Raw genomic sequence first — 72,089 nt, forward strand, 5'->3', positions numbered from 1 at the left:
TGAGTTCCAGGACCTTGGGCCGGTAGAGATTGTGCGAAGTGAATAAAAATCCTTTTGTGTCTCAAGGGAAGGACCCCTTACCTCCCTTGTATACCCCCTCGCCTTTTCTGTCTGGTGCCCCGGGTGGAAGGTGGGAGGGAAACCAAGTGTGCCAAACCCCCCCTTGAGTGTGTAATGAAACATTTCAACCAGGTTTATAATAACCAAACTCGAGAATATGGTATAAAGTGGAGCCGTCGCATTCTGACCAACCTTTGTACGTCAGAATGGCCCTCCTTCAACTTGGGATGGCCCGATATAGGAACCTTTGATATTCCCACTATATTGTCAGTTCATAGACTTGTATTTGAAATTGGCTCGAAACCCACCTCCATGGGTCACCAAATGTAGGACCTAACAATGAAAAATGTCCTGGCCGTGGTCCCCATTCCTTTAGGGGCCACGCTCAGGAGAAGGACCCCTAGGAGGGGGGGATAAGACTCGTCCCCTCCCTGGCAGCCCCAAGAAGTGCACATTGTTCCATCTCCCTTGCCAAAGGGGTTGAAAGATTCAGTCGATCTCTCGAGGGAGATAGGAAAATGTAAACCCCCCGTATTGTCCAGTTGCCTGGAGGAAGTGCCCCAGCCTCCGCCATACATCCTTTTGCCCTGTGGCCAGGCCCGGGCACAGTCGTCCATGAAACTGGATGGAGCAGTGGATCCAGTCCTTCACAACAACTCCCAAAGTTGGCACTGAGAAACGCCCCAGAAAAGGACCCATACAGAGTGTCCAACAAGTAGTGGTGGATCCTAAAGACCCTACCCACTGTGTAACGTTTCCCTTGTCACAAGATATATTGTTAGTAATCCCAGATGAGGCTTTCCCTTACTATAGGGACACCGAGTTAGAGTCGTGTACCCCTTTGACTCATTTGTGAGTGAGTATATTGATAAACCCCTTTTTGGTTTATGTGAAGTTATTTTGATTATTGTTTTGAATACATACTGGAAGGCCTGAATTTGTTTCTATTGTGATAAAACAAAAGCCTCTGAAGTCACCCAATCCCTTCTCTATCCCATTGTGACCTGGAAGGAACTGTCCTCTGGGATCTGCCTAGATAATGTTCTTGAATTCCTGCAGAAAACACTTAAAATTATTATGTTGAAAAGCCCACTTTTTATGTGCCCACATGTTAGTGTTTAGTTATAACAAACACTGTAGAGAGGACCCTACCAGCTACCTTTCTTTGTGTTGTGAAGCTTGCTTCTCTTAAATCTTGGGTCTGCTTCACTCCTATCAAACTGGCTGTCCGACTCTTGTGGACAGCATTTCTTCATTGTATATTAAGAGGTTGAGGATGAGAAAGAAGTTATAAAGGTTTTTGATGGCTTTATTTGGCAGTTGAAGGGAATTCCGTATTGATGAATTCCAAGATTAGTGTATAGATGTGGGTATGAAAGAGGTTTCTTTTATGTATAGTAGTTTGTGTGTTTCACATATGATGAACTGGAGTCCAATACTGAGGAAAATAACTGCCAATTTTCATGTTTTCTGATAGATGAATTTATCTACTAATTACCTATTGAGTTACTTTTTAGAAACTTCATCATTACAGTAAAAGCACATACTGTACCTCTAAAAGAACCCGATAACTTTGAAAGGAATTTGAATGAAACATTTTGGCACAAATATATTTAAATGATACATAGCAGGAATTTGTTTTTTTTTTAACAATTACCTTTTATATTTGTTGGAAGGAATAGTCTCTTGTTGTATGCCCATAAGAAAATTGCTAGCTGGGATATTTTGAAGGATATCTTGAGGTTCCAGATCAGGGAAAACATTTTTTTTAAAAAAAACCTTTGATTATGAATTATGAATTGAACACCTATCTGATAAATGAAATGAAGTACTGGTAGGGAGTCTTTTGGTGTTGTGAAATGGAAATGTTTAATTGCTGCTGTGACAATTGTTGCTAAATTTTACAATGCTCATAAGGAAGCTAAACATTTTAGGAAAAAATTTCACAATTGAGTAGAATTCAATGATAAACACTTGCTTTCTGGATTAAATCTGTGGCATCACTGAATATAGCTGAGAGCCTCATGTAAATTTAGATAAACCGGTTCTGTGAAAATAGATATTTGCACCGTATGGTGATGTATTTTGGGATTTGGCTCTGTTTTAAGGGAAGAGATTTAATAAGCAGTGGTAGTATAATAATTTGTGTGATAAGCAGAGGTTTTTAAAAGATGTCTAAAAATAAAGCTGAATGATCAGTGTGATTGATTATAAGAAAGGCCTGTATAAGGTATGGATTATTGAGGAAAGATTAGGTGCTGCAAAAGAGACAGTAGGGAAGAAGAAGGACAACTAATAATTTAACTTAGTGTGAGAAATATGATTTTGTGTTGGACATGTGCATTTAAGAATTCATAATTGTTTTCCATTCATTGTAAAAGAACATTTGTTTTTGATTGAGTGTGAATGAGTGTATATACTAAAACATGGATATGGGAATAATATAAATAAGGGAATACAGTGGTTGGGATGAATAACCTTATACTGTTGATAACAAAGGTGAACCTGGTAATATTGGATTCCCAGGACCAAAGGGTCTTTCATGGTGAACCTGGAAAATCTGGAGAGAACATGCCTTGGTATGGAAAAATTATATGTATATTAATAATGTATATTAATAATAATATAGGTACACGTTTTATGGTCTATTTAGTAGAACAGGGAACTGAAAAGGATTCCCTTCTGTCTGAGTATATTTGGCAAAGGCTGGGGAGAAAATTGAATCCCAGAAGCAGCATAAAGTTATAACAACCTTGAAATGTTTACCTTTAGCATTTGTATGTGTATAAATGATTGTGCAATGTATATTAAAGTGAGTTATACTGGAACGAGATGCAATGAGATGCTAAATTGTTTCGGAAGCAAATACAAAAACTTGTCCCAGTTTTTTTCTCATTTAAGGTCTGACGGGCTGGTGGCTTATTTACAAGTGCATAATTTTAAGAGTGGTGACTGATTCCTGAGTAAAAACATAAAAGAATACAAACGGAAGCTTATTTGGGAACGTCCATTGCAAATACTGATAATGATTGAGATGACTGTGCACGCCATGGACACACATGACGGGTCTGATGCATGAAGGAATGGACTTTGCCAATTCATCAGTGTCTCCCTAAAGCAGAGTGAGAGAAGGAGGACTGAAAAACCTTTTACTGGTTTTTAAATAAATGGAACTTTGGAGGCTGTATTTGTGAATCTGGGAAGGAATTATTTACTTTGCCATTGTCATTCTCATAGAGAAGAGGATATATCTGAATAGGTCACACTTATGTTGTGAAAATTTGTCCCTTACAGCCAGTAATATCTGCCGCTCCTCCTTGAATTAAAAAAATACAAGCTGTAAAAGAGTACTAGTTTTCTCTCCTCTTTCTCTGTGTTCTGAAAGTGCAATTTAAAATGGCTTTTCCCACCTTTTTATACTTCCCAGTCTAGTCCCACTCCAGCCTAATGTGTGAGTGGTCTGTGCTTAAACACAATCAGCCAATAAAATTGTCCCTTACAGCCAGTAATATCTGCCCCTCCTCTTTGAATTAAAAAAATACAAACTGTAAAAGAGCACTAGTTTTCTCTCCTCTTTCTCTGTGTTCTGAAAGTACAATTTAAAATGGCTTTTCCCACCTTTTTATACTTCCCAGTCTAGTCCCACTCCAGCCTAATGTGTGAGTGGTCTGTGCTTAAACACAATCAGCAAATAAAATTGTCCCTTACAACCAGTAATATCTTCCCCTCCTACTTGAATTCAAAAAATACAAACTGTAAAAGAGCACTAGTTTTCTCTCCTCTTTCTCTGTGTTCGGAAGGTACTAAAACTCTCGAATAGAACACATGAAATTGAACAACCCATTGGGAGAGTCCAATCCACGTAGTAACCTCCCTCGAAATGGAAGCCCAGGAGGTCGAAGTTATCGGGGTGTATGGGCAAGAGCCTAAAAGCCGACTTAATGTCGCTGACACAGCATATGGGTTAAAAATAGGGTCACTTTATTAAATTAACATAAATTTAAATAACGTAAATTTAAATACGTACATCTAAATATTCAAATTTGACTATAAACAAAGGACTTGCAGAGGACAAAAACTAACGGGGCGGAAATTCCTGCCAAAACCTTCCTGGGCAACATTGGGCAAAAACTCCTTGCTGAATCAGGTGAATGTATCCACCTTCACCTGGATCCAAGCCACGCCCCTTGGTGTGTGGGAGGAGCTCACCCTCCAATCCTCGAGGGAAATTGGATCCAGTGAGTCCCATGAGCATCCTCTCTGCAATCCCCTGTTCTAACCTCTAGTTCCTGGAGAGAGGCGGCCCATCACCTTTTAAAAAGATGCCCAAAGAAGCATGCATGGTTGCTCCTACTGCACTGCACATTTCTGCCCGTAACCTGCCATGGAGGGGGGTCAGATCTCAATCTTGGCCCCCCGACTCCCCCCAGACCTACTATCTAAGTCCTGGAGGAACCTCTGCAGGTCCAACAGAAAAGTGGCATTCCCCTCATCTAAGAGGTGAATGCCGTCGGCTTAGTAGAGCCAGGGCGTTGAAAACTTTATCAGAGGATGTTTACTACTAACCCCCCCCCGGCCCCCTTACCATGTTACCAACAGCCTGGTTACCATAACCTGGCCTCGTTGGCACCTTAGGTGATAAGCATTCCGCCAGACAAGTCTGGGCAGAACCCGGACCATGCGATACGCGTGTCCAGAGGAGCAGAAGCGATGGCCCAGATGTCATCGGGGGCTTGACAGCACACTGCCACGCCCTGCAAAACTCCAAGGTCATTGCCCCCAAGGTGGATACCAGCAACTTGGGGGCTCTCTCGGAATGGCACCGGCCAAAAAACCAGAGGGAGGAGCCCCTCTCAACAAAGACCCCTGCGGATGACCAGACAAATGACTCCACAGGCCCAGGGTCAGCTGCGATTCAGAAAACAACCTCGCAGCATACCTTGCGGCCCGAAAAACAAAACTGTGGCCATAGCCACACGGCAGGCCTGGAAGCAGAAGTGGCTGAAAGACAAAACAGAAGTTAAACAAAGCCGATGAGGTGGGACCCTAATGAGAGGCCCTAACAGAAGATTAGAAGGCGGATGACCTACAGCACCCCAAGGCCAGATCCCTCATCCGCAAAACAAGTGCCGCAGCCGTGGGGTGGCACGCATCCAAAGGAATGTGTGCCAAACCTCGACGGGTCAGAGCCTACTGAACTAATGCTCTAATGTGATTGTCCCAAACTGCTACTTGGTTAGAGGGGTTCCGGTGGTGGAAAAATTCTGCGGGCTTCCCGCGGAAGCGCAGAAAGCCATAAACGCTGAATCCGGGCACTACTTTTATCACAACTGGCGCAAGGTAGCTCTTGCTACCCGGCCCAGCTGGTCCTTTTTGGACAGGTGCAGGCACAGTGAGACTGTTTCCCTATAGGCTGTGGGCAGCAACTCACCTATCCAAAAGGCGCGGAACAGGCCGGCTTCGTGTGTGAAGGATAAAGTGTCAGCTGCGCCATTCTCCAAACCGGGGACATGCCGCACTGAGAATAATGTGTTTAGAGCCAAAGCTCTGCTCACAAAAAAACGAACCAGATGCATCACCCGTTCGTTTTTGGATGATAAAGAATTAACCACATGGACAACCGCCAGATTGTCGCACCAAAATTGGACAGTCCGGTTGGCTAGCTGGGCTCTCCAAAGTTCGAGTGCTACAACTAGAGGGAAGAATTCCAAGAAAGTGAGATCCATGTAAATACCGGCCGCAGCCTAGTCGGCCGGCCATGAAGAATGGCACCAACTAACACCTAGTGTTACCCTAACACCGAGGGAACCCGATGCATTGGAGTGTAATTGCAAGTCTGCTTGGAGAAGCAAATTTTTCCACCAAAAGGAAACTCCGTTAAACTGGGTCAGGAATGCCTGCCAAACTTGCAAGTCTTCTCTGGTCCCGCCTTGAGCTGTGCACGATGGTGTGGCAAGCTCAGACCCTGCATGGAGATGTACAATCTGCGTAGAAATGCTCTGCCTGGTGCAATCATCCAGCATGCAAAATTGAGTAGCCCTGTGAGCTCCTGGAGTTGATTGAGGGTCACCTTCTTAAGGCGGGACACCTCCTCCAGTTTGAGCTGTGTCTTAACTAACTTCTCTTCAGGCAGTCTGCAAGACTGCGTGGAGGAGTCCAATTCTATCCCCAGGAAGGAAATCCTGGAGGATGGTCCTTCCGTTTCTTCGGGCACTAAGGGAACCCCTAAGTAAGAACACAGTGTTTAGAATGCTGCCATCAATGCCTGGCATTGAGGTGTGCTGGCCGGGCCTGCAACCAAGAAGTCATCCAAATAGTGATTGACTGACTTGGATCCCATTCGCCTCCTGAACGCCCACTAAAGGAAGGTACTAAAACTCTCGAATAGAACACATGAAATCGAACAACCCATCGGGAGAGTCCGATCCACGTAGTAACCTCCCTCGAAATGGAAGCCCAGGAGGTCGAAGTCATTGGGGTGTATGGGCAAGAGCCTAAAAGCCGACTTAATGTCGCTCTTGCCCATCATTGTACCATCGCCGCAGGCCTGTACAATGGCAATGGCAGCGTCAAAAGACACATACCACACTGAACAAAGGTCGTAAGGGATGAAGTCGTTCACTGATTCGCCCCGGGGGAATTAGACGATATTCATCCTTCGCTTTTTTGGGTACCACCCCTAGGGGGGATACTCTCAGGTTAGGTAATGGGGGTGAAGGGAAGGGGCCAAGGACCCTTCCTTCATCAACCTCTTTTTTAATTTTAGCCCTAACCAACTCATCTTTCCCAGCAACCGACCTCAGGTTCTGCGAAAGGTAACCCCTGCAGAGTCCCTGGTAGGGTATCCTAAAACCCTCGCAAAACCCCTGGAGGATGTTGGCTGCATGCTCCGGTAGGTGATATCCTTGGAGGAGGTTGGCCAGCCGGTCAAGCCTGACCAGACTGGGGCCCTTTTGCCAGATTGGGAGTTGGTTTGTTCCTATCCAGATTGTTCCTATTCCTACTGGGGCGGGTGCAGGAGTGTGTGACGTGTTTGCCACCGCATTTGCGTTCAGAGCTTTGATGTCACTGGCAGGTTGATAAGGACGCCAAGGTGATCACTTCCTGGATTCCATGGAATCCAAGAAGTGATCAAATGTCATCCTTAGCAACCTGCTGGTGACGTCAAAGCTTCGCCCCCAGAATCTCTTCGTGGGAGGGATTCCCCAGCTCCTTCAAAGGGAGGTCTTCAGATAAAAATAAACATTGTTATTTTTACAAAAAAGGATGCCGCAGTGGCGCTGCAAGCAAAGGGCAGTCCTTTCAAGTAAAAATAAACATGTTTATTTTATGTGAAAGGACTGTTCTTTGCTTGCAGCGCTGCTGGGGCATCCTTTTTCATAAAAATAAAAATAAATAAAAATAAAAAATCCATAAAATTAAAAAATGATGGGATTCCACGGCAGAGCTTTGACGTTATGCAGCGTTCGGAGTTCGAGTTTGGGTTCAGTTCAGGTTCGGCCAAATTTTGCGTAAAGTTCATCCGAACTTGCCGAACCCAAACACCATTGGTTTCGCCCATCACTAATAACAACGAAGAGAAATGAGAGAAAATTCCGTTTTTGACAAAAATGATTTTAAAAAATCACAAATGATGTTATATGAAGAGGGGAGGAGGGAGAGGGAGGGAAAGAGAGAGAGAAATCAACAAGAGTAGTTTCAGAAGAATGGGATTAAATTACATGAATAGGTTCCAAAAGAGGTGGTTCCTTATGATGCCAAGTAGAATGAGGTTTTGCAGTGACATTAAGACATTTAAAAATAATTTTCAATTTAATATAAAGAAACAGTTTTACCACAATGCAACTGGATAATGGATGGACATGCCTTGGAACATATTAAGTCTTGTTTCACTGATGTGCTAAAGTAGGATTGTAGAGAACAGATGCAATAATAAAGGGACTAATAATAAAGGGACTAATGAAAAAGGGTGTTCAAATATTTCAGAGGCATTTTAATAGGAAAATGACCTTTGAAATATGAGTTTTCTCTTGGGCCAAAATGTCTCATGGGTCAAATCCTAATTCAAATTTTGTTTTGTCTTATTAGGAAATATCTGCTATCCAGGATTTCTTCTTACAATTAATTATTCCAACGGGATTACTCTATCCAGGTATGCTTACTCTACCTCAAGGTTTTTAGCAAGCTCAAACTCTTTGTGTTTCTTTTTATCACACTATTTGATTGCACTGATATTAATAACTGATATTTTCTCCTAAATAAATGAAATAAAAGGTTACCAAATTGAAATGACACAAAATGGCTCTTGAATTCATCCTGAAAGAAAAGGTGTCCCATCCCATTACCTCCATGATTTAAGATGACATATTGACAATAGAAACATAGAAACATAGAAGACTGATGGCAGAAAAAGACCTCATGGTCCATCTAGTCTGCCCTTATACCATTTCCTGTATTTTATCTTACAATGGATATATGTTTATCCCAGGGATGTTTAAATTTGGTTACTGTGGATTTACCAACCACGTCTGCTGGAAGTTTGTTCCAAGGACCTACTATTCTTTCAGTAAAATAATATTTTCTCATGTTGCCTTTGATCTTTCCCCCAACTAACTTCAGATTGTATTCATTGTTTTATATTTCTTTTTCCAGTGGTGGGATTCGGCTGGTGATTAAGTGAACTCTGGGGTTGTTAAACAAGTCCATTTCCCCCAATGGGCATTTTTAACCAGAAACCAGAAGTAATTGTTGGAAACTGGCAAAAAAATATAGAAAACCACAGCCACATCTGGGAAGCAGGCAACTGTCTGCTGCAGCACGGGAGAGCATAGAGGAAGCCACGTGACCAGAGCTCATGTAGACCGCTTTTGCCGCTGGCCACAGATGCTGCTCTGAGCGCCGTAGTGAGAATATCTCATCTGGACATCCTTGCTGGTTTCTTTTCTTTCTTAACTGGTCATAATTTATGTGCAACGGGGGAGCAGCAGTGACCTGCAGGGGGAGCAACAGCGAGCAGCAGGGGAGAGTAGCAGTGAGTAGCAGGGGGAGTGGTGGTGGTGAGCTGCAGGGAGACTGGCGGTGAGTAGCAGGGCAAGCGGCAGGGAGTGGTGGAGGTCACATGAGTTATTTTGGTATATTTCCGATCTTTTTGCTTCTGCGCATGTACAGAAACTAAAAAAATAGGAAATCCTGTGCTTTATACTCACACACGCAGGCACACACTCCTCGCCCATTCTGGTAGTGCTGGGAATGGTGGCCTGCCCCTGGTTCCCACTTACTTCACTGCCAGTTCGCTTCCTCCTGTACCATGTGGATGTACCTTGGGGGTACGCATGAGCTTGGCCCATGTGTGGAAAACAATTTAATCCTCTCAAATTAAAAAAAACACTCAATAAAACATGGCAACCCATGCAAAGAAGAATAAATATAAAAATAAATTAAAATTCAAAAATATTCAAAATACTGACCAATCGAGTTTGGTGATATCAAGAACCAATTGAACCAGTATGAACTGGGAGTTATCCACCTCTGAGGTGGTCCTTGTTTAATGGCCAGTTGCTTAGCAAGTGTTCTAATTTACAACTGACTTCCCCAGAGCTACTTAAACTGATTTTGGAGCTTTGACAGCCATGCACATACAAACACACACACACACACACACACACACACACGAGAGCAGAGAGCAGACCATGTGGCCAGAGCTTGGGTAGGCTGCTTTTTCTGCTGGCCCCAGCTGCTGTGCAGCAGCTGAAATTTCTCATGTGGACGTCCTTCCAGCAGCAAATGTTGCCAGTTTCTTTGCTTCTGTGCATGCGTGGAAAGAAAAAACCCAGAGTTTTTTTACCGGAATTGTGCCTGTTGGGTGTGGTCGGTGAGTCTACACCCGGCGGCTATGGATCTAATCTATATGCTCCGTTACCACCACCAGAACAGCGTTCCCACCAGTCCGGTGCATAGCCCATCCCTGGTGGGAACCCACCCTTGGACCACTTGTATTTGGTTTGCTTAAGGGCTCAGAGCTGTAGGAATCAGATTTCCTTGGGCCCCTTGGGAAATTGCAAAAGGTCAGAATGGGGAATCCAAGTAGGAGAACTAGGATTGTATCCATGATTTTTGGAAAGTCGGTGTTTGACATGTACAGTTAGTCTTCAACTTACAACCACAATCAAGTCCAAACTGTTTTACACTTAAAACAGTAATTAGGGCAAAGAAATTATGTTGATTTGGGCATGCCAATCCAGTCACATGGCCATATAACCACGCCTACACAATCATATGGCCACCTAGCCACACCCAGCCAGTCACATGGTCACTTAGTCACACTCACCCATTCACATGTCCATCTAGCCACACCCAAAGAACCAGTAATAAAAAAATTGAAACCCACCATTCTGTTCCATTTTTTCATAGGAGCCACACAGGAGAAAGGAGCCATGACAGCCAAGGGAATCCATGTGCTCTGTATGCTCTTTTCATTTGCTTGGATAGTCTTGGAGAGCGAAGCTACAAAGTTCGATTATAATAAGAATGTTGATTTTCCAAGGACCAATACTTCAAGAGCTGTCAACTACTGTGATAATATTATTAGGATCAAAAAGATAACTAAGATAAAATATAATGTATTTATTCATGAGCCAGAAAATGTCATCAAAAAGTTATGTCCTGACGGGTATACTGGTCCACTTCTTACTAATGTATTGAAGCTTACTCTTTGTAGATATTTGGGTGACTATTTGGTTATAAGAGGAACATTGCCTCTCTTTATATATTGTGAAGATGGTCTGATCACTGAATATAGCTTAACGCTTAAGCTTGGCACAGTTTGAGAGGTGGACCAGGAATTATGCTTTGCTGAATCACTGCCTTAGATTCAACCTTTTGGTTTTCAAAGGTCCTATTTCCCCTCTATTCTTTGGTTTGTTTTCTATCTTCTTTGTTCCTTACATTTTTCCTTTTATGATTAATGAACTTTCCATTACCTATTTTGAGAGAGTTCTATCGGACCTAATGAATAGACCTGTCATCGAAGTGATCACCAATTGAAGGCTAAAGCCCCTGTATTGACATGGGCTATAAGAAAAGAATCTTGCAAATCTCATTCTGATCTTCCTTCCTTTATTCTTCTCCACAATAACCTGTGCAGTTGAAATGTATTCTTTATTAGGTACTTTATGTCATGTGATTGAACCTTTATTGAGGGGTAATGGAAATACCCTCTTGATTATAATACAATAAATATTTTCTTTAAGCATGCAACTATATTTTGTTCCGTCTTTTTTCAAACAACTGTTGGATATTATCATGACTGGGGAAGAGGGGATAGCAAGGGTGGAGGATGGGTGGCCAAGAAATTTGATCAGAATAAATTCATTCACCTTCTGAGACTGACTATTTCTTCATCGTGGTTGCTTTCCTTCTTTTTGCAAACTTACTCTTCATAAATCTGCTTTAATAAAAATGCCCTTACTTGCTTACTTACATGCTTGCTTGCTTGCTTGCTTACTTACTTACTTACTTACTTACTTACTTACTTACTTACTTACTTACTTACTTACTTGTTTATTTATTTGACTTCTATGCTGCCCATCCAATGGGACTCAGGGGGATTTACATCAATATTAAGAAATATTTTGATAATGGTGGTGTCACTGTCCACTTCTTTTCCTTCTCCTTCTCCACTGGGTCCCTGATCCCAGTCAGGGCTAGGTCCTGAAGGAATGGCTTTTTCACCCTCAGGAAGATCTTTAGGAGGGAATATCTCTGTTGATTGAAAGGCCCAGCAACTCAGCTCTGAGGGTTTTCCAGGCCTCTCTTTTGCTGTTGAGTGTTGCTTGGCTCTTTGGAGAGAGGGGGGGGGGGCTGGGGCGAAGCCTTCAACTGCCCTGTGGCCCCTGTTTCCTCTAAGCTACACAGCTGCACAGCCACGCACACAACAAGGAACTGCCATGAAGTGTTTTCCAACACTGCATAGTGATGCCCGAGCTTCCAGGCAGGAGGACTGCCAGGGTCAGAGTGTCAGGTGTGTGGATGAGTGGGAAGCAATTAAGGTGTGAGAGAAGGACAAAAAAAAGGGGCCTTGACCTCCATGCAAATAAAAAGGGGGATTTACTCTCTCTCTCCCCCTCCCCCCCTCCCTCCCAATCTCTCTCTCTCTCTCTTTTTCTCTCTCTCATGGCTATGAAAGGATTCTATTCCCTCCTGACCTCTTCAAGATTCTCGAACTTCGCACCCTCCACCACTTTTCATCTCTCCTGCCCCTGGAGTGGAGCTAGGTTTCATTTCTCCCCACCTGATAGCCGCAACCAATGGTGCCCAATCTGCCCCTCCCAAAACCAGCTTCCCTGCTGCAATGCCCACCAGTCCCACTTGCAGAGTCTTCAGTGGGGAGGTGCCAGAAGAGACTCCTTTTGTAGCTGATCTTCCTCCTCAGTAGGAGCTCCGTAGACTCTGGAGCCACAGCCCCTATGCAGCCCAGAAGGATGAGACACAAAGAACCCTCGCCCGCCATCACAGCACCCCCCCTGGGAGGAAGCCCATCAAGGAACTCTGACTGGCTCTACAGAGAGTTGTTTGAATTAACTTTCTGACCTCAGAGAAAAAAGAGAGAAGAAGGAAGGGAGGGAGAGAGAGAGAGAGAAGGAAGGAAGGAAGGAAGGGAGAGGTTGGGAGGGAGGGAGAAACAGAATGGGAGGGAGAGTGGGAGGAAAGGAGGGATAGTGGGAGGGAAGGAGGGAGAGAGGGAGAAAGAAAAGAAAGAGAGAGGGAGGGAGGAAGAGAGAAAGAAAGAGGGGTAAGGGAGAAAAAGAGAAATAAGAGGCGCAGATTGGAGATTCTCTGGGTTTGCATGCAAAATAAAAAAGGTTCTGTCATTAGAATTGGGGTGATCTGTAGACCTCCAGGGCAATCTGAGGAATATGGCAACAAGATGGTGGATGAAATTACCCAAATGGCAGTAAAGGGAGATATTGTGGTTATGGGTGATTTCAACATGCCTAGTTGATTTATTTTTTCAGATGCTCCTTTCACTGTTGCCTGGAGTAAGAAAACCTTTTGCCACTGGCTGGACTCCTTTTGCTGTTGTTTGAAGCTGGAAGCTTTGGATGGTTTAGCTGGGAGTCAGTTAGAAGGTTTGGGATAACTCAGCTGGGAATCAGCAGATTTGAAAGTTACTAGAGGCTTTGGGATGGCTCAGCTAGAGATTGGGCAATGCAGAGTAAAAAGAGTAAAAAGGCTCCTTTCACTGTTACTAAAAGTTAGAAGCTTTGGATGGCTAGAAGTCAGGTGAATTAAAAGTCAAAAGAGGCTATGGGATGGCTCAGCTGGGGATCCGGCGATTATGGAGTCCTTCTGTTACCAGCTGAGTTCCTACCTGCTTCAGGATGGCTCAGCTGGGGATTGGGCAGGCTGGGCTCGGCACAGTTGGTATAGAGGTCCTATTTCTAGCAGCTTCGCTATGGCTCCACTGTGGTTTTAGGATTTGGATGGCTTGGTAGGGGGTGCTGCCACCGCTTCGGGTAGATCAGCTGGGGACCGGACAGGCTGGCCTGGATCAGGATGATGGCGCACGGGCAGATTGCTGGGGTTGATTTGCTAGGGCTGGTGGTCCTGGGGTGTGCTGGGGTTGATTGGTGTTCTCTGGGGTTCTGTGAGAAGTAGGGATCAATAACTTAAGGTCGGTTGATCCTCCAAAGTCCTGTTGCTTTTGGCTTTCATGCAGGATTTTTATGGAGGTGGTTGATGGCTTTGAAGATAATTTTCTGTCTTGCCTTTGTCTGTAGGTTTCGGTTGCCTCGTGGCTGAGATTCCTCACGGTTGGATGGTTTCTGTTTGTTGGTTGGTTCTGGGTATTGTTGAATCAGTTAAATGGTATTTTAAGTCTGTCTAACTAATTAAATGGTAACTCTGGTAACTCTAACACTGGGATGCCAATGTTTTTAATGTTTTTCTTCAAACTTGGATTCCCATTCTCTGTCTAAACATCAGCCTAAATCACCAATATGGATCAACTTTTAGACAATGTATATCTAAAGTTTCGCATTCATAACATTACTGTAGGCTGAGAAAAAAAATGTGATGCATTACTTTCTGGGTGAATCTCATGTATGCTACTTCTATAAAAAGCAGCAACTTCACACAGTTGTCCTGTTGGAAATCCACCTAGCATCGGAGGTATTTTTCCACTATATAGTGTTGGCTTTTTCTACTGCTCCATTAGTGGAAGGATGGAAAGCTGAGCTAAGTCTTTGTGTAGACCCAATGGCTCAAAGGGACTCTCTCCAGAACTTTGCAGTGAACTCCCCATTCCAAGATGACTTTATGGAGGGCTCCATGTAGTCTGTAAATGAGTTTAAGGAACAGTTTGGCTAGATGCTATTCTATTCTAATTTTCAGGGTCTCTCAGAAATGGTGATGTCCCAATTCTTCAACCACTGAACTTCTGACTGTTGATTTCTTTCTGTATATTTCTGGGAGATGATGAAGAAACAGCTTTGAAATTGAATTTAACAGGAAATAAAGCAATTGTATTCTTACACAAGTATTTAACTGCTTAGAAAGGCTTTTGCAATAATATCATGTAAGGATAACTGAAAGAAAATAATCTTACACCATATGGTTCTTCAGTCATATGGAGCCTATTTTTAAATTTTATTTTGTATTTTAAAGAAGCCTCAATAATGGTGAAGGGCCAAGTAGATTTAAATTTGTCTGAAATGGTATATTCCAGACTATAGGGTCTCCTGTCTGGGAATTGGGTTGGACTAGGAGACTTCAAAGGTCCCTTCTAATTCTGCTATTCTGTTATTAATTTAGCTTTGAATATTTTATACAAGATTTATACTATCCCCTGCCATACTATTTTCATTCTATTTTTTAATTCCTTTTCCTATCTCCTATGTCAACATCCCCACTTAATATTACTGTCATCAACCTTGTGAGGACTTTGTAATACCTGTGGGTATCCGTTTACGTTAATTCTACTATTTCTGCAATCAACATTATTTTTTCATTGCGGTTTTGGGGCCACAGAGCTACAGTTGGAACCTAACCACCCATTTCACAAGATACATGTATATCGTAATTGGTATAAGATTATTTCTTTGTTCCCCTCTTTTATCCCACCCGCAATTTAACTGAGCTCTATATAAACATTTCAATTGCATCTCCAAAATCAGAAGTTATTTCAGAAGGAAGCGGCAACTGTCAGTCAAGACAGGATTACAGCTGGGTAAGTTAAAGATTACTTTTTAATTCAAGAGTCCCCTACAACCAGCCTGTAACTAGTTGATATTTGGGACAGGGGTGGGTTCCTCCCAGTTTGGAGGGTTGTACTGCATATGCATGCACGCAGCCATGAAGAATGGCTGTGCGACACTGTAGGAAATGAAGCAGCAGTGAGTTATGTTGGAACTCAACCCTGCACTGAGAGAAGGAGCCCCCATAGCTGCCAGTATTGCAGATGTCCCCCCCCCTCCCTGCAACTCTTGGCTGTTTCAAAGAAGCGGAAGCTGTGGGTGCAACATGCCTGCTTAATTGTCTTTGGGAGCCGCTTTGCAAGAAAAGTGGTCGGGATGGATGGAGGCACAGCCCAAGCTTTCTGGGATGGGTAAACAAGTCCAAGGTCTCCTGAGGGCCACTCGCTTGCCCTTCAACCACCCAGGCTGGCCACGAAGCAGCATGTCTCCTTGTGGCTGGATGTGGGACCTAATCAGAGTGGTGGTTCAGCAAGTGGCAGCCCAGAACAGAGCTCAAAAGGCAGTCGAGCCCCACTGTCACCTCCAACCATGTCCTCCCCACACTGGCTCCCCAAAAAGCCTGCAGCCATCAGTCTTTGCTGGCATGGTTTTTCCTTTCCCCCCTTCTGCCACCATAGGTTGTGGGAAGTGAGGTAGGTGGGGTGGGAGAGAGAGAGAGAAAGGCCGCCTTTAATTTGCTTTGTGTGATGCCAGCAGGGCAGGACAGGAATGAGCTGCCACTTAGCACAGTCGTGGGGAGGGGAACAGAGAAAGCGTCCCTGAGCGGACGTGGTGTTTTACTGTGAGGTTTTACTGGACCTCCGTAGGTTAAAGGTGGCAGCAATAGCAGCCAAGGCAATGGGCACTGCTTGTTGTTCCTCTCCACACTGTAAAAAGCAACCGGCTGCTTTCAGTGATTCCATGTCCTTCTTGGGCAGCTCAGCACCAGCCTTTTTGTCAGCTCCCGAAGGAGGGGAATGGGCAAGAGTAGCTCCTTCATCAATTTTATCCCAGCACTGGGATACGCATAAACACGGGAGAGGAATGAGACGGAAGATCACATCTCTCTATGATTTCTGCCCAGGTTAAGATTTGACAGAGGTGCTACTATCTGATTCCCGTTGCTTCAGCAATGCAATTAGTAGAACTCAGAAAGCAGCATTTATTTATTTAGCAAAATAAGGAAGGGGGAGAAAGAGAAGGGAGGAAGGAAGGAGGGGGAAGGAAGATAAAATTTAGAGGAGGGGAGAGTCTACAGAAAAGGGCGGCATACAAATTTATTAAATAATAATAATAATAATAATAATAATAATAATAATAATAATAAAAAAGAAATCAGAGGAGGGGAAAAAAAGAAGGAAGGTACAATCAGGAGGGAAAATGGAAGAAATAAGGATGTGAAGGGGGTTCATGTGACTGTGAGAGTATGTGATGTTGGTTTGGCTTTGCCCATCCAGTTTTGTGGCTCTCAGTTTTTTGTTTTCTGTTGAAATAGGTCCATAGTAGTGTTTAAGGTTGTTGACTCTTCACTTAAACTAACAAAAAGAATGATTTATTTATTTATTTTTTTAATTTGCCTCCTGGATCATTTTTATTAACTCCATGACATTAACCATTCAATTGTTAAGATATCCAACATATCTAAATGCTTTGCTGGCATAATCCTTATAACAGAGGAAGCAGATCACATGAAGATACATATGAATAACATTCACTTATATCAATCAGTAGTGCTCATATACAGTAAGAAAGAGAGAGAAAGAGATAGAGAGACATAGAAACATAGAAATATAGAAGATTGATGGCAGAAAAAGACCCCATGGTCCATCTAGTCTGCCTTTTTATTAGAGAGAGGCAGAGACACAGAGAGAGACAGAGAGAGACAGAGAGAGACAGAGAAAGAGAGAGGAAGGAATGAAGGAATGCAAAAAAGAAGAGATAAAGAAAGAGAAGGAAAAAGAGAAAGATGGGGGAGAGAGAGAGAAAAGGAGAAGAAGCAGAAGCAGAAACAGAAGCTGAAGCAGAAGCAGAAACAGAAGCTGAAGCAGAAGCAGAAGAAGAAGAAGAAGAAGAAGAAGAAGAAGAAGAAGAAGAAATATTCATTCTTTCATTCATTCAATCAATCAATCCTATGACAGAATACTATAGAACAAAATGGCTGGAGGGGACCTTGGGAGATCTTCTAGTCCAACAGGAATCCCACCAAACAGAAGAAGAAGAAGAAGAAGAAGAAGAAGAAGAAGAAGAAGAAGAAGAAGAAGAAGAAGAAGAAATATTCATTCATTCATTCAATCAATCAATCCAATCAATCCTATGACAGAATACTATAGAACAAAATGGCCGGGACCTTGGGAGGTCTTCTAGTCCAACAGGAAACCCACCAAACAGGATGCAAGTGCCACTACAAAAGCATATGCCAACAAATAAAAGCAGAATATCTCAACTATCACAGCAAACAAGAGGAAAACCTCCTTGGCACCAAATCTAACCGAGCCTTCTACAACTTCGTCAACAACAAACTCAATGACTCTAGACCTATTCCACCTCTCGTAGGACCCAACAACAAAGAATAATACGATGATCCATTCAAAGCTAACCTCTTGAACTCTTTCTTTGGCTCTGTCTTTGTTAACAGTAATGGCTCATCCCCCATCTTTGCAAATCGCACCTCAAACTCTCTCTACAACCTAACCCAAATCGTGACCTCAAACCTTCCCTATCAGTCAGACCAGATGGTCTTTGTGCATACTTCTTTAAAAAGCTTTCTTCTGCTATAGCCGAACCTCTAAGCATTATCTTCCAAAAATCCTTCAGGACCAGCACACTCCCCAAGCTATGGTCAAAAGCAGTAGTCATCCCCATCTTCAAAAAGGAGACCCTTCACTCGTTGACAATTACAGACCAATATAACTATGCTGCGTCTCATGTAAAATCATGTAATCAATTATAAATCAGTCAATCACCCTTTACTTAGAATCTAAAAACCTACTCTCTAACAAACAAGTTGGATTCAGAAAGAAATTATCCTGCAACCTACAACTACTTCACTGCAAAAACATATGGACTACCCACCGAATAAAACGGGGGAAAAGGGAAATGGGGATACAGAAAAAAGAAGGTAGGAAGGGAGTGGGGTAAACAGTATTATTATATCACAGCTTATATATATTATTGTATATACATTTCAGATATTCGTCCATATGTAAATATTTCGTATTGAGAGTTCTTGTTTAAACACAATCAGCCAATAAAATTGTCCCTTAAAGCTAGTAACATTTGCACCTCCTCCTTGAATTAAAAAAATACAAACTGTAAAAGAGCACTAGTTTTCTCTCCTCTTTCTCTGTGTTCTGAAAGTGCAATTTAAAATGGCTTTTCCCATCTTTTTATACTTTCCAGTGAGGAAGCTAGCCTGAGATATACATTCATATTTAGTGCTAGCCCAAATTCTGCATTTCTTAAGCCTTGACCTATGCTCCACATATATAGTTATGTTTGACATTTAGAGTACAAAAGTACATTTTGTGTTTATAATCTATGCCTTGCATCTGGTAGAACATAGCTGTGCTACAGGAAAAGGACATGGCTTTGATGGTGCAGAGATAGAGCACATAGCTCTATGTATGAACCCACATACTAGCATCAAGTTCCTTTTTTGTTGTACATTCTGCACCTTCTATATTGTATAACCCCCTTTTTTACTTTCTCAATAAGGAAACGTTGACAACTAGTATTTGATTGGCTGATATTGTGTGTTTTTTGTACTCCTTTGGGATTGGATAAAGAGCCCTGAAAAACAGTCCACATTGTTCAGACATTGCTTTTATATCTTTTGAATCTGAAGTTACTCAAATAAACCTGAGTTACGCAATCTCCTTGTGGTCTCCATTCACTTGACTGGCAACTGAGTTTTGCCGCAACATTTCTGGTGGCCCGTACGGAGAATCGAGGGTGCCCACCGTGGTGTCAGTTGCCCTGTGATGTGAGAGAGGAATCGTCCAGGCGCCATCGGACATTTTATCCGAGGACCTTCCCACTGACACGGGGGCGGCAACACCACCGGTTTGTATTCCAAGAACCATCGAGTGGGAGATCAAAGACCAGGACATCTGTTCGCCGGCTGGAAGAGTAACCGTGTCTCTAAGATAAAAGGCAAGTCCTCAACTATATGCGCTTTTTAGAGACTGGTGCGAGTCTATCTCTCCCTATGTCAAGGGACAGAGGCAAGGACTGATCACCCTCGTTTTGGCTCGTTCTTCGTTAAAGGGCTCGTAAGGTGGGAGGCCTATGTTTTTAGAGAAAAAGTTGTGTGTGTGTGTGTGATTGCCTACCACGATTCCCACAGGTGACTGTGAGTTCCAGGACCTTGGGCCGGTAGAGATTGTGCGAAGTGAATAAAAATCCTTTTGTGTCTCAAGGGAAGGACCCCTTACCTCCCTTGTATACCCCCTCGCCTTTTCTGTCTGGTGCCCCGGGTGGAAGGTGGGAGGGAAACCAAGTGTGCCAACCCCCCCCCCCCTTGAGTGTGTAATGAAACATTTCAACCATGTTTATAATAACCAAACTCGAGAATATGGTATAAAGTGGAGCCGTCGCATTCTGACCAACCTTTCTACGTCAGAATGGCCCTCCTTCAACTTGGGATGGCCCGATATAGGAACCTTTGATATTCCCACTATATTGTCAGTTCATAGACTTGTATTTGAAATTGGCTCGAAACCCACCTCCATGGGTCACCAAATGTAGGACCCAACAATGAAAAATGTCCTGGCCATGGTCCCCATTCCTTTAGGGGCCACGCTCAGGAGAAGGACCCCTAGGAGGGGGTAGAAGACTCGTCCCCTCCCTGGCAGCCCCAAGAAGTGCACATTGTTCCGTCTCCCTTGCCAAAGGGGTTGAAAGATTCAGTCGATCTCTCGAGGGAGATAGGAAAATGTAAACCCCCCGTATTGTCCAGTTGCCTGGAGGAAGTGCCCCAGCCTCCGCCATACATGCTTTTGCCCTGTGGCCAGGCCCGGGCACAGTCGTCCATGAAACTGGATGGAGTAGTGGATCCAGTCCTTCACAACAACTCCCAAAGTTGGCACTGAGAAACGCCCCAGAAAAGGACCCATTCAGAGTGTCCAACAAGTAGTGGTGGATCCTAAAGATCCTACCCACTGTGTAACGTTTCCCTTGTCACAAGATATATTGTTAGTAATCCCAGATGATGCCTTCATTTACTATAGGGACACCGACTTAGAGTCGTGTACCCCTTTGACTGATTTGTGAGTGAGTATATTGATAAACCCCTTTTTGGTTTATGTGAAGTTATTTTGATTATTGTTTTGAATACATACTGGAAGGCCTGAATTTGTTTCTATTGTGATAAAACAAAAGCCTCTGAAGTCACCCAATCCCTTCTCTATCCCATTGTGACCTGGAAGGAACTGTCCTCTGGGATCTGCCTAGATAATGTTCTTGAATTCCTGCAGAAAACACTTAAAATTATTATGTTGAAAAGCCCACTTTTTATGTGCCCACATGTTAGTGTTTAGTTATAACAAACACTGTAGAGAGGACCCTACCAGCTACCTTTCTTTGTGTTGTGAAGCTTGCTTCTCTTAAATCTTGGGTCCGCTTCATTCCTATCAAACTGGCTGTCCGACTCTTGTGGACAGCATTTCTTCATTGTATATTAAGAGGTTGAGGATGAGAAAGAAGTTATAAAGGTTTTTGATGGCTTTATTTGGCAGTTGAAGGGAATTCCGTATTGATGAATTCCAAGATTAGTGTATAGATGTGGGTATGAAAGAGTTTTCTTTTATGTATAGTAGTTTGTGTGTTTCACATATGATGATCTGGAGTCCAATACTGAGGAAAATAACTGCCAATTTTCATGTTTTCTGATAGATGAATTTATCTACTAATTACCTATTCAGTTACTTTTTAGAAACTTCATCATTACAGTAAAAGCACATACTGTACCTCTAAAAGAACCCGATAACTTTGAAAGGAATTTGAATGAAACATTTTGGCACAAATATACTTAAATGATACATAGCAGGAATTTGTTTTTTTTTAACAATAACCTTTTATATTTGTTGGAAGGAATAGTCTCTTGTTGTATGCCCACAAGAAAATTGCTGGCTGGGATATTTTGAAGGATATCTTGAGGTTCCAGATCAGGGAAAACATTTTTTTTAAAAAAACCCTTTGATTATGAATTATGAATTGAACACCTATCGGATAAATGAAATGAAGTACTGGTAGGGAGTCTTTTGGTGTTGTGAAATGGAAATGTTTAATTGCTGCTGTGACAATTGTTGCTAAATTTTACAATGCTCATAAAGAAGCTAAACATTTTAGGAAAAAATTTCACAATTGAGTAGAATTCAATGATAAACACTTGCTTTCTGGATTAAATCTGTGGCATCATTGAATATAGCTGAGAGTCTCATGTAAATTTAGATAAACCGGTTCTGTGAAAATAGATATTTGCACCGTATGGTGATGCATTTTGGGATTTGGATCTGTTTTAAGGGAAGAGATTTAATAAGCAGTGGTAGTATAATAATTTGTGTGATAAGCAGAGGTTTTTAAAAGATGTCTAAAAATAAAGCTGAATGATCAGTGTGATTGATTATAAGAAAGGCCTGTATAAGGTATGGATTATTGAGGAAAGATTAGGTGCTGCAAAAGAGACAGTAGGGAAGAAGAAGGACAACTAATAATTTAACTTAGTGTGAGAAATATGATTTTGTGTTGGACATGTGCATTTAAGAATTCATAATTGTTTTCCATTCATTGTAAAAGAACATTTGTTTTTGATTGAGTGTGAATGAGTGTATATACTAAAACATGGATATGGGAATAATATAAATAAGGGAATACAGTGGTTGGGATGAATAACCTGATACTGTTGATAACAAAGGTGAATCTGGTAATATTGGATTCCCAGGACCAAAGGGTCTTTCATGGTGAACCTGGAAAATCTGGAGAGAACATGCCTTGGTATGGAAAAATTATATGTATATTAATAATGTATATTAATAATAATATAGGTACACGTTTTATGGTCTATTTAGTAGAACAGGGAACTGAAAAGGATTCCCTTCTGTCTGAGTATATTTGGCAGAGGCTGGGGAGAAAATTGAATCCCAGAAGCAGCATAAAGTTATAACAACCTTGAAATGTTTACCTTTAGCATTTGTATGTGTATAAATGATTGTGCAATGTATATTAAAGTGAGTTATACTGGAACGAGATGCAATGAGATGCTAAATTGTTTCGGAAGCAAATACAAAAACTTGTCCCAGTTTCTTTCTCATTTAAGGTCTGACGGGCTGGTGGCTTATTTACAAGTGCATAATTTTAAGAGTGGTGACTGATTCCTGAGTAAAAACATAAAAGAATACAAACGGAAGCTTATTTGGGAACGTCCATTGCAAATACAGTGATCTCTCGGTTAGCGCGGGGGTTACGTTCCAAGACCTCCCGCGCTAACCGATTTCCGCGTTATATTGGATGCGGAAGTAAAACCACCATCTGCGCATGTGCGCCATTTTTTTCATGGCCGCACATGCGCAGATGGTGGAGTTTGCGTGGGCGGCGGGGAAGACCAAGGGAAGATTCCTTCAGCCGCCCAACAGCTGATCTGCTCCGCAGCGCGGAAGCAGCGAGGAGCCGAAGATGGGGTAAAGGCAAAGGGGAAACCCCATCTTCGGCTCCTCGCTGCTGCCGCGCTGCGGAGCGGATCAGGTGTTGGGCGGCTGAAGGAACATTCCCTTGGTCTTCCCGCTTGCCGCTTGCCAGTCCACACACGACCCCCTGGATGAGCCGGCCACAGGGGCGAGGGGTGGGGATGAAGGGGCAGGACTTCCCGGGCGGAAGGCATGCTCGGCTCTGCCGCTCCAGCCCCTTTCGGCCAAGCCTCCCCGGCCAAGCGGCAGCCTTCCACCGGGAGGCTCAGCATTCCGTCAGTCGTAGCGCTGGCTGTCAACTTTTCTTTTTAGCACTGGGGAGGCAAGTCAGCTCCTGCCCAGTTTTAAAAAGAAAAGTTGACAGCCAGCGATTGTTCCGCTGCCGCCAGCATGGCCTGGCTGGCAGCGGAAGATGTAACGGAGCCCACGGGGGATTCGCCTTCCTCCCACCCGCAGCCGAGACTGATTGTGGGCTCCTTCGCAACCTCGGAGAGCTTCCGGGGCATGAAAGCTCACGAAAACCAGGAAGCTCTCCGAGGTTGCGAAGGAGCCCACGATCAGTCGGCTGCCGGCGGGAGGAAAGCGAATGCCACGGGGCTGGGCTCGGCTCCCCCCTCGGCTCCCCCCCTTACCAGCCCCGCCGCGGAAGGCTCCATTCTGTTCCCTGCCGGCCCGATTGAGCGGCCGGCGGTCTCCATTCAGGGAACAGAATAAAAAAAAAATTATTTTTTAATATTTTATTTTTTTAAATAATATTTTTTGAAAAACTGCGTTGCAGCGTTTCGCGCTAATCGAGAACGCGCAAGTCGAGGGACCACTGTACTGATAATGATTGAGATGACTGTGCACGCCATGGACACACATGAAGGGTCTGATGCATGAAGTAATGGACTTTGCCAATTCATCAGTGCCTCCCTAAAGCAGAGTGAGAGAAGGAGGAATGAAATACCTTTTACTGGTTTTTAAATAAATGGAACTTTGGAGGCTGTATTTGTGAATCTGGGAAGGAATTATTTACTTTGCCATTGCCATTCTCATAGAGAAGAGGATATATCTGAATAGGTCACACTTATGTTGTGAAAATTTGTCCCTTACAGCCAGTAATATCTGCCCCTCCTCCTTGAATTCAAAAAATACAAACTGTAAAAGAGCAGTAGTTTTCTCTCCTCTTTCTCTGTGTTCTGAAAGTCCAATTTAAAATGGCTTTTCCCACCTTTTTATACTTCCCAGTCTAGTCCCACTCCAGCCTAATGTGTGAGTGGTCTGTGCTTAAACACAATCAGCAAATAAAATTGTCCCTTACAACCAGTAATATCTTCCCCTCCTACTTGAATTCAAAAAATACAAACTGTAAAAGAGCACTAGTTTTCTCTCCTCTTTCTCTGTGTTCGGAAGGTACTAAAATTCTCGAATAGAACACATGAAATTGAACAACCCATTGGGAGAGTCCAATCCACGTAGTAACCTCCCTCGAAATGGAAGCCCAGGAGGTCGAAGTTATCGGGGTGTATGGGCAAGAGCCTAAAAGCCGACTTAATGTCGCTGACACAGCATATGGGTTAAAAATAGGGTCACTTTATTAAATTAACATAAATTTAAATAACGTAAATTTAAATACGTACATCTAAATATTCAAATTTGACTATAAACAAAGGACTTGCAGAGGACAAAAACTAACGGGGCGGAAATTCCTGCCAAAACCTTCCTGGGCAACATTGGGCAAAAACTTCTTGCTGAATCAGGTGAATGTATCCACCTTCATCTGGATCCAAGCCATGCCCCTTGGCGTGTGGGAGGAGCTCACCCTCCAATCCTCGAGGGAAATTGGATCCAGTGAGTCCCATGAGCATCCTCTCTGCAATACCCTGTTCTAACCTCTAGTTCCTGGAGAGAGGCGGCTCATCACCTTTTAAAAAGATGCCCAAAGAAGCATGCACGGTTGCTCCTACTGCACTGCACATTTCTGCCCGTAACCTGCCATGGAGGGGGGTCAGATCTCAATCTTGGCCCCCCGACTCCCCCCAGACCTACTATTTAAGTCCTGGAGGAACCTCTGCAGGTCCAACAGAAAAGTGGCATTCCCCTCATCTAAGAGGTGAATGCCGTCGGCTTAGTAGAGCCAGGGCGTTGAAAATTTTGTCAGGGGATGTTTACTACTAACCCCCCCTGGCCCCCTTACCATGTTACCAACAGCCTGGTTACCGTAACCTGGCCTCATTGGCTCCTTAGGTGATAAGCATTCCGCCAGACATGTCTGGGCAGAACCCGGACCATGCGATACGCGTGTCCAGAGGAGCAGAAGCGATGGCCCAGATGTCATTGGGGGCTTGACAGCACACTGCTACGCCCTGCAAAACTCCAAAGTCATTGCCCCCAAGGTGGATACCAGCAACTTGGGGGCTCTCTCGGAATGGCACCGGCCAAAAAACCAGAGGGAGGAGCCCCTCTCAACAAAGACCCCTGCGGATGACCAGACAAATGAGTCCACAGGCCCAGGGTCGGCTGCGATCCAGAAAACAACCTTGCGGCATATCTTCCGGCCCGAAAAACGAAACTGTGGCCATAGCCACACAGCAGGCCTGGAAGCAGAACTGGCTGAAATACAAAACAGAAGTTAAACACAGCCGATGAGGTGGGACCCTAATGAGAGGCCCTAACAGAAGATTAGAACGCGGATGACCTACAGCACCCCAAGGCCAGATCCCTCATCTGCAAAACAAGTGCCGCAGCCGTGGGGTGGCACGCATCCAAAGGAATGCGTGCCAAACCTCGACGGGTCAGAGCCTACTGAACTAATGCTCTAATGTGATCGTTCCAAACTGCTACTTTGTTAGAGGGGTTCCGATGGTGGAAAAATTCTGCGGGCTTCCCGTGGAAGCGCAGAAAGCCATAAACACTGAATCCGGGCACTACTTTTATCACAACTGGCGCAAGGTAGCTCTTGCTACCCGGCCCAGCTGGTCCTTTTTGGACAGGCGCAGGCACAGTGAGACTGTTTCCCTATAGGCTGTGGGCAGCAACTCACCTATCCAAAAGGCGCGGAACAGGCCGGCTTCGTGTGTGAAGGATAAAGTGTCAGCTGCGCCATTCTCCAAACCAGGGACATGGTGCACTGAGAATAATGTGTTTAGAGCCAAATCTCTGCTCACGAAAAAACGAACCAGATGCATCACCCGTTCGTTTTTGGATGATAAAGAATTAACCACATGGACAACCGCCAGGTTGTCGCACCAAAATTGGACAGTCCGGTTGGCTAGCTGGGCTCTCCAAAGTTCGAGTGCTACCACTAGAGGGAAGAATTCCAAGAAAGTGAGATCCCTGCAAATACCGGCCGCAGCCCAGTCGTCCGACCATGAAGAATAGCACCAACTATCACCTAGTGTTACCCCAACACCGAGGGAACCCGATGCATCGGAGTGTAATTGCAAGTCTGCTTGGAGAAGCAAATCTTGCCGCCAAAAGGAAACTCCATTAAACTGGGTCAGGAATGCCTGCCAAACTTGCAAGTCTTCTCTGGTCCCGCCTTGAGCCGCACACGATGGTGTGGCAAGCTCAGACCCTGCATGGAGATGTACAATCTGTGTAGAAATGCTCTGCCAGGTGCAATCACCCAACATGCAAAATTGAGTAGCCCTGTGAGCTCCTGGAGTTGATTGAGGGTCACCTTCTTAAGGCGGGACACCTCCTCCAGTTTGAGCCTTGTCTTAACTAACTTTTCTTCAGGCAGTCTGCAAGACTGCGTGGAGGAGTCCAATTCTATCCCCAGGAAGGAAATCCTGGAGGATGGTCCTTCCATTTCTTCGGGCACTAAGGGAACCCCTAAGTAAGAACACAGTGTTTAGAATGCCGCCATCAATGCCTGGCATTGAGGTGTGCTGGCCGGGCCTGCAACCAAGAAGTCATCCAAATAGTGGTTGACTGACTTGGATCCCATTCGCCTCTTGAACGCCCACTAAAGGAAGGTACTAAAACTCTCGAATAGAACACATGAAATCGAACAACCCATCGGGAGAGTCCGATCCACGTAGTAACCTCCCTCGAAATGGAAGCCCAGGAGGTCAAAGTCATCGGGGTGTGTGGGCAAGAGCCTAAAAGCCGACTTAATGTTGCTTTTGCCCATCATTGTACCATCGCCGCAGGCCCGTACAATGGCAATGGCAGCGTCAAAAGACACATACCACACTGAACAAAGGTCGTCAGGGATGAAGTCGTTCACTCATTCGCCCCGGGGGAATTAGACGATATTCATCCTTCGCTTTTTTGGGTACCACCCCTAGGGGGGATACTCTCAGGTTAGATAATGGGGGTGAAGGGAAGGGGCCAAGGACCCTTCCTTCATCAACCTCTTTTTTAATTTTAGCCCTAACCAACTCATCTTTCCCAGCAACCGACCTGAGGTTCTGCGAAAGGTAACCCCTGCAGGGTCCCTGGTAGGGTATCCTAAAACCCTCGCAAAACCCCTGGAGGATGTTGGCTGCATGCTCCGGCAGGTGATATCCTTGGAGGAGGTTGGCCAGCCGGTCAAGCCTGACCAGACTGGGGCCCTTTCGCCAGATTGGCAGTTGGTTTGTTCCTATCCAGATTGTTCCTATTCCTACTGGGGCGGGTGCAGGAGTGTGTGACGTGTTTGCCACCGCATTTGCGTTCAGAGCTTTGATGTCAGTGGCAGGTTGATAAGGACGCCAAGGTGATCACTTCCTGGATTCCATGGAATCCAAGAAGTGATCACATGTCATCCTTAGCAACCTGCTGGTGACGTCAAAGCTTCACCCCCAGAATCTCTTCGTTCAAAGGGAGGTCTTCAGGTAAAAATAAACATTGTTATTTTTACAAAAAAGGATGCCGCAGCGGCGCTGCAAGCAAAGGGCGGTCCTTTCAAGTAAAAATAAACATCCTTTTTCATAAAAATAAAAATAAATAAAAATAAAAAATCCATAAAATTAAAAAATGATGGGATTCCGCGGCAGAGCTTTGACGTTATGCAGCATTCGGAGTTCGAGTTTGGGTTCAGTTCAGGTTCGGCCAAATTTTGCGTAAAGTTCATCCGATCTTGCCGAACCCAAACACCATTGGTTTCGCCCATCACTAATAACAACGAAGAGAAATGAGAGAAAATTCCGTTTTTGGCAAAAATGATTTTAAAAAATCACAAATGATGTTCTGTGAAGAGGGGAGGAGGGAGAGGGAGGGAAAGAGAGAGAGAAATCAACAAGAGTAGTTTCAGAAGAATGGGATTAAATTACATGAATAGGTTCCAAAAGAGGTGGTTCCTTATGATTCCAAGTAGAATGAGGTTTTGCAGTGACATTAAGACATTTAAAAATAATTTTCAATTTAATATAAAGAAACAGTTTTACCACAATGCAACTGGATAATGGATGGACATGCCTTGGAACATATTAAGTCTTGTTTCACTGATGTGCTAAAGTAGGATTGTAGAGAACAGATGCAATAATAAAGGGACTAATGAAAAAGGGTGTTCAAATATTTCAGAGGCATTTTAATAGGAAAATGACCTTTGAAATATGAGTTTTCTCTTGGGCCAAAATGTCTCATGGGTCAAATCCTAATTCAAATTTTGCTTTGTCTTATTAGGAAATATCTGCTATCCAGGATTTCTTCTACAATTAATTATTCCAACGGGATTACTCTATCCAGGTATGCTTACTCTACCTCAAAGTTTTTAGCAAGCTCAAACTCTTTGTGTTTCTTTTTATCACACTATTTGATTGCACTGACATTAATAACTGATATTTTCTCCTAAATAAATGAAATAAAAGGTTACCAAATTGAAATGACACAAAATGGCTCTGGAATTCATTCTGAAAGAAAAGGTGTCCCATCCCATTACCTCCATGATTTAAGATGACATATTGACAATAGAAACATAGAAACATAGAAGACTGATGGCAGAAAAAGACCTCATGGTCCATCTAGTCTGCCCTTATACCATTTCCTGTATTTTATCTTACAATGGATATATGTTTATCCCAGTCATGTTTAAATTTGGTTACTGTGGATTTATCAACCACGTCTGCTGGAAGTTTGTTCCAAGGATCTACTATTCTTTCAGTAAAATAATATTTTCTCATGTTGCCTTTGATCTTTCCCCCAACTAACTTCAGATTGTGTTCATTGTTTTATATTTCTTTTTCCAGTGGTGGGATTCGGCTGGTGATTAAGTGAACTCTGGGGTTGTTAAACAAGTCCATTTCCCCCAATGGGCATTTTTAACCAGAAACCAGAAGTAATTGTTGGAAACTGGCAAAAAAACATAGAAAACCACAGCCACATCTGGGAAGCAGGCAACTGTCTGCTGCAGCACAGGAGAGCATAGAGGAAGCCACGTGACCAGAGCTCATGTAGACCGCTTTTGCCGCTGGCCACAGATGCTGCTCTAAGCCTTGCTGGTTTCTTTTCTTTCTTAACTGGTCATAATTTATGTGCAAAGGGGGAGCAGCAGTGACCTGCAGGGGGAGCAACAGCGAGCAGCAGGGGAGAGTAGCAGTGAGTAGCAGGGGGAGTGGTGGTGGTGAGCTGCAGGGAGACTGGCGGTGAGTAGCAGGGCAAGCGGCAGGGAGTGGTGGAGGTCACATGAGTTATTTTGGTATATTTCCGATCTTTTTGCTTCTGCGCATGTACAGAAACTAAAAAAATAGGAAATCATGTGCTTTATACTCACACATGCAGGCACACACTCCTCGCCCATTCTGGTAGTGCTGGGAATGGTGGCCTGCCCCTTGTTCCCACTTACTTCACTGCCAGTTCGCTTCCTCCTGTACCATGTGGATGTACCTTGGGGGTACGCATGAGCTTGGCACATGTGTGGAAAACAATTTAATCCTCTCAAATTAAAAAAAACACTCAATAAAACATGGCAACCCATGCAAAGAAGAATAAATATAAAAATAAATTAAAATTCAAAAATATTCAAAATACTGACCAATCGAGTTTGGTGATATCAAGAACCAATTGAACCAGTCTGAACTGGGAGTTATCCACCTCTGAGGTGGTCCTTGTTTAATGGCCAGTTGCTTAGCAAGTGTTCTAATTTACAACTGACTTCCCCAGAGCTACTTAAACTGATTTTGGAGCTTTGACAGCCATGCACATACAAACACACACACACACACACACACACACACACACACACGAGAGCAGAGAGCAGACCATGTGGCCAGAGCTTGGGTAGGCTGCTTTTTCTGCTGGCCCCAGCTGCTGTGCAGCAGCTGAAATTTCTCATGTGGACGTCCTTCCAGCAGCAAATGTTGCCAGTTTCTTTCCTTCTGTGCATGCGTGGAAAGAAAAAACCCAGAGTTTTTTTACCGGAATTGTGCCTGTTGGGTGTGGACGGTGAGTCCACGCCCGGCGGCTATGGATCTAATCTATATGCTCCGTTACCACCACCAGAACAGCATTCCCACAAGTCCGGTGCATAGCCCATCCCTGGTGGGAACCCACCCTTGGACCACTTGTATTTGGTTTGCTTAAGGGTTCAGAGCTGTAGGAATCAGATTTCCTTGGGCCCCTTGGGAAATTGCAAAAGGTCAGAATGGGGAATCCAAGTAGGAGAACTAGGATTGTACCCATGATTTTTGGAAAGTCGGTGTTTGACATGTACAGTTAGTCTTCAACTTACAACCACAATCAAGTCCAAATTGTTTTACACTTAAAACAGTAATTAGGGCAAAGAAATTATGTTGATTTGGGCATGCCAATCCAGTCACATGGCCATATAACCATGCCTACACAATCATATGGCCACCTAGCCACACCCAGCCAGTCACATGGTCACTTAGTCACACTCACCCATTCACATGTCCATCTAGCCACACCCAAAGAACCAGTAATAACAAAATTGAAACCCACCATTCTCTTCCATTTTTTCATAGGAGCCACACAGGAGAAAGGAACCATGACAGCAAAGGGAATCCATGTGCTCTGTATGCTCTTTTCATTTGCTTGGATAGTCTTGGAGAGTGAAGCTGCCTTTTATGCACCGTTCGATTATAATAAGAATATTGATTTTCCAAGGCCCAATACTTCAACAGCTATCATGGACTACTGTGCTAATCTTATTAAGGTCAAAAATATAACTAACAGAAGATTTAATGTATTTATTAATGAGCCAGAAAATGTCATCAAAAGCTTATGTCCTGACGGGTATACTGGTCCAGTGCGTACTCCAGAATTGAAGCTTACTGCTTGTAGATATTTTGGTAACTATTTGGTTATATTTGGAACATTTCCTCTCAATATAAATTGTGAAAATGGTCTGATCACTGGATATAGCTTAACGCTTAGGATTGGCGGAAAGCTATAAGATGGGATATAAGAAAAGAATATTGCAAATCTCATTCTGATCTTCCTCCTTCATTCTTCTCCACAATAACCTGTGCAGTTGAAATGTATTCTTTATTAGGTACTTTATGTCATGTGATTGAACCTTTATTGAGGGGTAATGGAAATACCCTCTTGATTATAATACAATAAATCTTTTCTTTAAGCATGCAACTATATTTTGTTCCGGTTTTTTTCAAACAACTGTTGGGGATTATCATGACTGGGGAAGAGGGGGTAGCAAGGGTGGAGGATGGGTGGCCAAGAAATTTGATCAGAATAAATTCATTCACCTTCTGAGACTGACTATTTCTTCATCGTGGTTGCTTTCCTTCTTTTTGCAAACTTATATATACTCTGCATAAATCTGTTTTGATAAAAATGCACTTTCTTACTTACTTACTTACTTACTTACTTACTTACTTACTTACTTACTTACTTACATACTTACTTACTTACTTACTTACTTACTTACTTACTTACTTACTTACTTACTTACTTGTTTATTTATTTGACTTCTGTGCTGCCTATTCCAATGGGACTCAGGGTGATTTACATCAATATTAAGAAATATTTTGATAATGGTGCTGTCACTGTCCCCTTCTTTTCCTTCTCCTTCTCCACTGGGTCCCTGATCCCAGTCAGGGCTAGGTCATGAAAGAATGGCTTTTTCGCCCTCAGGAAGATCTTTAGGAGGGAATATCTCCATTGATTGAAAGGCCCAGCGACTCAGCTCTGAGGGTTTTCCAGGCCTCTCTTTTGCAGGCTTGGCTCTTGGGAGGGTGTGTGTGTGCTGGGGCCAAGAACTCAACTGCCCTGTGGCCCCTGTTTCCTCTAAGATCCTTAGGAGGGAATATCTCTATTGATTGAAAGGCCCAACGACTGAGCTCTGAGCGTTTTCCAGGCCTCTCTTTTGCTGTTGAGTGTTGCTTGGCTCTTTGGAGAGAGGGGGGGGGGGGGCTGGGGCGAAGCCTTCAACTGCCCTGTGGCCCCTGTTTCCTCTAAGCTACACAGCCGCACAGCCACGCACACAACAAGGAACTGCCATGAAGTGTTTTCCAACACTGCATAGTGATGCCCGAGCTTTCAGGCAGGAGGACTGCCAGGGTCAGAGTGTCAGGTGTGTGGATGAGTGGGAAGCAATTAAGGTGTGAGAGAAGGACAAAAAAAAGGGGCCTTGACCTCCATGCAAATAAAAAGGGGGATTTACTCTCTCTCTCCCCCTCCCCCCTCCCTCCCAATCTCTCTCTCTCTCTCTTTTTCTCTCTCTCATGGCTATGAAAAGATTCTATTCCCTCCTGACCTCTTCAAGATTCTCGAACTTCGCAGCCTCCACCACTTTTCATCTCTCCTGCCCCTGGAGTGGAGCTAGGTTTCATTTCTCCCCACCTGATAGCCGCAACCAATGGTGCCCAATCTGCCCCTCCCAAAACCAGCTTCCCTGCTGCAATGCCCACCAGTCCCACTTGCAGAGTCTTCAGTGGGGAGGTGCCAGAAGAGACTCCTTTTGTAGCTGATCTTCCTCCTCAGTAGGAGCTCCGTAGACTCTGGAGCCACAGCCCCTATGCAGCCCAGAAGGATGAGACACAAAGAACCCCCGCCCGCCATCCCAGCACCCCCCCTGGGAGGAAGCCCATCAAGGAACTCTGACTGGCTCTAGAGAGAGTTGTTTGAATTAATTTTCTGACCTCAGAGAAAAAAAGAGAGAAGAAGGAAGGGAGGGAGGGAGAGAGAGAGAGAGAAAGAAGGAAAGAAGGATGGGAGAGGGAGGGAGACACAGAAAGGGAGGGAAAGTTGGAGGGAAGGAGGGAGAGAGGGAGAAAGAAAAGAAAGAGAGAGGGAGGGAGGAAGAGAGAAATAAAGAGGGGTAAGGGAGAAAAAGAGAGATAAGAGGCGCAGATTGGAGATTCTCTGGGTTTGCATGCAAAATAAAAAAGGTTCTGTCATTAGAATTGGGGTGATCTGTAGACCTCCAGGGCAATCTGAGGAATATGGCAACAAGATGGTGGATGAAATTACCCAAATGGCAGTAAAGGGAGATATTGTGGTTATGGGTGATTTCAACATGCCTATGTTGATTGAAATATCCCCAATGCCCTTATATGACTAGAGGGGAGAATATTATAGATTTATTTTTTTTTAATGGGAATTGGGTTTCAGAGGTTAAGGTGGGAGAAAATTTAGGTTGCAGTGACCATCTATGTTTGTGGTTTGATGTAAACACTGATTGTGAGCGATCCTTTACTTCAACCAAAGTGTTGGATTTCAGAAAAACAAATTTAAAAAACTTCCAGTATTGAAGCATTCACAACTTCTGGAGGAAAGCTGTTGCACTGATTAATTGTTCTAACTGTCAGAAAATTTCTCCTTAATTCTAAGTTCCTGAAGAGTAGAGAAAATCAAGGAGAGAATCAACCTGGAATTAAGGAGAAACTTCCTAACTGAGAATAATTTTAACGAATGGAATAATTTGTATTCAGAAATTGTGGATGTAACTTCACTGGAGGTTCTTAAAGAAAAGACTAAACGGCAACTTGTCTGAAATGGTATACTGCTTGAGTAGCAGGTTGGACTAGAAGACCTTAAAGGTCCCTCTCAGCTCTCTTTTCTGAGTCTGACTGTAACTTCATGAGAAAGCTATTGGACTAAATAGTTAGCATCTGTTAACAAAATAACACTAAGAGTTGATAACATTTATATATGGTAAATTGAAACCTTGATATATAAAGGGAAGGAAATATGATGTTTAAGAACTTATGATGCATAGTTCAGCTAGAGCTTCTTAGATCCAATTCAACTTTAAAGAATTTTAAATTCAAGGTGATGGCTATTACCTATAAAGCCCTGTACAATCTGAACATCTGACAGATATCTTATCTCCAGTCATTTCCAGTTTGGTCTAGTTGTTAAGGTACCAGGCTAGAAAACAGAAGGATGTGAGTTCAAGTCCTGCCTTTTCTATGAAAGCCAGTTGGGTGCCCAATGGGCCAAATACTCTCTCTCTCAGCCCAATTCAACTCACAGGGTTGTTGTTCTAGGGACAATCGGAGGAGGAAGGAACCTTGGAGGTCTTCTAGTCATGAATATTTCAGAGAAATAGTTATCCAACATTTTCTTAAAAACTTCCATGTTGGAGCATTCACAACTTCTGGAGACAAACTGTTCCATGGATTAATTGTTCTAACCAATGTTCCCTCTATTTTTCCCCCGGTGTGGGCGGAAAAGTATAGTGTCTGAGCGACAGTCCCTTTGGGACTGGGCGGCATAGAAAAATAAATAAACAAACAAACAAACAAACAAACAAATAAAAAAATAAGCAAGCAAGCAAGCAAATAAATAAATAAATAAGAAAAAAATTCCCTTCTTTTTTTATTAAAAGAAATTAATAATAAAACATAACCAAAATCTATTGCTATTATTATCTTCTCTTTTTCCATCCCTGTCTCCTCCCCCCTTGTGTTTGTGTGTGTGTGAACTCTTGAACCATTTCCAATTAGAGGTGAGCTATTGGAAATGGTTCAAGAGTTCACACACACACACACACACACATATACACACACACAAACCGCTGGTTTTTTTCCCCCTCTGTTATTATTTGGGTGCTTTTTATCATATGCTTTAAATCAAAAGTCATTTCTCTCTTTCTCTCTCCCCCTCTTGCTTTCTCTTTCTCTCTCTCTTTGTCTCTCTCTCTCTCTCCTGCTTTCTCTCTCTCACACTTCTTCTTTCTATCTCTCTTGCTTTCTTTCTCTGCTCTCTCTTGCTATCTCTCTCTCCCCCCTTTCATCTCTCTCTCTCTTTCTCTCTTGTTTTCTTTCTCTCTCTCTATTGCTTTCTTTCTCTTCTCTCTCTTGCTATCTCTCTTCCCCCCTTTCTCTCTTTCTCTCAGCAGCGGTAGTAGCCGTGGGGTGGCGGCAGGGTGATCAGCTGTGAGGCGGAGCTCCGGAACGGAGGCACCAATGGCGAGGGGTCTGCGAGAGCGCTTTCTCCGAGCGCTTCGGGAATGCCTGCCCTACCTCTACTGCAGCCCTCTTCCTGGAAGTCTGGGACGAAAGCACTCCCAGCAAAGGGGCTACGAGAGGGGCGGGGCGGGCATTCCTGAAGCCTGTGGAGAAAGCCCTCTCTTGCAGCCCCCTTGCTGGCTGGCATCGCTTTCGTCCTGCAGCCGCCACCGCCACGGCAGTAGTCACGCCCCAAGGCAGGAGGCGGCGGAGGAGGAGAGGGGGCGGATTGGGCGGCAGGGCCGAGAAGCCAGGGGCGCGTTTGGCCAGAGGCACCATGGGGAGGCAAGGGTTGCCGTGGCTCCCTTTCCTCCTACTGCTACACCTCCCCCCACCCCCCGCGGGCTGGCAGGGGGATGGGGAGCACGTGCCCATGGAAAAGGGCGCGCGAGAGGGGGTATTTTGGGGGCGCGCACGCGCACGTGTGCAGCTTACGGGGAACGGTGGTTCTAACTGTCAGGAAATTTCTCCTTAGTTCTAAGTTGCTTCCCTCCTTTATTAGTTTCCACCCATTTCTTCTTATTCTACCCTCAGGTGCTTTGGAAAATAGTTTGATTCCTTTGTGGTAATCCCTGAGATGTTGGAACACAGCTATCATGTCACCCCAATCCTTCTTTTCCGTAAACTAGACTTGCCCAGTTCCAGCTACTGTTATTCATATGTTTTAGCCTCTAGTCCCCTGATTATCTTTGTTGCTCTTCTCTGCATTCTTTTAGAGTCTCAATATCCTTTTTACATCATGGTGACCAAAACATATAGATGGTGCCTTCTCTTCTAGGGTTCTGTAAAGTTCTTAAAACCTGATTTGGACCCCTGTTGTTGCTGTTAGGGTCTTTTCTTTGGTGGGAGTGAGAGGGATGCAACTGCTTGCTTGATTTCTACAAGTAGTTCTCGACGTATGACTATGATTGAACCCAATATCTCTGTTGCTAAGTGAGATAATTGTTAAATGAATTTTGCCTCATTCAACAACCTTGTTGGCAAAGTTGTTAAGTGAATTACACTCATCACCAGCACCCCAGGTTGAGCTCCCGGGAACGGAACAGGGGATCGCTTTTAAGCAGCGATCTCTTCTTCCTCCAAAATGGCTAGCCCTGTGACTCCCGTCATATCTACTTCTCCCCAGCAAGACCAGGTTATTCTGGCCCTCCCCAACCTCAGAGATGGATACCCCCATCCCTCCTGTCTCTTTATCGCCATAGCTACTGTAAGTGGTGTTTGTTTGAATACCTGTTGCAGTAGTAAACTATATGTGAACATGCTGGCTCATAAACAAATGAAAAATGAAATTAAAAATTAATTTCAGAAAAAAGGTACATGTGTACTGTTTCGGGTCTATTTGACCCGGAGAGATTTACAGGTCTGAAACTTGTGATTGATTTACATTTCCTCATTTGAGGGGTTCTTACTATGAGTGTGGGGTTTTTTGGGGGGGCAGGGGTGGGGAGGTTGGTTTACCTGTTACTAAATGCTGGTTCAATATTGACCTGAACAGTACAAGTGTAACAATCAGCACACAGCATCAGGTAAACCCAAAAAACCACCCCAACCCCTCCCCCCAAACCCCCACACCCATAGTAATAACCCCTCAAATGAGGAAAAGTAATTCAATCACAAGTTTCAGACCTGTAAATCTCTCCGGGTCAAATAGACCCGAAATAGTACACAAGTCAGTATTGACCTGAACAGTACAACTGCAACAATCAGCACGTAGCATCAGGTAAACCAAAAGACACCCCACCTCCGACACCCCACCCCAAAACCCACACCCATAGTAAGAATCCCTCAAATGGGGAAATGTAAGTCAATCAAAGTTTCACACCTGTAAAAGTCAAGTAATCACAAGTTTAAGCCCAAAGTAATATGGGAAGTCAAAGGTTGGTCTGGCACAGTTTGGTAGTGAGAAAAGAACGGGGTGGGGGGAGTGAGAGAGAGAGATTTATGTCATGCAGCATAGAGTCCTTTACACAGAATCCAAAATAAACTGAACACGGGAAGAAATTAGAAATCCCTGCATCAGATTGGTCCTCATGATTGCACTTGTGGGTGTGGGAATGGGAGATGAGCTTTTGACCTGGATGTAATCCTAAGGGGCCTTAAATTGGAATGAATCCAAATTGGCTTTGTTAATAAATCAGAGTCTGCGCTAAAAGCATCGACGTGGAAGTTGATTTATTTTTTCAGATGCTATTTGGTTCATTGACACTGGGCTCCTTTCACTGTTGCCTGGAGTAAGAAAACCTTTTGCCACTGGCTGGACTCCTTTTGCTGTTGTTAGAAGCTGGAAGCTTTGGATGGTTTAGCTGGGAGTCAGTTAGAAGGTTTGGGATAGCTCAGCTGGGAGTCAGCAGATTTGAAAGTTACTAGAGGCTTCGGGATGGCTCAGCTAGAGATTGGGCAATGCAGAGTAAAAAAGAGTAAAAAGGCTCCTTTCATTGTTACTAAAAGTTAGAAGCTTTGGATGGCTAGAAGTCAGGTGAATTAAAAGTCAAAAGAGGCTATGGGATGGCTCAGCTGGGGATCCGGCGATTATGGAGTCCTTCTGTTACCAGCTGAGTTCCTACCTGCTTCGGGATGGCTCAGCTGGGGATTGGGCAGGCTGGGCTCAGGACGGTTGGTATAGTGGTGCTATTTCTAGCAGCTTCAGTATGGCTCCACTGTGGTTTTAGGATTTGGATGGCTTGGTAGGGGGTGCTGCCACCGCTTTGGGTAGATCAGCTGGGGACCGGACAGGCTGGGCTGGATCAGGATGATGGCGCACGGGCAGATTGCTGGGGTTGATTTGCTAGGGCTGGTGGTCCTGGGGTGTGCTGGGGTTGATTGGGGTTCTCTGGGGTTCTGTGGGAAGTAGGGATCAATAACTTAAGGTCGGTTGATCCTCCAAAGTCCTGTTGCTTTTGGCTTTCATGCAGGATCTTTATGGAGGTGGTTGATGGCTTTGAAGATAATTTTCTGTCTTGCCTTTGTCTGTAGGTTTCGGTTGCCACGTGGCTGAGATTCCTCACGGTTGGATGGTTTCTGTTTGTTGGTTGGTTCTGGATATTGTTGAATCAGTTAAATGGTACTTTAAGTCTGTCTAACTAATTAAATGGTAACTCTGGTAACTCTAACACTGGGATTCCAATGTTTTTAATGTTTTTCTTCAAACTTGGATTCCCATTCTCTGTCTAAACATCAGCCTAAATCACCAACTTGGATCAACTTTTAGACAATGTATATCTAAAGTTTCGCATTCATAACATTACTGTAGGCTGAGAAAAAAAATGTGATGCATTACTTTCTCGGTGAATCTCATGTATGCTACTTCTATAAAAAGCAGCAACTTCAAACAGTTGTCCTGTTGGAAATCCACCTAGCATCGGAGGTATTTTTCCACTATATAGTGTTGGCTTTTTCTACTGCTCCATTAGTGGAAGGATGGAAAGCTGAGCTAAGTCTTTGTGTAGTCCCAATGGCCCAAAGGGACTCTCTCCAGAACTTTGCAGTGAACTCCCCATTCCAAGATGACTTTATGGAGGGCTCCATGTAGTCTGTAAATGAGTTTAAGGAACAGTTTGGCTAGATGCTATTCTATTCTAATTTTCAGGGTCTCTGTGAGGTTTTACTGGACCTCCGTAGGTTAAAGGTGGCAGCAATAGCAGCCAAGGCAATGGGCACTGCTTGTTGTTCCTCTCCACACTGTAAAAAGCAACCGGCTGCTTTCAGTGATTCCATGTCCTTCTTGGGCAGCTGAGCACCAGCCTTTTTGTCAGCTCCCGAAGGAGAGGAATGGGCAAGAGTAGCTCCTTCATCAATTTTATCCCAGCACTGGGATACGCATAAACATGGGAGAGGAATGAGACGGAAGATCACATCTCTCTATGATTTCTGCCCAGGTTAAGATTTGACAGAGGTGCTACTATCTGATTCCCGTTGCTTCAGCAATGCAATTAGTAGAACTCAGAAAGCAGCATTTATTTATTTAGCAAAATAAGGAAGGGGGAGAAAGAGAAGGGAGGAAGGAAGGAGGGGGAAGGAAGATAAAATTTAGAGGAGGGGAGAGTCTACAGAAAAGGGCGGCATACAAATTTATTAAATAATAATAATAATAATAATAATAATAATAATAATAATAATAATAATAATAATAATAAAAAAAAAGAAATCAGAGGAGGGGAAAAAAAGAAGGAAGGTACAATCAGGAGGGAAAATGGAAGAAATAAGGATGTGAAGGGGGTTCATGTGACTGTGAGAGTATGTGATGTTGGTTTGGCTTTGCCCATCCAGTTTTGTGGCTCTCAGTTTTTTGTTTTCTGTTGAAATAGGTCCATAGTAGTGTTTAAGGTTGTTGACTCTTCACTTAAACTAACAAAAAGAATGATTTATTTATTTATTTTTTAATTTGCCTCCTGGATCATTTTTATTAACTCCATGACATTAACCATTCAATTGTTAAGATATCCAACATATCTAAATGCTTTGCTGGCATAATCCTTATAACAGAGGAAGCAGATCACATGAAGATACATATGAATAACATTCACTTATATCAATCAGTAGTGCTCATATACAGTAAGAAAGAGAGAGAAAGAGATAGAGAGACATAGAAACATAGAAATATAGAAGATTGATGGCAGAAAAAGACCTCATGGTCCATCTAGTCTGCCTTTTTATTAGAGAGAGGCAGAGACACAGAGAGAGACAGAGAGAGACAGAGAGAGACAGAGAAAGAGAGAGGAAGGAAGGAAGGAATGCAAAAAAGAAGAGATAAAGAAAGAGAAGGAAAAAGAGAAAGATGGGGAGAGAGAGAGAAAAGGAGAAGAAGCAGAAGCAGAAACAGAAGCTGAAGCTGAAGCAGAAGCAGAAGCAGAAGCAGAAGCAGAAGCAGAAGAAGAAGAAGAAGAAGAAGAAGAAGAAGAAGAAGAAGAAGAAGTAGAAATATTCATTCTTTCATTCAATCAATCAATCAATCAATCCAATCAATCCTATGACAGAATACTATAGGACAAAATGGCTGGAGGGGACCTTGGGAGATCTTCTAGTCCAAACAGGAATCCCACCAAACAGAAGAAGAAGAAGAAGAAGAAGAAGAAGAAGAAGAAGAAGAAGAAGAAGAAGAAGAAGAAGTAGAAATATTCATTCTTTCATTCAATCAATCAATCAATCCAATCAATCCTATGACAGAATACTATAAAACAAAATGGCCGGAGGGGACCTTGGGAGGTCTTCTAGTCCAACAGGAAACCCACCAAACAGGATGCAAGTGCCACTACAAAAGCATATGCCAACAAATAAAAGCAGAATATCTCAACTATCACAGCAAACAAGAGGAAAACCTCCTTGGCACCAAATCTAACCGAGCCTTCCACAACTTCGTCAACAACAAACTCAATGACTCTAGACCTATTCCATCTCTCGTAGGACCCAACAACAAAGAATAATACGATGATCCATCCAAAGCTAACCTCTTCAACTCTTTCTTTGGCTCTGTCTTTGTTAACAGTAATGGCTCATCCCCCATCTTTGCAAATCGCACCTCAAACTCTCTCTACAACCTAACCCAAATCGACTTCACTATAGACCACGTTGAAAAAGCAATCCGTGACCTCAAACCTTCCCTATCAGTCAGACCAGATGGTCTTTTTGCATACTTCTTTAAAAAGCTTTCTTCTGCTATAGCCGAACCTCTAAGCATTATCTTCCAAAAATCCTTCAGGACCAGCACACTCCCCAAGCTATGGTCAAAAGCAGTAGTCATCCCCATCTTCAAAAAGGAGACCCTTCACTCGTTGACAATTACAGACCAATATAACTATGCTGCGTCTCATGTAAAATCATGTAATCAATTTAAATCAGTCAATCACCCTTTACTTAGAATCTAATAACCTACTCTCTAACAAACAATTTGGATTCAGAAAGAAATTATCCTGCAACCTACAACTACTTCACTGCAAAAACATATGGACTACCCACCTAGATCAAGGAAAATCCATTGATGCATCTCAGGATTCCTCCACAGCTGGATTACTGCATTCCTATCAAATAGCCAACAAGTTGCCAAAATTGAAAGTGCCATTTCCACCCCTGTCCCTGTCCCTGTCAAAAGTGGTGTTCCCCAGGGCAGCGTACTAGGTCCTACTCTTTTCTTTTTTAAAATATATATATATATATACTTTATTAATTTATACAAAAAGGAATAAAACGGGGGGAAAGGGAAATGGGGATACAGAAAAAAGAAGGTAGGAAGGGAGTGGGATAAACAGTATTATTATATCACAGCTTATATATATTATTGTATATACATTTCAGATATTCGTCCATATGTAAATATTTCGTATTGAGAGTTCTTGTTTAAACACAATCAGCCAATAAAATTGTCCCTTAAAGATAGTAATATTTGCACCTCCTCCTTGAATTAAAAAAATACAAACTGTAAAAGAGCACTAGTTTTCTCTCCTCTTTCTCTGTGTTCTGAAAGTGCAATTTAAAATGGCTTTTCCCATCTTTTTATACTTTCCAGTGAGGAAGCTAGCCTGAGATATACATTCATATTTAGTGCTAGCCCAAATTCTGCATTTCTTAAGCCTTGACCTATGCCCCACATATATAGTTATGTTTGACATTTAGAGTACAAAAGTACATTTTGTGTTTATAATCTATGCCTTGCATCTGGTAGAACATAGCTGTGCTACAGGAAAAGGACATGGCTTTGATGGTGCAGAGATAGAGCACATAGCTCTATGTATGAACCCACATACTAGCATCAAGTTCCTTTTTTGTTGTACATTCTGCACCTTCTATATTGTATAACCCCCTTTTTTACTTTCTCAATAAGGAAACGTTGACAACTAGTATTTGATTGGCTGATATTGTGTGTTTTTTGTACTCCTTTGGAATTGGATAAAGAGCCCTGAAAAACAGTCCACATTGTTCAGACATTGCTTTTATATCTTTTGAATCTGAAGTTACTCAAATAAACCTGAGTTACGCAATCTCCTTGTGGTCTCCATTCACTTGACTGGCAACTGAGTTTTGCCGCAACATTTCTGGTGGCCCGTACGGAGAATCGAGGGTGCCCACCGTGGTGTCAGTTGCCCTGTGATGTGAGAGAGGAATCGTCCAGGCGCCATCGGACATTTTATCCGAGGACCTTCCCACTGACACGGGGGCGGCAACACCACCGGTTTGTATTCCAAGAACCATCGAGTGGGAGATCAAAGACCAGGACATCTGTTCGCTGGCTGGAAGAGTAACCGTGTCTCTAAGATAAAAGGCAAGTCCTCAACTATATGCGCTTTTTAGAGACTGGTACGAGTCTATCTCTCCCTATGTCAAGGGACAGAGGCAAGGACTGATCACCCTCGTTTTGGCTCGTTCTTCGTTAAAGGGCTCGTAAGGTGGGAGGCCTATGTTTTTAGAGAAAAAGTTGTGTGTGTGTGTGTGTGTGTGTGTGTGATTGCCTACCGCGGTTCCCACAGGTGACTGTGAGTTCCAGGACCTTGGGCCGGTAGAGATTGTGCGAAGTGAATAAAAATCCTTTTGTGTCTCAAGGGAAGGACCCCTTACATCCCTTGTATAACACCTCGCCTTTTCTGTCTGGTGCTCCGGGTGGAAGGTGGGAGGGAAACCAAGTGTGCCAAACCCCCCCCCCCCTTGAGTGTGTAATGAAACATTTCAACCAGGTTTATAATAACCAAACTCGAGAATATGGTATAAAGTGGAGCCGTCGCATTCTGACCAACCTTTGTACGTCAGAATGGCCCTCCTTCAATTTGGGATGGCCCGATATAGGAACCTTTGATATTCCCACTATATTGTCAGTTCATAGACTTGTATTTGAAATTGGCTCGAAACCCACCTCCATGGGTCACCAAATGTAGGACCCAACAATGAAAAATGTCCTGGCCGTGGTTCCCATTCCTTTAGGGGCCACGCTCAGGAGAAGGACCCCTAGGAGGGGGGAGAAGACTCATCTCCTCCCTGGCAGCCCCAAGAAATGCACATTGTTCTGTCTCCCTTGCCAAAGGGGTTGAAAGATTCAGTCGATCTCTCGAGGGAGATAGGAAAATGTAAACCCCCCGTATTGTCCAGTTGCCTGGAGGAAGTGCCCCAGCCTCCGCCATACATCCTTTTGCCCTGTGGCCAGGCCCGGGCACAGTCGTCCATGAAACTGGATGGAGTAGTGGATCCAGTCCTTCACAACAACTCCCAAAGTTGGCACTGAGAAACGCCCCAGAAAAGGACCCATTCAGAGTGTCCAACAAGTAGTGGTGGATCCTAAAAACCCTACCCACTGTGTAACATTTCCCTTGTCACAAGATATATTGTTAGTAATCCCAGATGAGGCCTTCCCTTACTATAGGGACACCGACTTAGAGTCGTGTACCCCTTTGACTCATTTGTGAGTGAGTATTTGAATAAACCCCTTTTTGGTTTATGTGAAATTATTTTGATTATTGTTTTGAATACATACTGGAAGGCCTGAATTTGTTTCTATTGTGATAAAACAAAAGCCTCTGAAGTCACCCAATCCCTTCTCTATCCCATTGTGACCTGGAAGGAACTGTCCTCTGGGATCTGCCTAGATAATGTTCTTGAATTCCTGCAGAAAACACTTAAAATTATTATGTTGAAAAGCCCACTTTTTATGTGCCCACATGTTAGTGTTTAGTTATAACAAACACTGTAGAGAGGACCCTACCAGCTACCTTTCTTTGTGTTGTGAAGCTTGCTTCTCTTAAATCTTGGGTCCGCTTCACTCCTATCAAACTGGCTGTCCGACTCTTGTGGACAGCATTTCTTCATTGTATATTAAGAGGTTGAGGATGAGAAAGAAGTTATAAAGGTTTTTGATGGCTTTATTTGGCAGTTGAAGGGAATTCCGTATTGATGAATTCCAAGATTAGTGTATAGATGTGGGTATGAAAGAGGTTTCTTTTATGTATAGTAGTTTGTGTGTTTCACATATGATGAACTGGAGTCCAATACTGAGGAAAATAACTACCAATTTTCATGTTTTCTGATAGATGAATTTATCTACTAATTACCTATTCAGTTACTTTTTAGAAACTTCATCATTACAGTAAAAGCACATACTGTACCTCTAAAAGAACCCGATAACTTTGAAAGGAATTTGAATGAAACATTTTGGCACAAATATATTTAAATGATACATAGCAGGAATTTGTTTTTTTTTAACAATTACCTTTTATATTTGTTGGAAGGAATAGTCTCTTGTTGTATGCCCATAAGAAAATTGCTAGCTGGGATATTTGGAAGGATATCTTGAGGTTCCAGATCAGGGAAAACATTTTTTTTAAAAAAACCCTTTCATTATGAATTATGAATTGAACACCTATCTGATAAATGAAATGAAGTACTGGTAGGGAGTCTTTTGGTGTTGTGAAATGGAAATGTTTAATTGCTGCTGTGACAATTGTTGCTAAATTTTACAATGCTCATAAGGAAGCTAAACATTTTAGGAAATAATTTCACAATTGAGTAGAATTCAATGATAAACACTTGCTTTCTGGATTAAATCTGTGGCATCATTGAATATAGCTGAGAGTCTCATGTAAATTTAGATAAACCGGTTCTGTGAAAATAGATATTTGCATCGTATGGTGATGTATTTTGGGATTTGGCTCTGTTTTAAGGGAAGAGATTTAATAAGCAGTGGTAGTATAATAATTTGTGTGATAAGCAGAGGTTTTTAAAAGATGTCTAAAAATAAAGCTGAATGATCAGTGTGATTGATTATAAGAAAGGCCTGTATAAGGTATGGATTATTGAGGAAAGATTAGGTGCTGCAAAAGAGACAGTAGGGAAGAAGAAGGACAACTAATAATTTAACTTAGTGTGAAAAATATGATTTTGTGTTGGACATGTGCATTTAAGAATTCATAATTGTTTTCCATTCATTGTAAAAGAACGTTTGTTTTTGATTGAGTGTGAATGAGTGTATATACTAAAACTTGGATATTGGAATAATATAAATAAGGGAATACAGTGGTTGGGATGAATAACCTGATACTGTTGATAACAAAGGTGAACCTGGCAATATTGGATTCCCAGGACCAAAGGGTCTTTCATGATGAACCTGAAAAATCTGGAGAGAACATGCCTTGGTATGGAAAAATTATATGTATATTAATAATGTATATTAATAATAATATAGGTACACATTTTATGGTCTATTTAGTAGAACAGGGAACTGAAAAGGATTCCCTTCTGTCTGAGTATATTTGGCAAAGGCTGGGGAGAAAATTGAATCCCAGAAGCAGCGTAAAGTTATAACAACCTTGAAATGTTTACCTTTAGCATTTGTATGTGTATAAATGATTGTGCAATGTATATTAAAGTGAGTTATACTGGAACGAGATGCAATGAGATGCTAAATTGTTTCTGAAGCAAATACAAAAACTTGTCCCAGTTTTTTTCTCATTTAAGGTCTGATGGGCTGGTGGCTTATTTACAAGTGCATAATTTTAAGAATGGTGACTGATTCCTGAGTAAAAACATAAAAGAATACAAACGGAAGCTTATTTGGGAACGTCCATTGCAAATACTGATAATGATTGAGATGACTGTGCACGCCATGGACACACATGAAGGGTCTGATGCATGAAGTAATGGACTTTGCCAATTCATCAGTGTCTCCCTAAAGCAGAGTGATAGAAGGAGGACTGAAAAACCGTTTACTGGTTTTTAAATAAATGGAACTTTGGAGGCTGTATTTGTGAATCTGGGAAGGAATTATTTACTTTGCCATTGTCATTCTCATTGAGAAGAGGATATATCTGAATAGGTCACACTTATGTTGTGAAAATTTGTCCCTTACAGCCAGTAATATCTGCCCCTCCTCCTTGAATTCAAAAAATACAAACTGTAAAAGAGCACTAGTTTTCTCTCCTCTTTCTCTGTGTTCTGAAAGTACAATTTAAAATGGGTTTTCCCACCTTTTTATACTTCCCAGTCTAGTCCCACTCCAGCCTAATGTGTGAGTGGTCTGTGCTTAAACACAATCAGCAAATAAAATTGTCCCTTACAGCCAGTAATATCTGCCCCTCCTCCTTGAATTCAAAAAATACAAACTGTAAAAGAGCACTAGTTTTCTCTCCTCTTTCTCTGTGTTCGGAAGGTACTAAAACTCTCGAATAGAACACATGAAATTGAACAACCCATCGGGAGAGTCCAATCCACGTAGTAACCTCCCTCGAAATGGAAGCCCAGGAGGTCGAAGTTATCGGGGTGTATGGACAAGAGCCTAAAAGCCTACTTAATTTATTTATTTATTTATTTATTTATTTATTCAATTTTTATGCCGCCCTTCTCCTTAGACTCAGGGCGGCTTACAACATGTTAGCAATAGCACTTTTTTAAAAAAAACAGAGCTAGGCTATTGCCCCCACAATCCGGGTCCTCATTTTACCCACCTCGGAAGGATGGAAGCCTGAGTCAACCTTGAGCCGGTGATGAGATTTGAACTGCTGACCTTCAGATCTACAAGTCAGCTTCAATGGCCTGCAGTACAGCACTCTACCTGCTGCACCACCCCGGCTCATGTTAATGTCGCTGACACAGCATATGGGTTAAAAATAGGGTCACTTTATTAAATTAACATAAATTAAAATAACGTAAATTTAAATACGTACATCTAAATTTTCAAATTTGACTATAAACAAAGGACCTGAAGAGGCCAAATCTAACGGGGCGGAAATTCCTGCCAAAACCTTCCTGGGCAACATTGGGCAAAAACTCCTTGCTGAAGCAGGTGAATGTATCCACCTTCACCTGGATCCAAGCCACGCCCCTTGGCGTGTGGGAGGAGCTCACCCTCCAATCCTCGAGGGAAATTGGATCCAGTGAGTCCCATGAGCATCCTCTCTGCAATCCCCGACGTTGTTCTAACCTCTAGTTCCTGGAGAGAGGCGGCCCATCACCTTTTAAAAAGATGCCCAAAGAAGCATGCACGGTTGCTCCTACTGCACATTTCTGCCCCTAACCTGCCAGGGAGGGGGGTCAGATCTCAATCTTGGCCCCCCGACTCCCCCCAGACCTACTATCTAAGTCCTGGAGGAACCTCTGCAGGTCCAACAGAAAAGTGGCATTCCCCTTATCTAAGAGGTGAATGCCGTCGGCTTGGTAGAGCCAGGGCGTTGAAAACTTTATCAGGGGATGTTTACTACTAAACCCCCCTGGCCCCCTTACCATGTTACCAACAGCCTGGTTACTGTAACTTGGCCTCGTTGGCACCTTAGGTGATAAGGATTCCGCCAGACAAGTCTGGGCAGAACCCGGACCATGCGATACGCGTGTCCAGAGGAGCAGAAGCGATGGCCCAGATGTCATCGGGGGCATGACAGCACACTACCACGCCCTGCAAAACTCCAAGGTCATTGCCCCCAAGGTGGATACCAGCAACTTGGGGGCTCTCTCGGAATGACACCGGCCAAAAAACCAGAGGGAGGAGCCCCTCTCAACAAAGACCCCTGCGGATGACCAGACAAATGAGTCCACAGGCCCAGGGTAGGCTGCGATCCAGAAAACAACCTTGCAGCATACCTTCCGGCCCGAAAAACAAAACTGTGGCCATAGCCACACGGCAGGCCTGGAAGCAGAACTGGCTGAAAGACAAAACAGAAGTTAAACACAGCCGATGAGGTGGGACCCTAATGAGCGGCCCTAACAGAAGACTAGAAGGCGGATGACCTACAGCACCCCAAGGCCAGATCCCTCATCCGTAAAACAAGTGCTGCAGCCGCGGGGTGGCACACATCCAAAGGAATGCGTGCCAAACCTCGATGGGTCAGAGCCTACTGAACTAATGCTCTAATGTGATCGTCCCAAACTGCTACTTGGTTAGAGGGGTTCCGGTGGTGGAAAAATTCTGCGGGCTTCCCGTGGAAGCGCAGAAAACCATAAACGCTGAATCCAGGCACTACTTTTATCACAACTGGCGCAAGGTAGCTCTTGCTACCCGGCCCAGCTGGTCCTTTTTGGACCAGCGCAGGCACAGTGAGACTGTTTCCCTAAAGGCTGTGGGCAGCAACTCACCTATCCAAAAGGCGCAGAACAGGCCGGCTTTGTGTGTGAAGGATAAAGTGTCAGCTGTGCCATTCTCCAAAGCGGGGACATGGCGCACTGAGAATAATGTGTTTAGAGCCAAAGCTCTGCTCATGAAAAAACGAACCAGATGCATCACCCGTTCATTTTTGGATGATAAAGAATTAACCACATGGACAACCGCCAGGTTGTCGCACCAAAATTGGACAGTCCGGTTGGCTAGCTAGGCTCTCCAAAGTTCGAGTGCTACCACTAGAGGGAAGAATTCCAAGAAAGTGAGATCCCTGCAAATACCGGTCACAGCCCAGTCGGCCGTCCATGAAGAATGGCATCAACTATCACCTAGTGTTACCCCAACACCGAGGGAACCCGACGCATCGGAGTGTAATTGCAAGTCTGCTTCGAGAAGCAAAACTTGCCGCCAAAAGGAAACTCCATTAAACTGGGTCAGGAATGCCTGCCAAACTTGCAAGTCTTCTCTGGTCCCACCTTGAGCTGCGCACGATGGTGTGGCAAGCTCAGATCCTGCATGGAGATGTACAATCTACGTAGAAATGCTCTGCCAGATGCAATCATCCAGCATGAAAAATTGAGTAGCCCTGTGAGCTCCTGGAGTTGATTGAGGGTCACCTTCTTAAGGCGGGACACCTCCTCCAGTTTGAGCCGTGTCTTAACTAACTTCTCCTCAGGCAGTCTGCAAGACTGAGTGGAGGAGTCCAATTCTATCCCCAGGAAGGAAATCCTGGAGGATGGTCCTTCCGTTTCTTTGGGCACTAAGGGAACCCCTAAGTAAGAACACAGTGTTTAGAATGCCGCCATCAATGCCTGGCATTGAGGTGTGCTGGCCGGGCCTGCAACCAAGAAGTCATCCAAATAGTGGTTGACTGATTTGGATCCCATTCGTCTCTTGAACGCCCACTAAAGGAAGGTACTAAAACTCTCGAATAGAACACATGAAATCGAACAACCCATCGGGAGAGTCCGATCCACGTAGTAACCTCCCTCGAAATGGAAGCCCAGGAGGTCGAAGTCATCGGGGTGTATGGGCAAGAGCCTAAAAGCCGACTTAATGTCGCTCTTGCCCATCATTCTACCATTGCCGCAGGCCCGTACAATGGCAATGGCAGCATCAAAAGACACATACCGCACGGAACAAAGGTCGTCAGGGATGAAGTCGTTCACTGATTCGCCCCGGGGGAATTAGACGATATTCATCCTTTGCTTTTTTGGGTACCACCCCTAGGGGGGATACTCTCAGGTTAGGTAATGGGGGGGAAGGGAGGGGGCCAAGGACCCTTCCTTCATCAACCTCTTTTTTAATTTTAGCTCTAACCAACTCATCTTTCCCAGCAACCAACCTGAGGTTCTGCGAAAGGTAAGCCCTGCAGGGGCCCTGGTAGGGTATCCTAAAACCCTCGCAAAAACCCTGGAGGATGTTGGCTGCGTGCTCCGGCAGGTGATATCCTTGGAGGAGGTTGGCCAGCCGGTCAAGCCTGACCAGACTGGTGCCCTTTTGCCGGATTGGCAGTTGGTTTGTTCCTATCCCGATTGTTCCTATTCCTACTGGGGCGGGTGCAGGAGTGTGTGGCGTCTGTGCCACCGCATTTGCGTTCAGAGCTTTGATGTCACTGGCAGGTTGATAAGGACGCCAAGGTGATAAATTCCTGGATTCCATGGAATCCAAGAAGTGATCACATGTCATCCTTAGCAACCTGCTGGTGATGTCAAAGCTTCGCCCCCAGAATCTCTTCGTGGGAGGGATTCCCCAGCTCCTTCAAAGGGAGGTCTTCAGGTAAAAATAAACATTGTTATTTTTACAAAAAAGGATGCCGCAGTGGCGCTGCAAGCAAAGGGCAGTCCTTTCAAGTAAAAATAAACATGTTTATTTTTATGTGAAAGGACCGTTCTTTGCTTGCAGCACTGCTGGGGCATCCTTTTTCATAAAAATAAAAATAAATAATAATAAAAAATCCATAAAATTAAAAAATGATGGGATTCCGGGGGCAGAGCTTTGACATTATGCAGTGTTCGGAGTTCGAGTTTGGGTTCAGTTCGGGTTCGGCCAAATTTTGCGTAAAGTTCAGCCGAACTTGCCGAACCCAAACACCATTGGGTTTGCCCATCACTAATAACAACAAAGAGAAATGAGAGAAAATTCCGTTTTTGGCAAAAATGATTTTAAAAAATCACAAATGATGTTCTATGAAGAGGGGAGGAGGGAGAGGGAGGGAAAGAGAGAGAGAAATCAACAAGAGTAGTTTCAGAAGAAGGGGATTAAATTACATGAATAGGTTCCAAAAGAGGTGGTTCCTTATGATTCCAAGTAGAATGAGGGTTTTGCAGTGACAGTAAGACATTTAAAAATAACTTTCAATTTACTATAAAGAAACAGTTTTACCACAATGCAACTGGATAATGGATGGACATGCCTGGGAACATATTAAGTCTTGTTTCACTGATGTGCTAAAGTAGAATTGTAGAGAACAGATGCAATAATAAAGGGACTAATAATAAAGGGACTAATGAAAAAGGGTGTTCAAATATTTCAGAGGCATTTTAATAAGAAAATGACCTTTGAAATATGAGTTTTCTCTTGGGCCAAAACGTCTCATGGGTCAAATCCTAATTCAAATTTTGCTTTGTCTTATTAGGAAATATCTGCTATCCAGGATTTCTTCTACAATTAATTATTCCAACGGGATTACTCTATCCAGGTATGCTTACTCTACCTCAAGGTTTTTAGCAAGCTCAAACTCTTTGTTTCTTTTTATCACACTATTTGATTGTACTGATATTCATAACTGATATTTTCTCCTAAATAAATGAAATACCAAATTGAAATGACACAAAATGGCTCTGGAATTCATCCTGAAAGAAAAGGAGTCCCATCCCATCACCTCCATGATTTAAGATGACATATTGACAATGTTCATTGTTTTATATTTCTTTTTCCAGTGGTGGGATTGTAATTGTTGGAAACTGGCAAAAAACATAGAAAACCACAGCCACATCTGTGAAGCAGGCATCTGTCTGCTGCAGCATAGGAGAGCATAGAGGAAGCCACGTGGCCGGAGATCATGTAGGCGACTTTTGCCGCTGGCCACAGATGCTGCTCTAAGCGCCGTATTGAGAATATCTCATGTGGACATCCTTGCTGGTTTCTTTGCTTTCTTAACTGGTCATAACTTATGTGCAACGGGGGAGCAGCAGTGAGCTGCAGGGGGAGCAACAGCGAGCAGCAGGGGAGAGTAGCAGTGAGTAGCAGGGGGAGCGGTGGTGAGCTGCAGGGAGACTGGCGGTGAGTAGCAGGGCAAGTGGCAGGGAGTGGTGGAGGTCACATGAGTTATCTTTTTGCTTCTGCGAATGTACAGAAACTAAAAAAATAGGAAATCCTGTGCTTTATGCTCACACACGCAGGCACACACTCCTCGCCCATTCTGGTAGTGCTGGGAATGGTGGCCTGCCCCTGGTTCCCACTTACTTCACTGCCAGTTCGCTTACTCCTGTACCATGTGGATGTACCTTGGGGGTACGCATGAGCTTGGCACATGTGTGGAAAACAATTTAATCCTCTCAAATTAAAAAAAAACTCTGAAGGAAATATCAAGAACCAGTTGAACCAGTCTGAACTCGGAGTTATCCACCTCTGAGGTGGTCCTTGTTTAATGGCCAGTTGCTTAGCAAGTGTTCTAATTTACAACTGACTTCCCCAGAGCTACTTAAACTGATTTTGGAGCTTTGACAGCCATGCACATACAAACACACACACACACACACACACACACACACAGACGAGAGCAGAGAGCAGACCATGTGGCCAGAGCTTGGGTAGGCTGCTTTTTCTGCTGGCCCCAGCTGCTGTGCAGCAGCTGAAATTTCTCATGTGGACGTCCTTCCAGCAGCAAATGTTGCCAGTTTCTTTGCTTCTGTGCATGCGTGGAAAGAAAAAACTTATAATTTTTAACTGGAATTGTGCCTGTTGGGTGTGGATGGTGAGTCCACGCCCGGCGGCTATGGATCTAATTTATATGCTCCGTTACCACCACCAGAACAGCATTCCCACCAGTCCGGTGCATAGCCCATCCCTGGTGGGAAGCCACCCTTGGACCACTTGTATTTGGTTTGCTTAAGGGTTCAGAGCTGTAGGAATCAAATTTCCTTGGGTCCCTTGGGAAATTGCAAAAATTCAGAATGGGGAATCCAAGTATGAGAACTAGGATTGTATCCATGATTTTTGGAAAGTCGGTGTTTGACATGTACAGTTATTCTTCAACTTACAACCACAATCAAGTCCAAACTGTTTTACACTTAAAACAGTAATTAGGGCAAAGAAATTATGTTGATTTGGGCATGCCAATCCAGTCACATGGCCATATAACCACGCCTACACAATCACATGGCCACCTAGCCACACCCAGCCAGTCACATGGTCACTTAGTCACTCTCACCCATTCACATGTCCATCTAGCCACACCCAAAGAACCAGTAATAACAAAATTGAAACCCACTATTCTCTTCCATTTTTTCATAGGAGCCACACAGGAGAAAGGAGCCATGACAGCAAAGGGAATCTATGTGCTCTGTATGCGCTTTTCATTTGCTTGGATAGTCTTGGTGAATGAAGCTACAAAGTTCGATTATAATAAGAATATTGATTTTCCAAGGACCAATACTTCAAGAGCTGTCAACTACTGTGATAATATTATTAGGGCCAAAAATATATCTAACCGAAAATATAATGTATTTATTCATGAGTCAGATGATGTCATCGAAATGTTATGTCCTGACGGGTATACTGGTAGAGTGCGTACTCCAGAATTGAAGCTTACTCTTTGTAGATATCTTGATGGATATTTGGTTATAAGTGGAAGATTGCCTCTCCTAATAAAGTGTAAAAATGGTCGGATCACTGAATATAGCTTAACGGTTAAGCTTGGCACAGTTTGAGAGGTGGACCAGGAATTATGCTTTGCTGAATCACTGCCTTAGATTCAACCTTTTGGTTTTCAAAGGTCCTATTTCCCCTCTATTCTTTGGTTTGTTTTCTATCTTCTTTGTTCCTTGCATTTTTCCTTTTATGATTAATGAACTTTCCATTACCTATTTTGAGAGAGTTCTATCGGACCTAATGAGTAGACCTGTCATGGAAGTGATCACCAATTGAAGGCTAAAGCCCCTGTATTGACATGGGCTATAAGAAAAGAATCTTGCAAATCTCATTCTGATCTTCCTCCTTCATTCTTCTCTACAATAAACTGTGTAGTTGAAATGTATTCTTTATTAGGTACTTTATGTCATATGATTGAACCTGTATTGAAGAGTAATGGAAATACCCTCTTGATTATAATACAATAAATCTTTTCTTTAAGCATGCAACTATATTTTGTTCCGTCTTTTTTCAAACAACTGTTGAGGATGATCATGACTGGGGAAGAGGGGGTAGCAAGGGTGGAGGATGGGTGGCCAAGAAATTTGATCAGAATAAATACATTCACCTTCTGAGACTGACTATTTCTTCAACGTGGTTGCTTTCCTTCTTTTTGCAAACTTACTCTTCATAAATATGCTTTAATAAAAATGCCCTTACTTACTTACGTACTTACGTACTTACGTACTTACGTACTTACGTACTTACGTACTTACGTACTTACGTACTTACGTACTTACGTACTTACGTACTTACTTGTTTATTTATTTGACTTCTATGATGCCCATTCCAATGGGACTCAGGGAAATTTACATCAATAGTAAGAAATATTTTGATAATGGTGGTGTCACTGTCCCCTTCTTTTCCTTTTCCTTCTCCTTCTCCTTCTCCTTCTCCTTCTCCACTGGGTCCCTGATCCCAGTCAGGGCTAGGTCCTGAAGGAATGGCTTTTTTGCCCTCAGGAAGATCTTTAGGAGGGAATATCTCCATTGATTGAAAGGCCCAGTGACTCAGCTCTGAGGGTTTTCCAGGCCTCTCTTTTGCAGCTGAGTATGTCTTGGCTCTTGGGAGAGAGGGGGGGGTGCTGGGGCCAAGAACTCAACTGTCCTGTGGCCTCTTCAAGGAACTGCCATGAAATGTTTTCCAACACTGCACAGTGATGCCTGAGCTGCCAGGCAGGAGGACTGCCAGGGTCAGAGTGTCGGGTCTGTGGATGAGTGGGAAGCAATTAAGGTGTGAGAGAAGGACAAAAAAAGGGCCCTTGACCTCCATGCAAATAAAAAGGGGGATTTACTCTCTCTCTCCCCCTCCCTCTCTCTCTCTCTCTCTCGTGGCTATGAAAAGATTCTCTTCCCTCCTGATCCCTTCAAGATTCTCGAACTTTGCAGCCTCCACCACATTTCATCTCTCCTGCCCCTGGAGTGGAGCTAGGTTCCATTTCTCCCCACCAATGCTACCCAATCTGCCCCTCTCAAAACCAGCTTCCATGCTACAATGCCCACCAGCCCTACTTGCAGAGTCTTCAGTGGGGAGGTGCCAAAAGATGCTCCTTTTGTAGCCGATCTCGCTCCTCAGTAGGAGCTCCGTAGACTCTGCCCCTATGCAGCCAGAAGGATGAGACACAAAGAGCCCGTGTCCACCATCACAGCACCCCCCTGGGAGGAAGCCCATCAAGGAACTCTGACTGGCTCTACAGAGAGTTGTTTGAATGAACTTTCTGAACTCAGAGAAAAAAAGAGAGAAGAAGGAAGAGAGAGGGAGAGAAAGAAAGAAAGAAAGAAAAAAGGGAGGGAGGGAGGGAGGGAGGGAGAGAGAAACATAAAGGGAGGGAGAGTGGGAGGGTAGGAGGGAGAGAGGGAGAAAGAAAGAGGGGTAAGGGAGATAAAGAGAGATAAGAGGCGCAGATTGGGTATTCTCTGGGTTTGCATGCAAAATAAAAAAAACGTTCTGTCATTAGAATTGGGGTGATCTGTAGACCTCCAGGGCAATCTGAACAATATGGCAACAAGATGACGGATGAAATTACCGAAATGGCAGTAAAGGGAGATATTGTGTTTATGGGTGATTTCAACATGCCTATGTTGACTGGAATATCCCCAATGCCCTTATATGCAAAAGTAAGAATAAAGTAGAGGCCTTTAGAGGAACAGCTCTGGCACAGCTGGTTAAGACACCGACTAGAGGGGAGAATATTCTAGATTTAGTTTTTATGAATGGGAATTGGATTTCAGAGGTTAAGGTGGGAGAAAATTTAGGTTGCAGTGACCATCTATGTTTGTGGTTTGATGCGATCCTTTACTACAACCAAATTGTTGGATTTCAGAAAAACAAATTTTAATGCAATGTGGGAATATTTAAATAATGAATTAAAGGGGAGGGATAAAATGGCAGAAGCAAGCACCCAGTGGACTGTATTAAAAAAGGCCATCTTACAAGCCACTGGACTGTATGTAAGGCAAATAACTAAAGGTAAAAGGAAGAAGAAACCGCTATGGTTTAGCAATGATGTAAAGGCTTTAGTTAAGGAAAAAAAGGCTGCCTATAGGAGGTATAAAGAATCTGGAAGTATAGCTGATAGAGAGGTGTATAAAATGAGACAGAAGGAGACGAAACAGATAATATATGCTGCTAAAGCCTCAAAAGAGGAAGAAATTGCCAAATCTGTAAAGAAGGGGGATAAAACCTTCCTCAGATATATTAGTGATAGGAAGAAGAAAAACTGCAGCATCACGAATCTTAGTACCAGGAATAATATATGCATTGATGGGAATAAGGAGGTCGCTGACCATTTTAATAGCTACTTCTGTTCATTTTTCTCAAATGACACCTTACAATATAATACTATAGATGGATATAGCATTGCTTCCAGCTGTACGGATTCAGCTCTAGTGATCTTAGAAGCTGATGTCTTAGAAGAATGTGAACGATTAAAGATAAATAAGGCAATGGGTCCAAATGGCATCCACCCCAGAATTCTTAAAGAATTCAGATTTCTCATTGCTACCCTTCTAATTGATTTATTTTACCAATCCCTAATAACAGGTGATGTTCTTGAGGATTGGAGAATGGCCAGTGTTGAGCCTATCCACAAGAAGGGCAGTAGAGAAGAAGCTGGTAACTACAGGCCAGTTAGCTTGACATCAGCTATGGAGACTACTCAAAAAGAGGATAAATCAGCACCTAAAAACAATAACTTATTGGACCCAAATCAGCATGGCTTTACTGAAGGCAAATCATGTCAGACTAATATCATTAATTTATTTGACTATGTCACAAAGGTGTTGGATGAAGGTGGTGCCGTGGATATTGCCTATCTGGACTTCAGCAAAGCCTTTGATATGGTTCCACATAAAGAGCTGATAGATAAATTAGTGAAGATTGGACTTAATCCCTGGATTTGCAGCTGGTTGAAGCATAGACATCAGAGAGTTATTGCTAATGGCGAGTATTCTGAGCAGAGACAGGTTACAAGCAGTGTGCCACAAGGGTCTGTTCTGGGTCCTATTCTTTTTAATATGTTTGTGAGTGACATAGGGGAAGGTTTGGTAGGGAAGGTTTGCCTATTTGCCGATGACTCTAAAGTGTGCAATAGGGTTGATATTTCTGGAGGCTTCTGTAACATAGCAAATTATTTAGCTTTACTAGATAAATGGTCAAAGCAATGGAAACTGCAGTTTAATGTTTCCAAATGTAAAATAACGTACTTGGGGAAAAGGAATCCTCAATCTGAGTATTGTATTGGCAGTTCTGTGTTAGCAAAAACTTCAGAAGGGAAGGATTTAGGGATAGGGATTTCTGACAGTGTCAAAATGGGTGAGTAGTGTTGTTGGGCAGTAGGAAAAGCAAGTAGGATGCTTGGCTGCATAACTAGAGGTATAACAAGCAGGAAGAGGGAGATTGCGACTCTGCTATATAGAGCGCTGGTGAGACCACATTTGGAATACTGTGTTCACTTCTGGAGACCACACCTACAAAAAGGTATTGACAAAATTGAACGGGTCCATAGACGGTCTACAAGAATAGTGGAAGATTTTAAGCAGAAAACGTATCAGGAAGGGCTTAATGAACTCAATCTGTGTAGTTGGGAGGACAGAAGGAAAAGGTTAAATAAGGTTCAGGAGAGAAGTGTTTTTAATAGGAAAGTGAACACAAGAACAAGGGAACACAATCTGAAGTTAGTTGGGGGAAAGATCAAAAGCAACATGAGAAAATATTGAGAAAATATTATTTTACTGAAAGATCAAAAGCAATATGAGAAAATATTATTTTACTCAAAGAGTAGTAGATGCTTGGAACAAACCTCCAGTGGTTGGTAAATCCACAGTAACTGAATTTAAACATATATGGGATAAACATATATCCATCCTAAGATAAACATATATTCATCCTAAGATAAAATACAGGAAATAGTATAAGTGCAGACTAGATGGACCATGAAGTCTTTTTCTGCCGTCAGTCTTCTATGATTCAATGTTTCTATAAAAGGGGGGAGGATGGAAAAGAGAGGGAGAGAGAGAGAGGGAGGGAGGGAGAGAGAGAAAGGAAGAAAGATAGAGGGAGGGAGGAAGAGAAAGAGAGAAAGAGAAAGGAAGAAAGGGAGAGAGAGAAAGAGAGGGAGGGAAGAAGAGAGAGAGAGATATAGAGGGGGAGAGAGAGCCAGAGCTACTTTGAAACGAGCTCAAATATTTAAATTTATTTTATTTTCATTTTATTTATTTATTTAGTCCAATACATAATAAGAATTGAAGAGAATAGATATTTAGTAATATAACTAAAGAAACGAGTAGAAAAAAGATATAAAAGTATAGGTGAACAAATTTGAAAGGAAGGAAAGATAAATGAGATAAGGAGAGATTATTAGACAGGGGACAGAAGGCACGCTGGTGCACTGAGTCATCTGATTATCTGCTATCCAGGCTTTTTGTGGAGGTTTTACAAGGCCGTGTATGCAATGCAGGGCAGCAAAAAAAATTTAGTACCACATTGTGGGCGCGGCTTATTTTGTGGGTGTGACTTGTGACTGGGCAGGAGTGGCTTGATTGTCATGTGACTGGGTGGTCATGTGACTGTGTGAGCTTTGCCAACTTGACATCAGTTATTCACTCCCCATTTTCAACAGTGGGGAAACATTTTGAAACTCTGATGGAGGGGTTTGAGAGGGGAAAAACTCCCCAAAATAGAACGCTGGAAGATTTAGGCTGTGGAAAAGCCATATATTTCCCAGAAGTAATCTGATCATTCAACATCTGAGGTTGCTTTGTGAGGAGAGAAATCAGGCAGTGTCCCCCCACCCCCTTCTTGGGCGACTAGAGCTTCGGAGCCACCTCTGGCCCTTACAAGGTAAAGAAAAACTCGTATGTGGGAGGCAATTAAGTTCTTGCACTGGCGTGCAGTTTTTGCAGAGTTGTTCCAAGGCTGCAATCACCCAGGGAGTCTGCATTTGTATGCACACACTGGAGATACTGACACTTCCTGGGGCCAGCAGAAAAAGCAGCCTTCCCAAGCTCTGGTCACATGGTCTGCTCTCTGCTCTCTCATGTGTTTGTGTGTGTTTGTGTGTGCATGGCTGTCAAAGATACACACCTGATCCCTCTTCTCCTTATCAGATCTGACTGGCAGCGCTACTCCATGGGGTGCACAATCCACCACCACCCCACCTTCCTATCATTTCTTGTTCTTGTTTTACCGGTAGTTTGCACTAAAAACATTGCCCCGGAAGCAGAGTAAAGACGCTGAAACAGCGTATGGGTTAAAAATAGGGTCACTTTATTAAATTAACATAAATTTAAATAATGTAAATTTAAATACGTAAATTTAAATATTCAAATTCAACTATAAGCAAAGGACCTGCAGAGGCCAAAAACTAATGGGGTGGAAATTCCTGCCAAAACATTCTTGGGAAACATTGGGCAAAAACTCCTTGCTGAACCAGGTGAACCTGGATCCAAACCACGCCCCTTGGCGTGTGGGAGGAGCTCACCCTCCAATCCCCAATGGAAATTGGATCCGGTGAGTCCCATGGGCATCCTCTCTCCAATCCCCGACATTGTTCAAATCTCTAGTTCCTGGAGAGAGGCGGTCCATCACCTTTTAAAAAGATGCCCAAAGGAGCATGCGCGGTTGCTCCTACTGCCCATTTCTGCTCCTAACCTGCCACGGAGGGGGGTCAGATCTCAATCTTAGCCCCCCGACTCCTCCAAAACTCCTATCTAAGTCCTGGAGGAACATCTGCAGGTCCGACAGAAAAATGGCATTCCCTTCATCTAAAAGGGAATGCCGTCGGCTCGGTAGAACCGGGGCATAACTCTTTGTCAGGGGATGTAAACTACTTAACCCCCCCAAACCCACTTAACACCTTGCTAACATCCTGGTTACCGTAACCTGGCCTTGTTGACAGCTATAGGTGATAAGCATTCCGGCAGATGGTCTGGCGGAATCTCAGACTACGCACACGCGTGTCCACAGCAGAAACGATGGCCCAGAAGTCATCGTGGGCTGACACCTGCCACACCGTGCAAAACTCCAAGGTCACTGCCTCCAAGGTGGAAACCAGCGACTTGGGGGCTCTCTTGGAACAGCACCGGCCAAAAAACAACCAGAGGGAGGGCCTCTCTCAACAAGACCCCAACGGCCGACCAGGCTGAATCAGTCCAGCAAACGACCTTGCACCATATCTTCTGGCCCGAAAACGACAGTGGCCACAGCCACACGGCAGGCCTGGAAGCAGAACCGGCTGGAAGACAAAACAGAAGTTAAACACAGCCAATAAGGTGGGCCCTAATGAAGGAGCCCTCACATAAGAACGGAAGATGGATGGCCTCCAGCCCATTAACCAGATCCCGTCATCCGTGAAAACCAATGCCACACCGTGGCAGCGACACACATCCGAAGGAATGCGTGCCTAACCTGGACAGGTCAGGGCCTATGAACTAAGGCTCTAGATGTGACAAACAAAACTGATATCTGGTTAAAGGGGGGCACCATTAGACAAAAGTTCCCTGGGCTACCTGTGGGTGCGAGAGGCCCGGCGCCGAAACCTATGAGCCTTCCTCTCCTGTTGGCGCAAGGCAACTACGCTCCCTGGCCCTGCTGGTCCCCATTGGACCAGCGAAGGTAGGGTGGGACCCCTGTCAGCTATTTGGCATATCACACTATTGCTACTCGGACAAACAGCTGTCCCTAAACGATGCGGTCACAAACACGCTCCCAAACCCAACGTCATGGCTGTCGCGCGGGACAGGCAGGCTTCCTGCATGAAGAGCACCACCTGATCCGTGCTCGCTTAGGGCGGACAGCTGTGGGATGTGGAAAGGTAGTCGGGTGCCAGACACAGGGCGGGGCAGATCCCAGAACCACCTTACAACATCCTTCTACATGAGGTCATTGATGGTATCGGTAGCGCCACGAGCCTTGGCGATATACGCCAGGCCCGCCAACCTACCCCTGAAAGCCATAAGGATACCCTGTTGAGCAAAGCACCTGGCGCTGGAATAATTGGTCAAATTGCTCTGCTCATGGAAAACGACCCATTTACTTACACATTCATTTTTGGTGCTAAGGAATAACCTCATGGCCAGCCAGGTGTCGCGCCAAGGTGGACAGTCCAGGCAGCCAAATGGTCACCCAAAGTGCTAAGCTATAGCTAAAAGAGGGGGGGGGAAATGCCCAGAAAGTGGGATCCCGCAAATACTGGCCGCTGCCCAGTCAGCAGGCCATGGGCTGCAAACCCCCGAAGATGCCTAAGGGCACCTTCATAAGGCGGGACCCCCTTTCCAATTTACGTCATGTCCTCTCCAATCTGCAGCAGGCAGACTCTAAGACTGCCTGGTGGTGCCCTACTCCCTCCCCAGGAAAGGCCAGAGGATGGTCCCTACGGCTGCACGAGAGCTAAGGGAATCCCAAGGGGACCTAACTGTCAAATGCCGTGGTAAAGTCCTGGCATTGGGAAACTGACTTGTAGCCCTTACCATGGCTACGACCGTGTCAACATACACTACCGTACAGATGAGGCCTAGGGGGCAAAGTAGTTAACAACACACCCTGGGCCAGACAGATGGTGAATCAAGGTGTATGCCTTGGTCTTTTAAGGTACTACGCTTAGGGGATGCTCCTACTTGGGAAAGGAGGGGGAAGGGAAGGGGCCAAGGACCCTGCCCTCATCAACTTCCTTTTTGTTCTAATCTGAAACGTCCTCCCTTTCAAGAATCAATAAGGTTCTGTGAAAAGAAGGACCCACTGGGGTCCTAACATGGGAATCTGAACACCTCCCAAAAATCCTAAAAGGTGAAGCCCGCACATATCACGTGGCCGATATCCCTGGAGGAGGCTGGCCAGCCAGTCAACCAGACCGAACTGGGGCCCTTTCACCGGAGCTGCATCTATATGCTTCTACATGGTTATTTCTATTCCTAGCTGGGCGGGGGAGGCATGTGAGCCTGAGGGCCACCGCACATGCCACCGTGGCGGGATTAAAGAGTGTTCCTAAAATCTTCAGCACAAATCCAAAACAAAACTGGGTGGGTCGACCACCCTGCCCCGCACCTGCGGGGGTTAACATGCTCCCTCCAGCATCAGGTGACCGCTATTGGTCCCCCACCGGAAACGGACTCCTGGATGATTTGAAACCACAGACTCAGGCACCTCCGGTCCCCTGGCGGTAGTTATCAAGCCACCTATGCCGCAAAGGACCCATTGCTTTCCTGCCAGGCCCACCTTTCAATGAAATGTGCCATGGCAACCCATTTGGTGTAAATTGAGCAGGGCCACCGCCCTGCCCAGTTCCTCCTGGGCCCAAGGTTGCATCCACAAAAGGCGTAAAGCCAGAAACTAAAACATTGCATCACCTCACTATTTTAGGCTGTATCTGTGAGCCCCCCTGTCCCTCCCTTATTTGGGGATCTCCCTGTGGGATAGGGCAGGGAGGTCAATATACTCCCCCTGACAATTTGGTCCCGGACAAAGGGATGCAAAAATACCCCAGGGGTAAATAGGATGCCCCAAAAACTAAGGGAGACTAGGATAGATCTATTTTGGCCTGCCTGCCTCATCAGCTGGCCATACCTTCACTGGAACTTGAACAGGCAACCTGCCTGTAAAGCAGAGATTTATCCTAGGCTACCATATCAAATCGCAAATAGTGCCGCTAGCAGCCAGCGGATCGGCCAGAATGGCCACCTAGTCAAAGCAGCCCTAACATCGGCCATACCGGTTGTCATGGGAGGTAGCCCGGAGCGGCTGGTGTACCCCTGACAGTGTGGGCCTAGCCCACCCATGTCCTTATTCCCAGATACCCTGGGTGAGGGGACTGGAAACCCCAAGAGCCCTAACGTAGTGAGTACCAATGGGCAGCGGCTGGTACCCCCCCAGCAGGTTACATGTTCACCAGTGAATCCACGGTGGTGGACAAGGCTGGGGGGGGTGCCCCCAAACTTGGGCACAACCGCTGGGTACCTGTTCCCTTAATGGGCAAACCCAGCCCCCTTGGTACCGACGAGGAGGTTAGTGGGCTAACCCCCCGTAAACTGGTGTGGGTGTGTTTTCAGAAGACTCACCCCTGCCGTCCTGTCAGGCCCCGAGGCCGGAGTTGCCGGGTTGCTCCCTTCCAGATGAAGCTCCGTAGGTCCCCGGTCTGGGGCTCATCCAATGTTGCCGCCCAGTGTGCATCCATCTGGTCCTGGGGAACTAAAAAAGGAGAAAGGACGGAGCGGAAACCACAGGCTCAGTGCGGCCCCTGGGAAAGGTGCCCTAGACAAACTTCCCCACATGTAGTGGATGCGGTCTCCCTTGCCCCCTGGCCCTGTATAAAGGGCGCCCAGGGGAAGCCAGTGCAGGAGCCTACCTCTTGGGGGGGGGCGTTTCTGACAATAGTCAGAAAGGCCCCCCAAAATGTAACTACAATTGACCTCACCAGACCAGGTCTAACCTAATCTGATGATCTACCTGCCTCTGGGTGGGTGCCAGGGGGTCTGAGGGAACCTGGCTAGAGAGTCAGCATCGTGCCCCCAATCTAGGTCTTCCATTCACCGACCTAGGAAGGCGAGCTAACCTTGAGCCAATGAGATACAACCCGTCACACTGGCGGCTGGTGATCCACAAAATAATCTTGCACTACTGCACCCCCACCCCTGCACCACGAAGTTCATCAGGAAGAAAAAAAAGGGGGGGCACTCTTTATGGGAAGGGTAGGACCCCCACACCCCGCAGGCTACCACCCCATGTGAGAGCACCCTCCTTTGGCCCACCTTCAGAAAAGCATGGGGAAGTGGACCAAAGAATGGGGGGGGGGAAGAGTAGCATATCCCCCTTAAACCCCCCAGCCAAAAGGCCATTAAGTCTCATAGCCACCCCTGCCCAGCTAACCCCCTTTCTGAACAACAAACCTCTGTGACACCCCCCAGACCCCTACCAAAGGGAGGAAGGGGTGCAGGGGGAGTGGGGGGGCACAGGGGGATGTTGCACACCACCCCCACCTAACACCCACCGAGAGACAGCAGGCCTGTAAGGCCTACCAACCCTGATCTAAGCCTCTCCCAACTCAGAGGTCCCAGGCCTCTGACTCAGCCACAAACCATTAAGTCATATTTCCCTTTAAACACCCCCCCCCCAGGCCAAAAGGCCATTAAGCCTCCCGGCCACCCCTGCCCACCTAAATCCCCTTTCTACACAGAAATCAAAAGGGGGTGGGGCGGGGGGAAGGGGGTGGTGGGGGTGCTGGGTGGGGGTGGTGGCATGCCACCCCCCCCTTTACACCGACCAAGAGTCAGTAGGCCTACCACCCCTGATTTGGGCCTCCCCAAATTCAGAGGCCCAAGGCCTCTGACTCAGCCACAAACCAGTAATGCATATTCCCCTTTCACACACACCCCGGCCAAAATGCCGTTAAGCCTCCTGGCCATCCCTGCTCAGCTAACCCCCTCTCTGCACATAAACATCTGTGTCACCCCTCCAATCCCTAACCAAAAAGGGGGAAGGGGGGCTGGGCGAGAGGGGGGCCCAGGGTGGGGGTTACATGCCACCCCCCACCTAACATCCACCAAGAGGCAGTAGGCTTGTAAGGCCTACCACCCCTGATCTAGGCCTCTGACTCAACCACAAACCTGAGCTAGGCCTCGATAGGCCTCGCCACGTGTTCCAGGTCTTCAGCGAACAGACCGACGTCTGTTTGCTTCGGGATCGACAGAGGCAAGGAGGAGGTCCTGCTCGGACCGCCCTTAAATAGGGCAATCCAGGACCTCCCCCTAAGTCCAGCATGCAGCCCGCCATCCTGGCACGCTGCCAAAAGCCAAACTCCCGGTTTCGCCAGAAACCGGAAGTTCGGAGCTCCACAGAGCTTGAAGCAGCATCCCCCTGCTCCACTGCAATTTTGGCCGGCGATTTAAGCCGCCGGCCATGAATTTCTGTGTTAAGCAAAAACCACTGCAGTGGAGGAAATTCGCAAGGGAAAGGCTCCCAGCAGCTCTTGGGCAAAAAGGCAGAAAGAAAAGGCAAAAGGAAGGAGAAGAAGGGAGACACCAGGGCTGTGCAAATGTTTCAATCTGCTGATGCCCCAACTTCAATGCATGTCTCTGACATTGCAAGGTCTGTGTAAATGGCAGCCTCCCATTTGCCCCACCTTGGGAAGAATGCATAAATTCGGGGGTTGAGACTTGAGAGGGGTGGAAGTGGTGGTGGTGGTGGTTTGTTTAATATCAATTTCTTATATTATCTGGTGTGACCGGGAAGTTTAAGAGCTATAAAAGAAGGGGGGGATAAAAAGAGAGAGGGAGAGAAACGGGAGTGGGATAGGGGCTGATGGGGCAAGAGAAGGCAAATTGTATCCTCCGCATGCATCAGCCCAGGGAGAGAGCACTTAATACCTCCAAATATGGATTTGACTTTAGAATTCTGACATGGCAAATGGCAATGGATAATTGGACTAAAATGTTTGCAGTGCTAAAATATATTTGTAATTCATCACTGTACTAATTAATAGAACTTGAATACTAAAAAAAAACCCAACTTTTGAGGTTGCTTTGGGAGCAGAAAAATCTGGAAATATCCCCCCCCCCTGCCTCCTTGGGCGACTGGAGCCTCAGAGCTTCTTCTGGCCCTTACAAAGTAAAGAAAAATTCGTGAGTGCGAGGCAATTAAGTTATTGCACTGGTGTGAAGTTTTTGAAGAGTTGCTCCAAGGGAAGGGGGGGGATGCTGCCCGATTCCTCTCCTCCCAAAGCAACTTTGGAAGTTGGTGGTTTTTTTTAGTATTTAAATTCTATTAATCACCCACCCTACCCACAGGAGGAGACTGCTGAGTGTTGGTGAAACATGGGCATGGGTTTCCAAACACTCTTCAAAGGTAGCCCCATGTAGAGAGTGTTACAGTAGTCGAACCTCAAGGTGACGAGGGTATGAGTGACTGTGAGGAGTGAGTCCCGGTCCAAAACCAGTCAGGAGGGACACGGATCCAGTAAACAGGTGGAGGAACAGCTCCAATTGCCTTGGCAACTTCATCAGGTGTCACCAGATCAAACTCTTCCCAGACAGGTGGACAAGTACGGGCCCCAGTCACCTCGACTGACTCGTTGTCAGTCGACTCTTTTCTCCAATCGGAGTCGAGGTCCGCCCGGATCCGAGCGACTTTATCAGTGAAAAATGTGTTAAAGTCCTTGGCACTACTCTGCAAGGGCTCCCCAACTCCCCCCTGGTTTTCCTGTGTAATGTAAAGCCTTCGGAGTCTTCATGGAGGGGCGGCATACAACTCTAATAAAGTATAAACTATGAAGATCACTTTATTCTTCAGGGCACCAGAGGGGCGGATGAGGAACAATGGCTGGAAGCTGACCATGGAGAGATTCAACATGGAGATAAGGAGGAACTTCCTGACGGTCAGAGCGATCAACCAATGGAAAAACCTACCAGCGGATGTTGTGAACTCCAACACTCTGGACATTTTTAAGACAAGATTGAACTGCCACTTGACTGGTGTACTATAGGGTTCCTGCTTGGGCAGGTGGTTGAACTCGATGGACTTCATGGTCCCTTTCAACTCTAACAATAAATAAATAAATAAATAAATAAATAAATAAATAAATGAATGAATGAATGAATGAATGACTGAATAAATAAATAAATAAATAAATAAAAAAATAAAAAAATAAAAAAATAAAAAAATAAAAAAAATAAAAAAATAAAAAAATAAATAAAAAGATGCCATGGGTGATGACGAGATGCCAGATCACTACTAGTGGACCAAAAACCCTCAGTGTTCAGTCTGCTGTTACTACTGCCCACAGTGGCCAGTGACCCAGCATGCCACAGAGTGCACGCCCTCCAATCACACAGGATTGCTGTGCAAAATCTGGTGGGTGGCTGCTGTTGCGTCCTCCTGCTACTCTGCGTCCCACTGTTCACCCTCTTGCAAATGTAATTTTGGGTCAACCGCAGGACCACCTTCTTTCTCTGCCTTTCCTTTTCCTGTGTAATGTAAAGCCTTCGGAGTCTTCGTGGAAGGGCGGTATACAACTCTAATAAAATATAAACTATGAAGATGCCAAGGGTGATGACGAGGCCAGATCACTACTAGTGGGCCGAAAACCCTCAGTGTTCAGTCTGCTGTTACTACTGCCCACAGTGGCCAGTGACCCAGTGCACCACAGAGCGCATGCTCTCCAATCATACAGGATTGCTGTGCAAAATCTGGTGGGTGGCTGCTGTTGTGTCCTCCTACTACTCTGCATCTCCCTGTTCACCCTCTTGCAAATGTAATTTTGGGTCAACCACAGGACCACCTTCTTTCTCTGCCTTTCCTTTTTCTGTGTAAGCTGAAGCCTCAAGCTGTTACTATTGGTCACAGCGGCCAGAGACCGGTGGCGCCACAGAGCGCATGGCCTTCCATCACACAGGATTTCTGTTAAAAAGGTGATGCCTGCGGCATATCAGATTGCTGAGTAAAATCTGGTGGGTGGCTGCTGTTGCCTCCTCCTGCTACTCTGCGTCCCCGTTCACCCTCCTGCAAATTTAATTTGTGTGGGCAAGCACAGGGCTGTGTTGTCTTCTGCGGCTCTATTTTTTAAAAAGTTCAGAGTTCGGTTCAGGTTCAGGGTTCTGTGACATCACCCGAATTTTTAAAAAAGTTCGCCCGAATCCACCAAACCCGAACTTCGTTGGGTTCACCCATCACTACATATAATAAAACACACCCAAAGAATAAAAGAGAAAGAAACCCCAGCCCTCACCTGTTTTTGGAAAGAATAAGAGAGAAAAAACCCCCAGCCCTTACCTGTTTTTGGAAATTGTTCAAGAGTGTGTATATAAACACACAAGCACACAGACACAGGATGGAAAAAAAGTATCTTAGAGTGTCATTTTGTGTCATTTTGGTTGGTGGTGCGCGCCAGGATTTTGTAAATGTAAAAAATGTGCCACGGCTCAAAAAAGGTTGAAAATCACTGGTCTAGCCTGCCCTGCCTGTAACAATAGATGCAAAGCCACATATGCTGCTGTGAACTCTCTGGGCGAAAGAAGCATTGACCCCTCCCTTCTCTTAAAGGTGCAGCCACCGCTACCATCACTTGATGGGGGCCAAAAAAGGGGAAGGGGGAGAGAAGAAAATTGCTGCCAAGTTGTTTGGGCTGTGAGGGGATGGTCACGAGAAACAGCCCTTGCAAAGGAGAGAGAACCCCAAAAGGAGGGAGACCCCCCCCCATTCAACTTGCAATGACAAAAAACTTGGGAAGGGTGTCCGCACCTCTTCCCCATTGGCTGCACTCGGTGCCAAGGACGCACATGCCCACACAAACACACATACACAGAGAGAGAGAGATACACACAGCCTAGCCAGGGGGCTGTTCAGCTTCCTTTTTGGTCCTGCCCCGCCTCCCTTCTCCTGTGATTGTTGGAGACCCTTCCCTTCCCCTCTCACCCACCCACCTGGAGGTGAGACAAGACAAAGAGAAGGCAGGATTAGACAGATTCATGGATGTCAAGTGTATTGTCATTATTGAATGTCCAAGTGCTATTTCTATGTTGGCTGCGGCAGGCAAGATTCCCTTGGGTACCATTTGTTGGGGGTCAAGGGAAAGGGAGGGTTTTGCCTTCTCTTTCTGCTCAAGATCCCCATGGACAATTTGTGGGCCATTGTGTGACACACAATGCTGGGCTTGGTGGGCTTTGGCCTGATTCAGCATGGCTCTTCTTATGTTCTTAATAGTGATTTTAGTTCTACTGAAATTTTATAATAAATGGACTGACAATATATTACTAACTTGTTATATTCTTATAGTTTCCCGTCTCTTAGGAAAAGGTTTTTTGTCTTTTAAAGTATTTGTCACCATTATCCTTTAATTGTTGGTATATACTTTTACTCTAATATCACCCTTCTCTTACATCCTGGATTAAAAAATATTTCTTTATCACTTTTATTTTTAAAATTTGTGCTCATTTTACTACAATTTCTAATTATAATTGTAATAATTCACTATCCAATTATAAAGTTTAATCCAAACATTATAATATTCAGATTTTTCTGTATCTTTAAGTTTCCTTGTCATTCTATTCATTTCGGCATAGTCCAAAAATTTTATAAGTACATCTTCTTCCGTTGGGATCTTAGATACTTTCCATTTTTGTGCAAATGTAATCCTTGCTGCTTTTACTACAGGTACAATCAAATATGTATCTTCTTCACTCAAATTATTTGGCAAATTGCCCAACAAAATGGCCTCAGGTTTTACTTCTAACTTCTGTTTTATCATTCTCTCAATCCAGGTCTGTATACAGTTTATCCATGGTATGTTTGTGTGTATGCTTTGCTTTTTAATAAGGGTTTTTTAGTGACTTTTAATTATTAGATTTGTTATACATTGTTTTATTATTGTTGTGAGCCTCCCTGAGTCTACATAGAGGGGCAGCATACAAATCTAATAAATTATAATAATTCTAGTCCAAAATACTTTTGCTTCTGCAGATGTCCACCCCACCATAGTAGTTGACTGGTAATTTTGAGGGTCCCTAGGAATTATAAGCAAACATGATTTTTCTCAAAGAGTGTAATACAATGCCACCGGCGACTCACCAGCCGGCTGGGATTTGCGGTGCGGTCGGGGTAAGGAGGCCGCCATTTTGTGGGTGGAGCCTGCGGCCCCACGTCATCCCCGGGGGCTGCAGTGACGTTGTTGGAGTGTGCTGTGCACTCATTGGCCGGGCGAGAGTGAGGCAGCCCTATAAAAGGGGCTGCCTCGTGGCGCAGTTTCTCTCGCCCGGCATTGTGAGACAGCCCTGCAGCCCCCCGGAGTCAGCAGCGTGGCGCGAGGCACGAGGCTAGAAGGCCGAAGTGGACATCGGAAGAGGCTGCCGGCACTCGAAGTCTGCTTGGGCCGGCGGCGAGCGGAGAATCAGCTGTTTGTCGGGCAGATTGGGTTTGGCTTTGAGCTTGGGCTGGTGCAATGGCACGGGGCAGCAGGGCACGGTCGGGATCCCGGCGGCGGGCAGCGGAGGGGCAGGCCGACGATCAGGGCACCCCCCCCATCGAGCCCCGCCGTACGGGATGGAAGAGGGCCCCCAAAAGGACATGGGGGGAGGCCCCTGGGGCTGGAAAGACCAGAAAGCTGGGGGGAGAGGGAAGCTCCAGGGGTGAGGAAGGCAGCAGGGGGCGGGCGGCAAGGCGTCAGGGGCTGACGCCGAGGGCAGCAGGCCGCCGCCAGGGGAGGGCCCCAGCTCGGGGGCCACGTGGTGGAAGGACAGAGGCCTCTGATCCTGGGGAGGGGGACCCCAGCTCAGCAGTAATTAGTGGGTCGGATGAGGGGTCCCCTGCGGCAAGGACAACTAGGAGGGAGGGTGCAGGGGATGATTCTGTGTCTGTCTCCTCACACCTTCTTTCTGTCTTGCTCGATAAACTGGATGAGGGGCCGAGGAAGAGGGGTAGGCCCCGGCACGAGGGCGCCAGGGGTGTCACGAGCACAGAGGGGACCCGGAGCTCCTCGGACTCGGCGGAAAGGTCCCAGAGGGTGAGATCCGATCGGCGCGCTAAGAAAAAGCGCAAGAGGAGGCGGGGAAGCAGGTCTGCTTCCTGCTCGGAGGATGCTGATGACGACTCTTCACATTGGGGTGAGTGCCCTGTGCCTAAGCATCGGTGGTCCCGGCCACGGGGGCCACGAGGCAGGCTACAGGCGGTTAAACACAATACACATAAGTCACACAGAACATGGCGTTCGCGCACGGCAGCCCAGGTGTGGGGGAGGGGCCGCAATCGTGGGGTGACAAAGCGGGGCAGAAAGAGAAGGGACACATCGAGGGATAGCTCGGAGTCCACAACAATGGAGTCCACTGACCCCTACGAGGGCGACAGTGACAACCCCTTTGCACCCGGCCTCCCTGACACTCCGCTGAGCATGCATATGTCACAGGCCCTTAAGCGGAAAATTTGGCGCAGGGCCTATGTGGATATATTCAACATTTTGTTACCCGAGAAATCCAAGAAGGATAAGGACAAGGACGGCAAGAAGGGGTCTGATGAGGCAAAGGACACCAAAATGGATAAGGGGATATTAGCGTGGGCCTACGCCTTCCTGGCGTATCATTCAGTGGTTGTTGAGGATGATGTGCACAAGACCCACGAGCTTATCCTATATATGAATATGATCTTAATGGCGTATCAGGAGTTTGGGGGTGAGGCTTGGAAGCAGTACGATGAAACGTTTCAGAGATTTGCCGCACACAATAGGCACTGGCCTTGGGACATGAGGCACAACGACCTGTGGCTTCAAGCCACGCAGCAAGCAGCTACCCCGGCTAGCGGGCGGACGCCTACCGGCCACCTGCTGCTGACCCAAGGAAAGGAAGCCACCCTCCTCCGCCCCGGGGTGGGTTTGGGGACCCAGGCCTCTGCACAGCGTAGTGGGGCAAGTTCGCCCTTTCGGATCCCGCCGTACTGTTACGAGTACGGCGCCAGGGGAGCCTGTTCCAGGCCAGTTTGTTGCTTTCGCCACGCCTGCGCTTTGTGCAATGGCAGGCACCCAACATCAGCCTGCTACAGGGGCAGGGGGGGAGGTGGCAATAAGGAGGCAGAGGGCCCTTCCAAGCCCCAGGCAGGAGGAACTCAGGGTAAGGGGACCAACCCCCGTTAGGTTGGACAGGTTGAGAGACAGGCTTACCGGCTATCGACCTAGGAAAGGTGCCGAGTTTTTGGTTGCAGGTTTTTCTGAGGGCTTTAGGATTCCGTACGAGGGGCCTAGGATCGCTTGCCTTGCGGACAACCTGAGGTCAGTAGCCAGCATGGGGCATGTGGTACGGGAAAAAATTATGAAGGAGGTGCGGGAGGGCCGGGTGTTGGGCCCCTTTACGGAGCCGCCCCTGCCCTCTTTGCAGGTATCCCCCCTGGGAGTGGTGCCCAAGAGAACAGCCGGGGAGTTCAGGCTCATTCATCACCTGTCTTTTCCTCCGGGTGACTCGGTAAATGATCACATCCCCGAGGACCTGTGCTCAGTGTGCTACACGCCCTTTGAGACGGCGGTCTCAATGGTACGAGAGTGCGGACCGGGGGCCCTGATGGGCAAATGTGATATTAAGTCAGCCTTTCGACTTTTACCGATTCACCCCGAGGATTTCGACCTTTTAGGTTTTCAGTTTGAGGGGGGGTTCTTTGTTGACAGGGCCCTGCCGATGGGCTGTTCAGTTTCATGTTCATTGTTTGAGAAGTTTAGTTCCTTCCTAGAGTGGGCCCACGTGAAGAGTACCGGGATTCGGTCAGTTGTCCATTATTTAGATGACTTTCTTTTCGCAGGGCCGGCGGGCTCTGACGAATGCCAGCAGGGGATGGCAGGGTTTCA

The 72,089-nt window shown here is 44.9% G+C and overlaps 3 long non-coding RNA genes across 3 annotated transcripts in view; all 3 read left to right on the plus strand.

The window, feature by feature from the left end:
- The window catches only part of LOC139153019 (uncharacterized), a 10,983-nt gene extending 489 nt beyond the window's left edge, over positions 1-10,494 (plus strand). Inside the window, exons 2-3 of the long non-coding RNA XR_011556746.1 lie at positions 8,149-8,212; positions 10,471-10,494. This is a non-coding gene — a long non-coding RNA (uncharacterized lncRNA). The remainder of the gene's footprint in view (positions 1-8,148; positions 8,213-10,470) is intronic.
- Positions 10,495-18,779: 8,285 nt separating this feature from the next.
- On the plus strand, positions 18,780-30,892 carry LOC139153020 (uncharacterized). The gene is made up of 3 exons (XR_011556747.1): positions 18,780-19,445; positions 28,571-28,633; positions 30,868-30,892. It is a non-coding gene; the product is annotated as an uncharacterized lncRNA (long non-coding RNA).
- Positions 30,893-42,212: 11,320 nt separating this feature from the next.
- On the plus strand, positions 42,213-52,916 carry LOC139153174 (uncharacterized). The gene is made up of 3 exons (XR_011556766.1): positions 42,213-42,568; positions 51,012-51,074; positions 52,892-52,916. It is a non-coding gene; the product is annotated as an uncharacterized lncRNA (long non-coding RNA).
- The last annotated feature ends 19,173 nt before the right edge of the window (positions 52,917-72,089 follow it).

This window comes from Erythrolamprus reginae, chromosome Z (genome assembly GCF_031021105.1).
Source record: "Erythrolamprus reginae isolate rEryReg1 chromosome Z, rEryReg1.hap1, whole genome shotgun sequence".
NCBI lineage: Eukaryota > Metazoa > Chordata > Lepidosauria > Squamata > Dipsadidae > Erythrolamprus > Erythrolamprus reginae.